Raw genomic sequence first — 72,089 nt, forward strand, 5'->3', positions numbered from 1 at the left:
TAAATCAAAACCACAATGAGATATCACCCCACACATGTTAGAATAACTATTATCAAAAAGACAAGAGATGAGTATTGGTGGGATGTGGAGAACAGGGAACCCTTGTGCATTGTTGGTGGAAATGTAAATTGGTTCAGCCTCTATGGAAAACAGTATGGAGGTTCCTCAAAAAATTAAAAGTAGAACTAACACGTGATCCAGCAATTCCACTTCTGGATAACAAAAATACTAACTCAAAAGGATGCATGCATCCCAATGTTCATTGCAGCATTATTTACAACAGCAAAGATGTGGAAACAACCTAAGTGTTGGTTGATAGATGAATGGATAAAGAAAATGTAATATATATACATATATATACGATGGAGTATTATTCAACCTTAAAAAAAGAATGAAATCTTGCCATTTATGATGACATGGATGGACTTTGAGAGCATTATGCTAAGTGAAATAAGTCAAAGAAAGACAAATACTGTATAATCTCACTTATATATGGAATCTAAAACAAAAAAAAAACAATACAAAACCGAACTCATAGATACAGAGAACAGATTGGTGGTTGCCAGAGGCAGGGGGTAGGGGGTGGGCTAAATGAGTGGAGGGGTTCAAAAAGTACAAACTTCCAATTAAAAAATAAATGTCATGGGGATGTAATGTACAGCATGGTGACTATAGTCAATGGTACTATATTGCATATTTGAAAGTTGCTAGGAGAGTAAATCTTAAAAGTTCTCATCACAAGAAAAATAATTTTTGTAACTATGTATGATGTTAACTAGACTTACTGTGGTGATCATTTTGCAATATATACAAATATTAAATCATTATGTTGTACACCTGAAACTAATATAATGTTATATGTCAATTATACCTCAATAAAAATAAATAAATAAATAAATAAAAGAAGATTCCATAGTCTTCTAGTCAAAGTCCCCATTTAATCCCTTAAAACCCTACCTCCCTTTGCCCATATTAATATATCATGTTATATTATGTTACACTATATTATACTATATATGATCCATCCCATAATAGTGTTTTAAAGGCATTACAGTGCCTGAATACTTCAGATTGTCCCCCATCTCCTGCCAAGACATCCCATAACAATGTAGCTCCATGGTTAGGGTAGCAACTCTGCACCCCTACAGTGCCCAGGAATCAGGTCCACCCAGTCACCACATGCCATAGCCCTCTCTTCTTACAAGTCATTCATCTTAGCAGACAGGGACAGTGCTAGAGGGCAGTGCAGCCTGGGGCACCCATACAGCACTAACGCTCTAATGTGCAGGATGACCTCCATGTTCACTTACTGTGCAGGAGCTAAGCCAGATGATTACCTCCTAGGACCAGTGCTCAACAATGGCTCCCCCAGTACAGAAGATACTAGAAACAAAATAGCCATGCCCTTCTGGGCTGAGAGATAGGAACTGGAAATATCCATCCCACTTGAGCATTTGTGCTAGCGATCAGTTCTCTGCCCTGAAACTGTGAGTGACAGGGATCCTCCAGAACCAGCAGAGAGGAAATGACTTGGAGTGGATGGACTTGGCTCCTGGCAGGCTCACCTTGTATGCTGTCAAATCATTAAACAAATGTTCACCCTCTTCCTCAAGCAAAGCTGAAGAGGACATTGTTGACATATCGGGGCATCCTTAAAGCACTCAGCCTTCCCACCCGGTGTCTGGAGAAACGCACTAGCTCTGGCAGCTGGGAATATGGCATTGCTCATTACTTTATTATGTCCTTAAAAGCATGAATGTTCAGAAAATTTATGAGAATATATATACATAGACGTACATATTATATACATAGACGTCCGTAGAACTATATATACACACAGCCTGTACACTTAACCTAAGGAGATTGGTGATGGTAGATCTCCATTATAATAGCATGGAGTTTTGTTTGAACAATTTCTTTTTTAATATGACAGCTTCATTTCACATTTTTCTCAGTACAGTGATGCTGGTGATATTACCAAAGATGACAAAATTTCTTACAGTACGTGCTGATCACTCAGAGTCACTTTGATGCCAGATATAGAAATGACTTTTTCAAATTCCAACTATAATCCTCCCAAACCTCTACTGAGGAAATGAATCATCATCACCAAATGCAGAACTCGCTGTTACTCTCCATCGATAACAAACAGAATCTTTCTTCTGCTGACCTCCTCCAGGGTGGGCCTCGGGCTGGTCACACTGCTGGCCACTCCCTTCCATCCTAGCTGCCTGGAGTCCTCTGAACCCTCTCTTCACTGACAGAACTGATAAGAGACAAGTTTAGGAAGCTCCCCAAACCTTTTGTAAGGAGAAACTGTTTTTCATTTCCCTGAAAGTTTGAGTGCAAGCTGGCTGCACTTCCTTCCTCCAAAGCAAATCTCAGCACAGCTAGAAGAGTAGGGAGGGCACAGAGGAGATGGGTGGCAGCAAGGGGTTAAGAGAGCCAGCCTACTCTCTTAGCCAGGGTAGGTTTTCAGAACAACCTCATGATTGCTCCACTGGAGAACTCACACTGGGAGAAGTACAGCCCCATTCCCAGGTTCCCATTCTGGCCGTGTCCGCTGAAGGCTCAACCAAGACTTCATCCTCAGAGAAGAAATGATAAAGGAATTCCCCCTAAACACTCCTCTTCCCCGTTCTGGTATAAATGACTAGCGTGACTGACTGATTGAATGAAAGGAGAGAAGGAGAAAGTGAATAAACTCCTGGTTTTGTGGACATCAAATTTCAAAAGGGTAAATTGAACTTACTTCAATAATAATTTCAATCTTCCTTTCTTTAGCAAGGCAAGAGGAAGGAATAAAATAGCCTCTAACTTCAAAAATCTCCGATTCAAAGGGAACAAATCCTATCATGCACTTTTTAACAGTTAATTCAGCTATAGGTGCCATAGTTGCACCCTGCATAGGGTTGAAGCCTCTTGGTGGGTGGGTGCTTAGGGATGTGTATGTGTTTCTCTCCCCTTCTGCCTCCCAAGACAAATACGAAGTTTGTTCCACCTGGTTCAGCATCTCTGCCCTTCTCCCTCCTTGGAGAAGAGGCTATTTTTCCAAGGCTCGTTCTTGGAACTTTGTTATGCAGAATCAGAGAATGGGCAGAGAAATGTGGGACCTGAGGGGCTAGGTGAGGAGGGAAAGACTAAGAAAGAGGCTGAACAAGAGTGGGCATGGGGAGGAGAGAGAAAACAGCCACACTTCGGAGAAAGTATAGGGAGGGGTGGTGGCAGAAGGATGGTTGACCATCAGAGCATGTGGAAAATAGGAAATAAGAATTGAGGAGGAGAGAAAAAGGGCATAGGGTAAGATGGGTTTCCCATGAATTGGTAGATTGGTTCTGCTTCCATGCTTTTCAAGAGATGCAGATTGGCGTTTCTTCTTAAATTCTCATTTGCTGTGGCAACTACCATTCTTTGACTATGAGTCTTGGAGAGAGGGAACCACATGGATCTTGAACTCAGATTTTCTCAGTTCTAGTCCAGTCGTCTTATCTTACAGCCGAGAAAACTGAAGCCCGAAGAAGTAAAATCACTGGCCTCAAAATGCACCACAATCTAGTAACAGAACTTTGACTGATTCCCCTGCCTCTTAGTCCAGTGTAGATTCTACTACCCCATGCTAAAAATATGCTTGTTCCTGAACATACACACAGCCACATCCCTCCTCCCCCACAAGCCTGTCTCACTCTCTAAGTCTTATTAAGGATAAAAACCTCAGACTCTCTCTCCAGCAGAAAGAATTTAAACTTCTGAAGAGAAATGTGTCCTACTACAATACAATTGGTTCCCAAAATAAATTTAGGTTCTGGGGCTGGGAGCCAGCAACCACACCTCACTTCTGTAGATTAAAGGCAGAATCTTCCCTTTAGGAGACAAGCTGTGACGTTAAAAGGAAGAAGGGACAGATATTAGGATGTTTAAAAGGTCCATGTGTCTGAATAGGTCTCACATTCCACCCAACAGATGGCAGTAGCAACATATTTTTTTAAATCACGAAAGTTCAGAAGGAAAAAAAGAAACAGCAGTGAAATGAGATGTCTAATTTTCCTGTCCTCATCAAAAACCGAGTTATCCATCCATTCTTCTTGAAGTAACATGGAATTAAAACAAACACACACCTACCTAAGCACTGCTAGATAAAATCAACTAATAGCCCACTAATGATGTTCCTGATTACAAATTATAACTAACAATTGCTTTTGTGTTTTATTTTTATCAGGATTAGAAAGGATTATTTCTCTTGTCTTTTGAATTTAACTAGACTTAAGTGAGTGGTTGAATATAGTTTCAGTTTTCCACATACTAGCATTCTTGAAGGAAAAAAAATAGGATCCCTTGGTTGCTAACAATTGTTTAAGCACCACTTAATTCTTGGAATTGATTACATTTGTGAGCATTACTACAGTTCTAGTTTTCAAATTGAGAAAGCATTTATATTAGAAAGCAGTGGCTCTCTGTCCATTTGGGATTACATTTAACTTTAAGTTATAGAAAATCAAATAGATCATGCAATTTATCTCAATTGTAATTGTATCCTGATATTGCATACTTAGCTTATTTTTCTGGTACTGCGTAAAAAATACATTCCTGGAGCTCTTTTTTTTTTCATTCTATTTTTATTCCTCCTTTTTTTCCTTTGCTCTATTCCTATCCACGCTTTTCTGCATAGCTAATATCATCGTGCAGAGGAAAAAGAACTACCTACACCTGTTTCCCAGCAAGGAGGTATTGCTTTGTGTAAACAGACTGTGTCCTGGCACAGCCACCTAGGGAGACTCAGAGCCTCTTGGATGTTTTAAATTTTCGAGGGAAACACAGCAAAGTCTGTCGGACACTTCAGGAACTGCTAGCTCCAGGTAAGTCAGCTTTAACATTAGATCACTACATTCCTTCCATGATGTCATATCTTTGCAAAGCTGGCTTTTTGGTAGTTGCTGGGATAGATGTGGAAGGAAAGTGACATGTCTAATCTAATTCCAGCGTTTTAGATGCTGTTAGTACCCAATAGATGCACCCACATACTGTTAGTAAGAAATTGTGGTTAAAAATAAAATTAAGGGGTCAGCCTGGTGGCGCAAGCGGTTAAGTGCGCGCGCTCCGCTGCGGCGGCCCGGGGTTCGCTGGTTCAGATCCCGGGCGCGCACCGACGCACTGCTTGGTAAGCCATGCTGTGGCGGCGTCCCATATAAAGTGGAGGAAGATAGGCACCGATGTTAGCCCAGGGCCGTCTTCCTCAGCAAAAAAAAAGGAGGATTGGCGGATGTTAGCTCAGGGCTGATCTCCTCACAAAAAAAATAAATAAATAAATAAAATAAAATAAATAAAATTAAAATGTTATTTTTTCCTTCAATTTGTACATATTGCTTTTTAATCAGCTACTAAGTTGTTAGGACATAAATACTTATTAAAATGTTTGGACCTGACCACTTTATAAACAGAAATATTAAGCATTTCTTTTGGCCTTAAGAAAAAAGTTACTAAGACAGTAAGGGTGCTGTGAACTGAGAACTGAGAGCATCTCGGGACCTCTGGAGCAAACTATTCACAGACATGTGCTGCTTTATTCCCCTCAAAAATTTTAAAAATTATTTCAAAGGATGAATCATGAGTTTAAAGAATTGATATAAAAACCCAAAAAGTATGAATCAGAAAGAAAAGACATGAGCTTGGGTTTGAATCCTGCCTTTGCCACAAACTAGTTGATTTCAGGTAATGTTTCTGTGCCTTGATTTTTTTCTCCCTCTTATGGGTTAGAGGAGATAACATTTAAGCATCTAGGATCCTTCCTGGCATTCGTAAATGCACAAGTGGTAGCAATTATGATTTCCAAATCAAGCATGACCCATACAAATGTCTCCTCCCAGGAGAAAAGGGGGCCTTAATTGGTGGAGTCCAGAGCAAAATGAAAATGCAGGGATCCTTGTTCAAAATTATTAAGAATTTCAAGATAGAGACAGCAGAGCATTAAGCCAAGTGTGGGGCCCTTGTAAGCATGGGCCCTGCATGAAGCTGCCCCTGCTCTTCCCTACTCTGAACAGAGTCTTCTCAGGGTTTTCCAGCTCATATGAATCTTTTCTCCAACACCAACCTTTTTACACTTACTATCTGTGCTAAATAATTATTAGTTCGTCAACTATCATCCTAATTTCTAGTTGATTTAGCAAAATGTAATATCATCATATTCGCTAGTAGCTTCACAGTGACATTCTATTTCCCAAGTAGAAGATTAGGTCCTTGTGGGCAAGGGCCTGTGAAGAGCTCTTAACTTATTTTCCATCTCGTACTCTCTGGGCACCGCTGGCTCATATTAGATGCTCAACAAATACCTGGGGACTGAGTGTGATACTGTGATTTAAAAGCAATATTATTGGGGCCAGCCCTGTGGCATAGTGGTTAAGTTCGACGTGCCCTGCTTTGGTGGCCTGAGTTCGTAGGTTCAGATCCCAGGCGCAGACCTGCACCACTCATCAGCCATGCTATGGCGGCGACCCACATACAAAACAGAGGAAGATTGGCATGGATGTTAGCTCAGGACTAGTCTTCCTTAAGCAAAAAAAAAAAAGGAAGACTAGCAAGAGATGTTAGCTCAGGGCGAATCTTTCTCAGAGAAAAAAAATACACACACACACACACACACCTATAATTATTTGGTCTTCGTCCAGTTTCTGGCACAGAGCTTCTAAAACCCTTGGAACTGTCTAATTGATGAGAGCGATGAAGGCGTCTTTTGTTATGTTAACAAGGTAACTTTTTGATTCCACCTAAGAATGGGCTGGTTGCCAGGAGAACCAACCATGTGATTAGAAATTTGGAGCTCTCAGTCCCACTCCCACTCTTGACCTCCTGGGAGGGGAGAGGGGCTGGAGATTGAACCAATCACCAATGGCCAATGATTTAATCAGTCGTGCCAATGTAATGAAGCCTTTATAAAACTCCAAAAGGTTGGGCTTCAGAGAGCTTCCAGGTTGGAGAACCAGAAAGCTTCCATGCACCGCCATGCCAGGCCAAAACCCCACAGGGATAAGAGCTCCTTTACTCGGGACCTTGCCATATGTAAATCTTCATCTGGCTATTAACTCGCATCCTTTACAATCCTTTGAAATAAACCTGTAATCTAGTAAGTAAAATGTTTCTGAGTTCTGTGAGCTGCTCTAGCAAATGAATCCAGCCCAAGGAGGAGGTGTTGTTGGAACCTCCAATATATATAAGGTCAGTCAGAAGCACAGGTGACAACCTGGACTTGCAATTGGCATCTGAAGTGGAGCGAGGTGGGGGCAGTCTTGTGGGACTGAGCCTTTAACATGAGGAATCTGATGTTATCTTTGGGTGTATAGTGACAGAATTGAGTTGAGTTGTAGGACACCCAGCTGGTGTTGGAGAATTGCTTTTTGGTGTGGGGAATCCCCACCCCACCATGCACACACACACACACGTTGGAATTGGCATCAGAAACTTTTATTGAGGAATTAACTAATATGAGGATGGTGCGGCTACATAGTCGTTAGTATCTTACTCTCATATTCTCTAGATTGTAAAGGCTGGGAGTGGTAGAGAATGAAAGTTTGTCAACAGTCCTTGCAGGTAATATACTAAAGGAACTAAGAGGACATTGTGTTCTCTCTCTTGCTCTTTTATTTCATTTAGTTTTCCTTTATTATTTATTTTAATTAATAAACTTTATTATTTCGAGAAGTTTTAGGCTCACAGAAAAATTGAGCAGAAAGTACAGAGCTCTCATATACTTCTTGCCCCTACACACACACAACCTCCCCCACTATTGACATCCCATGCCAGAGTGGTACATTTTTTACAATCAATGAATATTCATTGACACATGATTATCACCCAAAGTCCATAGTTTACATATGGGTTCAATTCACTCTTGGTGTTGTATATTTTTTGAGTTTTGACAAATGTACAATGACACATATCCACCATTATAGTATTATATAGAAGAGTTTCACTGCCCTCAAAATCCCCTGTGCTCTGCCTATTCATCCCTCCCTCCCCTTAGCCCCACTTAACCACTGATTTTTTAACTGTCTCCATAGTTTTTTCTTTTCCAGAATATCATATAGTTGGAATCATACGGTATGTAGCTTTTTCAGATTGGCTTTTTTCACATAGTAATATGCATTTAAGATTTCTCTACATCTTTTCAGGGCTCAACAGCTCATTTCTTTTTGGTGCTGAATAATGTTCTGTGTCTGGATGTACCACAGTTTATTTAACCATTCACCTAGTGGAGGACATCTTGGTTGCTTCCAAGTTTTGACAATTATGAATAAAGCTGCTATAAACATCCACGTGCAGCTTCTTGTGTGGACATAAGTTTTCAACTCGCTTGGGTAAATTCCAAGTGGTGCAATTGCTGGATTGTACGGTAAGAGTATGTTTAGTTTTATAAGAAACTGCCAAACTGTCTTCCAAAATGACTATCATTTTGCATTCTCACCAGCAATGAATGAGAGCTCCTATTGCCCCACATCCATGCCAGCGTTTTGTGTTGTTGGTATTCCAGAGTTTAGTCATTCTAATAGGTGTGTGGTGGTATCTCATTGTTGTTTTAACTTGCAATTCCCTTACTTGACTTGGACATTAGGTGCCCAGATGTTTGGTTAAACACTATTCTGGATATGTTTGTGAGGTATTTCTGGTTGAGATTAATATTTGAATCAGTAAACTGAGTAAAGCATATTGCCTTCCCCGATGTGCGTGGGCCACATTCTATTCACTGGAGGCCTGAATAGAACAAAAGGCAGAGTAAGAAAGAATTTCCTCCCTCTGCCTGTTTTCCAGCTAGGACATCAGATTTCTTCTGCACTCAGATTGGAACTTACACCACCAGGTCTCCTGGGTCTCTAGTTTACAGATGGCAGATCATGGGACTTCTCAGCCGCCATAAATCATGTGAGCCAATTCTTAATTATATATATATATCCTATTGGTTCTGTTTTTCTGGAGAACCCTAACTAATACACTTACTGTCTCTATATTTTCTTTGGTGGGGTATCTGTTCAGGTCTTTTGCCCATTTTTTAATTGAGTTGTTCATTTTATTATTGTTGAGTTTTAAATGTTCTTTGTATTTTTGATAACAGTTCTTTATCAGATGCATTTCTTGCAAATATTTTCTCCCAGTTTGTGGCTTGTCTTCTCATTTTCATGACTTTGCCTTTTACAGAGTAGAAGTTTTTAATTTTAATGAAATTCAGCTTATCAATTATTTCTTTCATGAGTCTTGACTCTAGTGTTGCATCTAAAAAGTCATTGCCAAACTCAAAGTCATCTCAGTTTTCTGCTGTACTATCTTATAGGAGTTGTATAGTTTTATGTGTTTTACATTTAGGTCTATGATCCATTTTGAGTTGATTTTTGTGAAGGGTGTAAAGCCTGTGCCTAGGTTCTTTTTTTTTTTTTTTTTTCATGTGGATGTCCAGTTGTTTCAATGCCATTTGTTGAAAAGACTATCTATGCTCAACTATATTGCATTTACTCCTTTGTCATGTATTCCTAGGCTCTCTATTCTAGTCCATTGATCTTTTTGTCTATTCTTTTGCCAATACCACACTGTCTTGAGTACTGTATCTTTATAGTAAGTCTTGAATTGGGTAGTGTCAGTCCTCCAAGTTTGTTCTCTTTCAATATTGTGTTGGCCATTCTGGGTCTTTGCCTCTCCATATAAACTTTAGAATAAGTTTGTTGCTATCCACAAAATAACTTGCTGGGATTTTGATTGGTATAGCATTGAGTCTATAGATGAAGTTGGGAAAAACTGACATCTTGACAATACTGAGTTGTCCTATCCATGAACATGGACTATTTCTCCATTTATTTAGTTCTTCTTTGATATCCTTCATTAGAGTTTTATAGCTTTCCTCACATATATCTTATACATATTTTATTAGATTTATAACTAAGTATTTCATTTTTGGGGATGCTAATGTAAATGGTAATGTGTTTTTAATTTCAAATTCCACTTGTTTATTGCTGGAATATGGGAAAATGTTTGACTTTTGTACAATAACCTTGTATCCTTCCACCTTACTATAATTATTTATTAGTTCCAACAGTGTTCTTGTCAGTTCTTTTGGATTTTCTACATAGATGATAATGTCATCTGTGAACAAAGACAGTTTTATTTCTTCCTGTACAATCTGTATATCTTTTATTTCCTTTTCTTGTCCTATTGCATTAGCTAGGACTTCCAGTATGATATTGAAAAGGAATAGTGAGAGGGAACATCCTTATCTTGTTTCTGGTCTTAGCAGGAAGCTTCACATTTCTGACCATTAAGTATGATGTTAACTGTAGGTTTTTGTGGATATTCTTTATCAAGTTGAGTAAGTTCCCCTCTATTCCAAGTTTACAGAGAGTTTTTATCATGAATAGGTATTGGATTTTGTCAAATGCTTTTTCTGCATCTATTGATATGATCATGTGATTTTTCTTCTTTTGTTTGCTGGTTTAATGGATTACCTTAATTTGAATGTTGAACCAGTCTCTCATACCTATACTAAATCCACTTGGTCATGAAGTATAATTCTTTCTATACATTGTGAGATCAATTTGTTACTATTTGGTTGAGAATTTTTGCATCTTTGTTCAAGAGATATTCATCTGTAGTTTTCCTTTCTTGTAATGTATTTGTCTGGTTTTGGTATTAGGGTAATTCTGGCCTCATAGAATTAATTAGGTGGTATTGCCTTTGCTTCTATCTTCTGGAAGAGATTAGACACATAGTATAATTTCTTCCTTGAATGTTTGGTAAAATTCACCAGTAAACCTATTTGTACCTCACACTTTTTGTTTTGGAAGGTTATTAGTGATTGACTTAATTTCTTTAATAAATAGATGCCTATTCAAATGGTCTATTTCTTCTTTCTTTTATTGCAGTAACATTGGTTTACAACATTATATAAATTTCAAATGTACATCATTATATTTCAATTTCTGTGTAGATTACATCATGTTCACCACCCAAAGACTAGTTACAGTCCATAACCACACACATGTGCTTAAACACCCCTTTCACCCTCCTCCCTCCCCCTTTCCTCTCTGGTAACCACCCATGCAGTCTCTGACTCTATGTGATTGTTTGTTGATGTTTTTATCTTCTACTTATGAGTGAGATCATACGGTATTTGACTTTTTCCTTATGACTTAATTCGCTTAGCATAATACCCTCAAAGTCCATCCATGTTGTCACAAATGGCCCGATTTCATTGTTTTTTATACCTGAGTAGTATTACACTGTGTATATATACCACATCTTCTTTATCCAGTTGTCCCTTGATGGGCCCATAGGTTGCTTCCAACTCTTGGCTATTGTGAATAATGCTGCAATGAACATAGGGGTGCATATATCTTTACCCATTTGAGTTTTCATGTTCTTTGGATAAATACCCAGCAGTGGAATAGCTGGATCATATGATAGTTTTATTCTTAATTTTTTGAGGAATCTCCATACTGTTTTCCATAGTGGCTGCACCAGTTTGCACTCCTACCAGCAGTGTATGAGAGTTCCTTTTCTCCATATCCTCTCCAACACTTGTTACTTCTTGTCTTGTTAATTATAGCTATTCTGACGGGCATGAGGTGATATCTCATTGTAGTTTTCATTTGTCTTTTCCTGATAGTTAATGATGTTGAACATCTTTTCATGTGCCTGTTGGCCATCTGTGTATCTTCTTTGGAGAACTGTTTGTTCAGATCTTTTGCCCATTTTTTAATTGTGTTGTTAGTTTCTTGTTGTTGAGATATATGAGTTCTGTATATATTTTGGATATTAACCCCTTATTAAATATATGGTTTGCAAATATCTTCTGCCAATTGTTAGGTTGTCTTTTCATTTTGTTGATGGTTTCCTTTGCTGTGCAGAAGCTTTTTAGTTTGATGTAGTCCTATTTACTTACTTTTTCTATTGTTTCCATTGCATAGACAGACATGGTACTTGAAAATATGCTGCTAAGACCAATGTTGAAGAGGGTACTGCATATATTTTCTTCTAGAAGTTTCATGGTTTCAGGTCTTACATTCAAGTCTTTCATCCATTTTGAGTTATTTTTCTGTCTGGTGTAAGATAATGGTCTACTTTCATTCTTTTTCATGTGACTGTCCAGTTTTCCCAACACCATTTATTGAAGAGACTTTCCTTTCTCCATTGTATGTTCTTGGCACCCTTGTTGAAAATTTGCTATCCATAGATGTGTGGGTTTATTTCTGGGCTCTCAATTCTGTTCTATTGATCTATGTGTCTGTTTGTGTGCCGGTACCACGCTGTTTTGGTTACTATAGCTTTCTAGTATATTTTGAAATCAAAGAGTTTGATACCTCCAGCTTTGTTCTTTTTTCTCAGGATTCGTTTTGTTATTTGGGGTCTTTTGTTGTTCCATATAAATTTTAGGATTCTTTGTTCTATTTCTGTGAAAATGTTGTTGGAACTTTGATAGGTATTGCATTGAATCTATAGATTGCTTTAGGAAGTATGGACATTTTAACATGCTAATTCTTCCAATCCACGAGCATGGAATATTATTCCATTTCTTTGTGTCTTCTATTTCTTTCAACAATGTTTTATATTTTTCTGTGTACATGTCTTTCACCTCTTTGGTTAAGTTTATTCCTAGGTATTTTATGCATTTTGTTGCAATTGTAAAGAGACTGTATTCTTAATTTCTCTTTCTGCTACTTTGTTGTTAGTGTATAGAAACACAACTGATTTTTGTATGATGATTTTGTATCCTGCAATTTTATCATATTCATTTATTATTTCTAAAAGTTTTTTGGTGCATTCTTTAGGATTTTCTATGTATAAAATCGTGTTATCTGCAAATAGTGACAATTTAACTTCTTCCTTTCCAATTTGGATCCCTTTTATTTCTTTTTCATGTCTGATTGCTCCAGCTAGGACTTCCAATACTATTGTTAAATGAGTGGTCAAAGTGGGCATCCTTGTCTGGTTCCTGTTCATAGAGTGATAGCTTTCAGTTTTTCTCCATTGAGAATGATATTAGCTGTGGGCTCATCATATATGGCCTTTATTAAGTTGAAGTACTTTCCTTTTATACCCATTTTATTCAGAGTTTTTATCATAAATGGATGCTGTATCTTGTCAAATGCTTTCTCTGCATCCATTGAGATGATCATGTGATTTTTATTCTTCATTTTGTTAATGTGGTGTATCACATTGATTGATTTGTGGATGTTAAACCATCCCTGCATCCCTGGAATAAATCACTGTTGATTATGGCGTATGATCCTTTTAATGTATTGTTGTATTTGATTTCCTAGTATTTTGTTCAGGATTTTTGCTTTGATGTTCATCAGTGATATTGGCCTGGAATTCTCTTCTTTTGTGTTGTCCTTTTCTCGTTTTGATATCAGGGTAATGTTGGCTTCATAGAAAGAGTTAGGAAACTTCCCGTCCTCTTCAAGTTTTTGGAAGAGTTTGAGAAGGATAGATATTAAGTCTTCTTTAAATGTTTGGTAGAATTCACCAGGGAATCCATCTGGTCCTGGATTTTTATTTTTGGGGAGGTTTTTGATTACTGCTTTGATCTCCTTACTGGTGATTGGTCTATTCAAATTCTCTATTTCTTCTTGATTCAGTTTTGAAAGGTTGTATGATTCTAAGAATTTGTCCATTTCTTCTAGATTATCCAATTTGTTGGCCTATAGCTTTTTGTAGTAGTCCCTTAAAATCTTTTGTATTTCTGAGGTGTCCGTTGTAATTTCTCATCTTTCATTTCTGACTTTATTTATTTGAGCCTTCTCTCTTTTATTCTTGGTGAGTCTAGCTAAAGGTTTGTCAATTTTGTTTATCTTTTCAAAGACCAGTTCTTAGTTTCGTTGATTTTTTCTATTGTTTTTATAGTCTCTATTTCATTTATTTCTGCTCTGAATTTTATTATTTCTTTCTTTCTACTGATTTCGGGCTTTGTTTGTTCTACTTTTTCCAGTTCCTTTAGGTGCACTGTTAGATTGTTTATTTGAGATTTTTCTTGTTTGTTGAGAGAAGCCAGTATTGCTGTGAACTTCCCTCTTAGAATTGCTTTTGCTGTATCCCACAAATTTTGGCATGTCGTATTTTCATTTGCATTTTATTTCCAAGTATTTTTTTATTTCTCCTTTGATTTCTTCATTGATCCATCATTGTTCAGTAGCATTTTGTTTAATCTCCAAATATTTGTGGCTTTTCTGATTTTCTTCCTGTAGTTGATTTCTAGTTTCATACTGTTATGGTCAGAAATGATGCTTGGTATTATTTCAATCTTCTTAAATTTATTGAGACTTGTTTTGTGGCCTAATATGTGATTTATCCTGGAGGGTCTATTTCTTCTTGTGTGAGTTTAGCAGTTTGTGTCTTTCAAAGAATTGGTCCTTTTCATCCAGGTTATCAAATTTGTGAACAGAAAGTTGTTTATAGTATTCCTTTATTATCCTATTAATGTCCATGGAATCTGTAGTGATGTCGTCTCTTTCATATCTGATATTAGTAATTTGTGTCTTCTCTATTTTTTTTCTTAGTTAGCCTGGCTAGAAGATTATCAATTTTATTGATCTTTTTAAAGAACTACCTTTTGGTTTTGTTGATTTTTCTCTATTGATCTCCTGTTTCCAATTTTATTGATTTCTGCTCTAATTTTTTTTATTTTTTATTTATTAATAATTATTATTTCTTTTCTTCTGTTTACTTGGGATTTAGTTTGCATTTCTTTTTCTAATTTCCAAAGTTGGAAGCTTAGATGTTTGATTTTAGGTCTTTCTTTTTTTCTAATATATGCATTCAATGCTATAAATTTCCCTCTAAGCACTGTTTTCATTGTATTTCACAAATTTTGATAAGTTGTATTTTGAATTTCATTTAGTTCAAAATAATTATTTTAATTTCTCTTGAGATTTCTTCATTGACCCATCTATTATTTAGAAGTGTCTTGTTTAATCTCCATATATTTGGAGATTTTGCAGCTACTTTTTTTATTACTGATTTCTAATTTAATTCCTTTATGGTCTGAGAGCAGACATTGTATGATCTCTGTTCTTTTAAATTTGTTGAGGTGTGTTTTATGGTCCAAAATGTGGGCTATATTGGTGAATGTTCCACCTGAGCTTGAGAAGAATGCCCAATCTGCCATTGTTGGATGAAATAGTCTATAGATGTTAAGTATATCCAGTTTGTTAATGGTGCTGTTGAATACAACCATGTCCTTACTGATTTTCTGCATGTTGGATCTGTCCATTTCTGATAGAATGGTATTAAAGTCTTCAACTATAATAGGATTCATTTACTTGTCTTTGCAGTTTTATCAGTTTTTGCTTTTAGTATTTGGGTATTCTGTTGTCAGGCACATATATATTAAGAATTATTCTGTCTTCTTGGACATAACATGTCATTATATAATGCCCCTCTTCATCCCTAATAACTTTCCTTGCTCTGAAATCTAACATGTTTGAAAGTAACATAGCTACTTCTCCTTTTTTTTTTTTTTTTTGGTGAGGAAGATTAGCCCTGAGCTAACATCTGTTGCCAATCCTCTTTTCATGGAGAAAGATTGGTCCTGGGCTAGCATCCGTGCCCATCTTCCTCTACTTTATATGTGGGATGCCTGCCACGGCATGGCTTGATAAGCAGTGTGTAGGTCTGTGCCTGGGATCTGAACCTGTGAACCCCAGACCGCCAAAGCAGAGCATGAGAACTTAATCACTATGCCACTGGGCCAGCCCTACTCCCGCTTTTTTTGACCAGTGTAAGCGTGCTATATCTTCCTCCATCCCTTTACTTTTAACATATATATGTCTCTATATTTAAAGTATATTTCTTGTAGATAATACATAATTGGTTCTTGGTTTTTGATTCACTGTGACAATTTCTGTCTTTTAGTTCACATGTTTAGACCATTGAAGTTTAAAGTGATTACTGACATAGTTGGATGAATATCTACCATATTTATTTCTGTTTTGTATTTGTTACTCATGTTTTTTGTTTTTATTTTTATCTTCCACACTCTTTCTGTCTTTTGTGGTTTCGATTGAGCATTTTATATGATTCCATTTCTCTCCTTTCTTTGCAAATCAATTATACTTCTTTTCTACTTTTTAAATTTGTTACCCTAGAGTTTGCAAATAATCCAAGTCCACTTTCGAATAACACTATACCACTTCATGGGTAGTGCAAGTACCTTATAATAACAAAATAATCATAATTCCTCCTTCCCATCCCTTGTATCATTGCTGTCATTCATTTCATTTATATGTAAGCATACATAAGCATATATATAAGCATATCCATAAGCATACATTGGTATATGGATGCTTATGTATGCTTACGTATAAGTGAAATGAATGACAGCACTGATACAATGGATGTGTGTGTGTGTATGTATATATACACATACATAAACTAATATATTGTTGCTATTATTATTTTGAACCACTGTTATCTGTTATATCAACTAAGAATAAGAAAAGTAAAGGTTTTTATTTTATCTTGACTTATTCCTTCTCTGATGCTCTTCCTTTCTTTATGTAGATCCATGTTTCTGACATATCATTTTCTAAAGAACTTCTTTCAACATTTCTTTCAAGACATGTCTACTAGCAACAAATTTCTTCAACTTTTGTTTGTCTGAGAAAGTTTTCTTACACTATTGAAGGATTTCTCTTGCACTTTTGAAGGATAACTTTGCAGGGTACAAAATTCTACGATGGTGACTTTGCTTCTCTGATGGATTTGAAGAGCTGTTGATTTTTCAGTTTGTTCAGCTCTTTTCTTGTTATTAGGATCGATTGGTGACTTATAAGCTCCTTATATGGTGGAAGAGAAACTGGAAGTCTAATGTTTTCTAAAAAATTTTGTCTTTTGGGGTCAGCTTGGTGGTGTAGTGGTTAAGTTCGCATACTCCACTTCAGTGGCCCAGGGTTTGCAGGTTCGGATCCCAGGCATGGACCTATGCACCACTCATCAAGCCATGCTGTGGCAGCATCCCATGTACAAAATAGAGGAAGATGGGCACGGATGTTAGCTCAGGGCTACTTTTCCTCAGCAAAAAGAAGAATATTGGCAATGGATGTTAGCTGAGGGCCAATATTCCTCACCAAAAAAATTCTGTCTTTCATAAAAGCAATTTAATTATAGTTGGCCCAGTTTACAAATCTCCCCTACCTCAGATTATCCTCTATGTGCAAAAGTAGTCTTCACGCAGCCCAGCCCACACACAGGGTGGGCACTGACTAAATTCAGTGACTCAGAATCTCCACACTAGAAATTAGGTCAGAGTCAGTCTCCCCCAATAGAATATCTTTCACCTCCTTGTGAAGAGTAAAAACAGAAGTTGATCTCCAGCGATTAAAAAAAAAAGAGTGAATCAGAAAGAAAGAGTTGCAAGACAAAGACTCAGGACGATTTTCATGTTCCTGGGCCAGTGCAAGCCTTGTCTCCAGCTGTGCACCTTTATAATAGATTCCCCTTTTCTACTCAGCTTCCCCAAGAAAATTTATGTTTCTTGCCATCAAGAAGTCAAATTCAGTGAGTCTGAATCTGTCCATAAACTCCGGTGGGTATGAATACCACATTTCCATATCTTCTGAGCTGGTGAGAAAGTCATCAACCACCTGGGTGGCTCTAAGGTCTAGGGTCTTCCCTAGTACCCATTCAATGGGCAGGAGCCAGCATACAAGGTCAGAGAAACCAGGGTAGCCACACGCAAAACTCCAGGGAGCACCGCTGGGAGTGGTGACTACATGTTGTGCCGCCTAGGAATTCACCAATAAATTAACAAGTGTGGGGAACAAGTGGGAAGACTGTTTCCCGGAAAAGAAAACCATATCTGGAAGGAAACCAGAGAGCTCTGCCCAACTGGGTGAAGACATATGATTAAGACAGCCCCAAGAGTAAGGGAGTGTAATTGCCCTTGTTTTTACTGAGTCTACAGAGAAGATGCATATGTCATGGTAGGTTACATGAAGGAAGAAAATTGCAATGAACTACAGGTAATCTAAGGCATCTTGGGGTTTGGGAAAGGTTCAGGAAAATACAAAGAGACCAGAGAGTGAAGTCACTTGGTCCCACAAGAGTCTAGGCTCTGTCTGCACCATTTCTCCTCAGATCAGATACCTTCAGCCAGGAAAGGGAAGGAAGAAGAGGCCAGAACATGGTGATGCCACCATGCAAGTTGTGGGGACTGCTTCCCTCCAACTTCACCCCAAGTGGCAGGACATTTAATTTAAAAATTCATTTGTGTTTGGTCATCCGATAGTATTTCCTTCCTCTGTTTCAGCAGGTAGAGGGACCCTTAGTCATCAAAAGTTTTGCTGAGTAGGAGGCAGAAACTTCTAAGAGGCTCTTCTCATTTTCATAAAAGCTACATACTCATTGAACAGATCATTCTTGGTGTCTGGATGGAGGTGGAAGCAGAGAGGAAAGGGCTTGTATTAGTACTTTATTCCTTTAATGCTGAATAATTTCCATAGTACAAATATACCTCATTTTGTTTATCCATTCATCACTTGATAAACTTTGAGTTGTTTCCAATTTTGTCTATTATGAATAATGCTGCTTTGAACATTCATATAAAGTTTTGTGTGGACATATGTTTTTATTTTTTCATTTTTCATTTTTGTTGTGTATATATCTGAGAGTAGAATTGGTGGATCATGTGGAAACTCTATGATTAACATTTTGAGGAACTATCAAATTGTCTTCTGTACTATTTTAAATCACACCAGCAATGTATGAGGATTCCAATTTTTCCACCTCCTTGCCAATACTTGCTATTGTTTTCTTTTTTTATTTTAGCCAACCCATTGGGCACAAATAGGTATTTAATTGTGGATTTGATTTGCATTTCCCTAATGAAAAATTACTAGTGCTGTTGAGAATCATTTAAAGTTTTTATTGGCAACTTGTATATTTTCTTTGGAGAAATGTCTATTCAAATACTTTCTCCATTTTAAAAAATTTGATTGGCTTTTTGCTGTGGATTATAAGAGTTCTTTACATATTCTGGACACAGGTCCCTTACTGGATATATATGATTTGCAAATATTTTCTCCCATTATGTGGATAGTATTTTCACTTTCTTGATGGGATACTCTGAAGCATAAAAGTTTTTATTTCTATGAAGTCCAATTTAGTTTAGGATTTTTATGTCATCTGTGAATAGAAATAGTTTTACTTCTTCCTGTCTAGTCTGGATACATTTTATTTCTCTTTCAGGACTAACTGCCCAGGCTATAACCTCCAGTACAACGTTGACTTGTCTTGTTCATGATCTTATGTGGAAAGCATTCAGTCTTTCACTATTAAATATGATGTTAGCTGTGGGTTTTTCACAAGGTTCCTTTATTACGTAGAGGAATTTGCATTTTATTCTTTGTTGATTTTTTTTCAAGGAAGGCTGTTGGATTTTATCAAACGCTTTTTCTGTGTCTATTCAAATGGTCATGTGGTTTTTGTCCTTTATTCTGTTAATGTGGTGTATTATATTGATTGATTTTTTAATGTCGAATCAACACTACATCCTAGGGAAAATCCCATTTGGTCATGGTGTATAATCTTTTTTTTGTATTGATATATCCAGATTTTTGGGTCAATATTCTTGTGATGTCTTTGTCTGGTTTTAGTATCAGGGTAATAATTGTCCATGTAGAATGAGTGGGAAAGATCCTTCCTCTTCTATTTTTCTTGACAGAGTATGTGAAGGATAGGTATTATTCTTTGCATGTTTGGTAGAACTCACCAGTGAAGCTATCCAGGCCTGGAATTTTCTTTGTGGGAAGTTTTAAAATTACTAATTCAATATCTTTACTTTTTAATAGGTCTATTCACATCTTCTATTTCTTCCTGAGTTAGTTTTGGTAGTTTGTGTCTTTCTAGGAATTTGTCCATTTCTTCTAGGTTATCCAATTTGTTAGCATAGTTTTCATAACATTCTCTTATATTGCTTTTTGTTTCTGTGAGTTTGGTTCCCTATTTTAAAACTTGAGTATTCTCTCCCTTTTCTCACTCAGTCTAGCTAGTGGTTTGTCAATTAGGTCTATTTGTTCCATCATGTTGTTCAGGTGTTCTATTTTCTTGTTGACCTTCTGCCTAGCTGTTTTACTTATTGAAAGTGGAGACTTCAAGAGAAGTCTCCAAGTATTGTTGAATTGTCTGTTTCTTCATTCTTTTTCCGTTTTGTTTTATTTGTTTGTTTATTTATTTATTTATTTTATTGCTGTAACATTGGTTTATAACATTGTATAAATTTCAGCTGTACATCATTATATTTCTTTTTTTTTTCTTTTTCGTGAGGAAGATCAGCCCTGAGCTAACATTCGATGCCAATCCTCCTCTTTTTGCTGAGGAAGATTGGCCCTGGGCTAACATCTGTGCCCATCTTCCTCTACTTTATATGGGATGCCGCCACAGCATGGCTTGACAAGTAGTACGTCGGTGCGCGCCTGGGATCCGAACCTGTGAACCCCAGGCCCCCGAAGCGGAGCACACGCACTTAACCACTGCACCACTGGGCCAGCCCCCATTATATTTCTATTTCTGCATAGATTACATCATGTTCACCACCCAAATTGTTTCTTCATTCTATTTTGTCAGTTTTGCTTCATATATTTTCAGGTTTTGGTAAGTGGTTTGTTATATATTTGCATATATAGTTATTACTGTTGTGTCTTCTTGAGGGATTGCCACTTTGTGAGTATAAAGTATCCTTTTTTTGTTTTTAGCAACAAGTTTTGTCTCAAAGTTTATTTTGTTTGATGTTGGTATAAGCACTCCAACTCTATTTTGATTACTGCTGGCATTGTATATTTTTTCCACCCTTTTATTTTCAATCTGTTAGGCTTTTTAATCTAAAGTGTGTCTCTTGTAGACAGAATAGAGTTAGATTATGTTTTTTATTTCTCCTGCCAGTCTCTGCCTTTTGCTTGGATTGTTTAATTCATTTACATTTAATGTAATTACTAATAAGGTGAGATTTATGTCTGCCATTTTGCTACTTGTTTTCTGTATGTTTTATGTGGTTTTTGTTCCCCGGGCTCTTTTATTACTGCCTTCTTTTATATTAATATACATTTTCTAGTGTGCCATTTAATGTTGTCGTCGTTCCTTTTACTATGCATTTTTGAGTTATTGTTGAGTGGTTAATAACCTGATAATTTAAAACAATCTCATTCAGATTAATATCAACTTAATTTCAATAGTATGCAAAAGCATTGCTCCATTATAGCTCCATTTTCCCTTCCTTTGTGCATTGTTATCATACAAATAATATATTTATACATTTTAAGCTTATTAACGCAGTTTTAAAATTATTGTTTTATGGAATTATCTTTTAAATCGGATAAGAGGAGCGTTACAAACTCATGTGGATTCAAGTTACTATCAAGTGTCCCTTAATTTTAGCCTGAAGACTTCCTTTATTATTTCTTGTAGGACAGATCTGCTAATGATGAACTCTCTCCATTTTTGTTTATCTATGGCTGCCTTAATTTATCCTTCATTTTTGAAGGATAGATTTGCTGAATATAGAATTTTTGCTTGACATTCTTTTTCTTTCAGCACTTTGAATATGTCATCTCAGTGCCTTCTCATCTCCATTGCTTCTTATGGAGAGTCAGTTATTAATCTTATTGAGGATAATGTGTACATGAAGAGTCATTTTTCTCTGTCTCCAAAATTCCCTCTTTGTCTTTCAATATGTACAGATGTAGGTTTCTTTCTATTTATCTAATTTGATATTTTTGGAAGTGTACATAAACGCTTTCATCAAAATTTGGTTTTGGCCATTATTTCTTCAGATATTCTTTCTACTCCTTTCTCTCTCTCCTTCTGGGACTCTTATTGTGGGCATGTTGGTACACCTGATGGTGTCCCACAAGTCTTTGCAGCTCTGTTCATTTTTCTTCAGTCTTTTGTCTTTCTGTTTCTCAGACTGGATACTTTTAATTGCCCCCTCTTCAAGTTCATTGCTTCTTTCTTCTGCCAGCTTAAATCTGATGTTGAATTCCTCTAATGAATTTTTCATTTCATTTATGGTATTTTTAGCTCTAGAATTTCCATTTGGTCCTTTGTTTTTATAATTTCTATCTCTTTATTAATATTCTCTGTTTGGTGAGACATTGTTCTCATACTTTCCTTTCATTCTTTAAACATGCTTTCCTTTAGTTCTGTGAGCACATTTGTAAAAGTTGATTTAAAGTTCTTGTCTAGTAAGTCCGACATCTGGGCTTCTTCAGAGACAGTTTCTATTGGTTGCTTTATTCACGTGTATAGGTCATACTTTCTTATTTCTTCAAGACTCATGTAATTTTTTGTTTAAAGCTGGTTATTTTAAATAATATATTGTGAAAACTCTATAAGTCATATTCTCCCCCTCCCACCATAAGTTTGTTATTGTTGCTGTTTCTTGTTGCTGTGGCTGTTTGTTAATTTAGTTAATTCCTGGAATAATTCTATAAATTCTGCATTCTCTGTAGTATGCAGACACTAAAGTGTCGTGTGTGTGTGTGTGTATGTTGGAGCATGCCTTCCTTCAATGTTCTGGCAGTTTACAACTTATCCTTAACCTTCACTAAAGGTCTCAAGGTCTTTCTTGAGAATGCACACAGACTTGCACATGTGTGTACCTTTTAGATCCCCCAAAACAGAATTTTTCAAGACTCATATGACATCTTCATCTTCATGACCTTGATCTTCCTTTTAAGTTCTGTCTCAGCTTGAATTGCAGTGTTGGGCAGTTGCAATGTTAGATAATTGCTGCTGTTTGTTTTTGACAAATGCCCTGGGAATAGGATGTTCCCATGGAATAGAGCTCCAAGTCAGGTCAAATAACTATAATATCCTGAAAAATGAAGCTTTTCCAGGGAACTGTGAGACAGATCAAATAGTGAAAGTATTCTGAGGATGGGACTTTTCAAGGAGCTCCAAACTTGATCTCCCTCCTCCAGTGGTTGCAAGGCTGCTGGTTTTGACAGTCACTGTGGTTGTAAGGCTGCTGGTTTTCAAGTTTACTACCCAGTTGCATGGAGAGAGATGAATTTAGATCACATTACAATGCCATAAACCCTGCTGTTCTTACCCATTTTAAGCAGTTTTTCCTGAATAAACTCTCCTCAAATTAATGCAAGACTTTAGTTAACTTTAAGAGTTCTTTTTTAAAAAGTTGATTTGATAGTTTTGGCCAATGTATTCATTGCTTTTATGGAAGATGGATTTATAGAGCTCCTCAATCTGCCATTCCAGTAGTAAATTTTTAATTAGTTAAATTAAAAGAGAATGGACCCACAAAGAGAATGCATTTTACTTAATAAACATTTATTGAGCAGCTAGTGTTTGCTGGGCATTGGGCCACGTCCTGGAGATCTAAATGTGGGAAAGAAATAGCACTTGATCTCAAAAAGCTCACCATTCACAAAGAAAATGGACATATGGATAGGGATAAGTGAGCTGAGGAAGGAATCAAGGCTTCTTCACAACTAAAGGAGGGATAGTCTGGCCAGGCAAAGGAGTGAAGGGGCTGACACATCCACTTCCATTTACATTTTGTCCAAGCCAGAGAATAAGAACTATAGGGACAATATGAGACTATTACATGCTGAACTTTGCCCCAATTTTTGTATTTTTCACTTTATTTCTGCCTAGAGGATAATAACCTTCTTAAAATAAAAACGTTCACAGTATGCTTTGATCAGAACAGCAGAAAAGGACCGAAAGATGCAGAAAAAGGAAATTTTTCCATTGCTAGACTTAGGGGAGACAGAAACCTCAAGAATAAAGAGTAAGTGGTAGCAGCTATAGAATAAAGATGAAAAGAGAGAAAAGGTAATGGGCTGGATGCCCCAGGTGTCTTCAATAGAAAACAGTGCTTAGGGACAGCCAGGGATGGAGGGTTTGCCCCACGGGCTTAACAGGCCAAAGGTCCCTGCGGTAGCCTAATTCAGAAGTGCATGTGTCATTCCAATTTCATTTCAAAGTGATTTCATTTTCACTAACTCAATATTGTAAAAAGGTGCAGATGTCTTCCTCGTAATTTGACAGAAAATATTTCTGCAACCTCATAAAAAGACCAGGATATCCTTTCCTTGGTACAAATTATATTAGGAGCACTGGAGAATGTGTCAAAGCCAGCTTAATCTAATAAACATCATCTAGCAATAACGTAAGTGCCATGGGTTTACGTAAGAGTTCCCAGAGGAAACTTGATTTCTTTCCTCTAGGATGGTACCCAGTTTCCCTCCCTATGGAACCTGGAGGCTATACTTGCGGTCTGGTACAAGCTGAGCTGACCCCATTACTGACCTGTGGAGATCCTAATACAAGGCTATAAGATGAGATAGAAATTTGCGTAAGAATGACAAAGAAATGCAAATGCCATGGACAGCAAAAATTGGGGGATAAGCATAGAGCCACCAACTCAACAATCCTTAATGCTGGAGTCCATCGTGGGGGTGGTATCTTAGTCCATTCCGGCTGCTATAACAAAATACCAGAGACTAGATGGCTTATAAACAACAGAAATTTATTTCTCACAGTTCTGGAGGCTGGTAGTCTAAGATCAGGGTGCCAGCATAGTCAGGTTCTGGTGAGACCCCACTTCTGGGTTGCAGATGCTAACTTCTTGCTGTGTCCTCACATAGTAGAAGGGAAGAGAGCTCTCTCAGGCCTCTTTTATAAGGGTATTAATCTCATAATTAACACAGAGCCCTTGTGACCTAATCACCTCCCAAAGGCCCCACCTCTTAATACTGTCACATTGGGCTTTAGGGTTCAACATATGAATTTGTGGGGGGGACACATTCAGACCACAGCAGGGGGAGAAACAAATAAAGCTTTCTCTGCAAATAGTCCCACCCCTCCACTCCCCTATTAGAAAGCACACTATATTGCAAATGTCTTCATAGACCACTCAGGTACTCTAATACAGACAGATACTGCCAAACCGAACTTACAGATTCTCATTTCCCTAAAGTAAAACCCCATTTGTCATGTTTAACTAAGGAACGCAAGCCGAATTAATAAAATGTTTTATTTATCTAATTTTAAGATATATGGTTTTATGCACTTCTTGTACCCTCCAGGGCTACTAGGATTTGCCTCTTCACTTGATTTTTCCTTTAAGCAAAATTCACTGCAGAATAGGCTAGGTGATGCCATAGTGACGAACAACGCCCCAAATCTCCACAATTCACACACAAAGGTTCCTGCTCATTTACATCACTCACATTATGCACCCTCCCAGATCTGCGGGGGCTCTGCTCTGAGCTGTCATCATCCTCGCTCTGGGACGTGGGCTGATGGAACAGCCGCTGTCTGAAATATCGTCAGTGACCGTGACAGAGGGAAGAGTGCAAAGCAAAGATCCTCCTGACTCTCAAAGCTTCCGCCTGTAAGTGACACTCATCATTCCTGTTTGCATTTCATTAACCAGGCGAGTCACATGGATAAGCTGAATTTCAAAGGAGCCCTGGGCGTTGGAGAACAATAGCACAGCCAGCCCACCACACACACCCTGCTACACAGTCTATCCTGTGCCATGCAGCAGAGCTACAGCTGCACATCTACAGCCAGACTTGGTTTTCCCTCCACAGGTTTACAGTATAGGAAAAATACAAACAAGAGACCCCACTATGCCAAGACTCCCTAATGTACCTGGTGGTAGTCAAATCCAGCAGAGGGATGCTGCCATGACAAGTGGCTCAGCCCAGGAAGCTTCTTCATCTCATGGGCCTGAGACTCCCCTCCTCCTTCAAGGCACTTGGTAGCCCAACCTGAGGAAACCTGTTTTACTCCTTCAGGCAGCACTAAGCGGGAGTCCCAGCACCAGCAGATAAATCAAGAAGACCAAAGGCTCTGAAATATAGTTGATTTGGAACCACAGCCTGGAAAAGTAAGCCAGGACCTGTGTGCTAAACAGGGTGACTGCCTGCTAAAATTAAAGATTCAAATAGGACCCAGAGTCTCCTAACACCATAGACAAAATGTCCAGAATACAATAAAAAAATCACCTACCATGTGAAGAACCAAGAAAATCACAACTTGAATGAGAAAAGACGATCAACTGACATTAACACTGAGATGAACAAGATGTTGTAATTATCTAGTAAGGATTTTAAAATAGTCGTTATAAAAATGCTTCAACAATCAATAACAAATTCTCTTAAAACAAATAAAAGCAATTACAAAATCTCAGCAAAGAAATAGAAATTACAAAAAAGAACCAAATGGAAATCAGAGCACTGAAAAATACAATAGCAGAATTTTTTTTAAAACTCACTGGATGGGCTCAGTATTAGAATGATGATGACAGAGGATAGAATCACTGAACTTGAGGATATAATTTGCCCAATTTGAACAACCAATCTAAACAACAGAGAGAAATAGACTTAAAAAAATAAACAGAGTCTCAGAGACCTAAGGGACCAAAAAAAAAAAAAATCTAATGTTTCTCTCATCCAAATCCCAGCAAAAGAGGAGAAAGAGAGTGGGGCTGAGAGAGTATTTGATGAAGCAATAACTGAAAACCTCCCAAATTTGGTGACACACACACACACACACACACACACACACACACACACACCCCTACAGATTCAAGAAACTGAGCGTACTCCAAACAGGATAAAAGGAAAGAAATCCATGCTTAGGACAAAGAAAAACATCTTGAAAGAAGCTAGAGAGATATGAGACATTACCCATAGGGGAAAAATGACTCAAATGACAACAGATTTCTCATCTGAAAGAACAGAAGCCAGAAGAAAGTGGCACAACATTTTTCAAGTCTTGAAAGGAAAAAATTCAACCACGAATTTTATGTCTGGGAACTCGGTCCTTCAGGAATGAAAGGAAAATAAAGACACTCTCAGATGAAAGAAAACTAAAAGAATTTGTTGCTAGCAGACCTACCTGTAAAGACTGGCTAAAGTAATTTGTCAAACAGAAAAGAATTGATGAAAGAGGGGATCTTGGAGCATCAGAAAAGAAGAAACAACAGAAATGTGGGTATGTACAATGGACTGTCCTCCTCATGGGTTTTATAAACCATGTTTGATGATTGAAACAAAAATGTTAACACTGCTTAAGCCAAAGAAATTGAAGAGATGGAAAAGTAAAGAGATCTAGTTGGACAGGAAACTCCACACTTAATGCAAAGTAGTAAAATGTTGATACTGGTAGACTGAGTGACATATTTATATTGTAATACCCAGAGCAACCACTAAAAAAACTATAGAAAAAAAATACTCAAAACGCTATAAATAAATCAAGATGGAATCCAAAAAAATTGTTCAAGTAACCGAAGTAAGGTAAGAAAAGAAACAAAGCAACAAGAATCAGAGGAAACAAACAGAAAACTAATAATAAAAAGGCAGACTTAAGTGTCAACACATAAATATTTGCCTTCAATATAAACAGTTTAAATACAGCGACAAAAAGACAGAAATTGGCAGAGTAGATAAAAATAACATAACCCCTTTATATGCTGTCTAGAAGAGACTCACTTCAAATATAACCATATGGTAGCTTGAATGGGTGAATGGTTAAACACTGGTTCATCCACACCATGGAAAACTACAGCAATTAAAGGAAACAAATTATAGACAAACGCAATGACTTAAATGGCTCTCAAGAGAATTAGACTGAGTGGAAAAAACCAATCCCACATGTTACATACTGTATGATTCCTTTTACATACAGTTTTGAAATGACAAGGTTTTAGAAAAGGAGAACAGTGGCTGCCAGCGGTTAGGGGCAGAGATGAGGATGGGGAAAGGGTGGATGTGGTTATGAAAGGGCAACACAGCAATTCTAGTGAAGATGAAACTTTCAGTATCTTAACTGTGACGGTGGATACACAGACTTATACATGTGATCAAATTGTATAGAACTAAATATACACATACAAATAAGTACAAGTAAAATTGTGAAATCTGAAATTGATGGTGGCTTGTGTCAATATCAATATCCTGGTTGTGAATAAGTCTGCAAAATATTACCATTGAGGAAAACTGGGAAAGTATATATGAGATCCCTCTGCATTATTTCTCATAATTGCATATGAATCTATAATTATATCAGTAAAAATTTCAATTAAAAATAATTTGCATGTTCAGAGTTGTTTTAAAACACACACACACACAGAGTAAAGCTTGCAATCTTCCCTTCTTACTGAAATAGTATTTTCCTCTAGGGAGGTCCTCGCCTCTCACATTGTCCCTGCCCTCTCCCCTCAGGCATCTGTAGGCCTTTGAACAAAGAGAGGCACTGTAGGAAACAGACCTGGCCCAAGGGTCCCAGCACCTGCTTCTGCCCTCAGTTCTAGGTACCACACTGATCTGGCTCTCTGGTTCTGAGTCAGCATGAGTTGGCTCCTTATGAGCTGCAGTGTTAACGCCACAGCACTGACTAAGCCCAAATTTGGCAAGCCAAGAGAAAAGCAAAGAACAGAAAAGGAAAGCCAAGACGGCAGGGAGGCAGGGTTGAGTAATAGGGATTTAAAGCCAATGCTGCAAAGGGAAATGGAGCTGCTTTTACAGGTCTTTCAGGGGCTGCTGGTTCCTTTCCTGGCAGCAGGAAACAACAGAAGGAACAACACTGTGCGTTCAGCCACATCTTTGTGATTAATTATAACCTTATGTATTAAATGTAGGCAGCAGGGACATATATATGCCTTTCAGGATAAGCAAAAGGCACAGCCTTCCTCTCAGTCCACTTAAATCCTCCAGGAGTCTAACACGGTAGATCAGTGATTTGGTATGTGTAACTGTGGTGCGTGACTGTATTGCTAGCAGGATTGTATTGTTTTCATTAATTACTTTTTGCATTTGATAGCTTATTAACATTGACAGACATTATGGATATGGTTTATTCAATTCCCACCCCTTAATTAGGGCCACATCCTCTCCTTCAGTGTACACACTGACGTAAGGCAAGGGAGACCCCAGTATACCAGGAAACCACCACCAGGAATATGGGCTTTCAGACAGCTCTAGCTACAACCTGCTCACCCACCAGTTCCTGTGAGGAGGAAGTGGCACGCAGCAGATAGGGGGAAGGGGGAGCATCACCGGCCCTTGTAATGGCGTGTCTCCTAAGGCAATAAAGGTATTCACCTCAACGCATAGCCTCTTGTCCTTAAATCCTTTCTGGTTCTCCTGGCTTGTCTTCTCCTTTCTGCCATCACTTTCACGTCTACCCAGGCTGGATCCCATGGTCAGTCATTTTCAATCACTGGACACTCTAAGGCCTTATAATTGCTGCTTTTCCAACCTACCACTCTTTTCCTGTCCAAGAATTTCTGGAGGAAGTCACAAAGCTGTGCTGTTTTGATTCTCAAAAGGTGTGCTAACTATAGTTTGGCCCTCAGAGGGACTGCACAGTACTCAGCTTTGTTAGTCTTTTCTTGGCTTTCTTGTGCATTGTCTAAAGTGACTGCTCCAAGTATGTGTCACCCCCTTCAAGCCCCCACCAATGAAAGCTTTCTCCACTTTCTCTTCTTTCCATCTCATCTTCTTATTTTATCGTCTTGTCTTTCCCCTTCTCTTTTGTTGCTTTCCTTTGCAGTTTAACCTCCATTTGGATAATCATCCATTGTCTCCCAGCATATCAGTCTCTCCCTTTCTCCCACATTCTCCCCTTCCATCAGCCACCTACATCCCCCGGACCAGGCTCCCTTGTAGCTTTCACACCTCACACCCTGACTCCTCAGCCCTTAGCAGACAATTTTCAGCTCCCTCACTCTGATGCACAACTGTCCCCAGCGTCTCTCATCACAACGTCAGAGCTGTTTTATAGCCTCGCTGCCTTACCTGCTACTGTGTATATCACTGTGTCCATCCGCTTCATGGTACTCTCCGTAGCCTTGTTTCCTGGGCACTTTCCTGGCTCTCACACTTTTCTGATGACTTTAGCTCCATCTCCTCTACTAATTTATTTCTCACTGCAGACCCCAAATTCATGAGATCTCTTCAAGCTTCTGTTCTCAGCAGCTTTGCCTTTTCTGTATGAATTTACTTAGCAAATGCATCAACTAGCAGGACTTCAGTGACTGCTTTGGGCCTGGCTCCAGGGTCCATCTCAGACTCTGTTCTCTCTCTCTCTTCCAGTCTCTTGTTCTTGGTAGTTTATTGGACATCTCCAACTGGATAGCTCTTTGGAAATGCAAGTCTTTAGCGCCCAAGTCGGAACTCACTACCTTTCCCCCAAACTCGCTCTTCTCCTTGAATCCTATTTCTGTTCTCATCACCAAATCTGGGAGCTTCAGCACAGTCTTCCTGTGTGTCCTTGAGTTCTTCGTCACACTAGCCCAGGCATCTAGCACAAGGCCTAACACAGAGTAGTAGATGTTCAGTGCATTTATGAAGGAGGTTTCGTCCTCATCTGATCAGCTATTAAGTCCTAGCAATGGGAACAATCCACTCCCAATAATTCAGATAAACTGTAAGAAGGACCTGGATTGAGTTGGCAGTGACACTGAAAATTTCAAGGAGTAGCAAAGAAATACTAAAAATTGACTGTGGAAGCCTGGAGCTCCTCTATCTGTTCAGCATTTTGGGAAGATATGTGTAAAGCACATCAAGTAAGCATGTAGTCAGTAAGCCATTGATTTTTAATATTTATTTCATTTCGTATCCAGCCACTTTCCTAAACTAATCCTAGGCAAGTGATTCTCATGTGTTTTCTAGCCCTGTTATTTAGCAATAGTGGTCATTCACATTCCTATTTTGAATGATTATATTTCTTATTTTTGTTTCATTTGTATTATATATCAAAACATTCTTAAATAATAAAAGAAATAACAAAGTGCCCAGACTCTCACCCAGAGTGTCTCATCTGCTAAGAAAGCATCTTGAAGGGCAGTCTGATGATTTGTTGAAGTTTCCATTGGGGGCAGGGGCGTGGGGGCATGCACTTTAGTTACCTAGGCAGGCACCAGCTTTTTAAAAATGAGTGTTTAAGGGCTCCATTCAAAATAGCAGTTAAGTCCCATCACTATTTAAGAGCAATTAGGAACACTGACAACGTACATTGCATATGCTATTACCCAGCTGGATATTTTTACTGCTAGCAGATTTACAAGCCCAAAGAAGGAAAGTGAAATGCAGCAAAAAATGGGAACCTTATAGGCACTGCACTCAGGAGCCAGGGTGCAGGTACAGGGATGCTGAGAGACAAAGCCCTAGGACCCTCGAAACCTTCATTTCTAAGGGAACCCTGGAAACCACAGCAGTTCACAGGAAGATGGCACCTGGTGGATGCACTAATTCTCCCTTGAGTTCATGTATTCTGCAAAAACGAGCACACCAAAAGTCTCGAAAGATTTATTGAGATTATCCTTAAGAGTTAACATCAGCAGTACCACCTTTCTGTACAGAGGAAGAAACTCGACTTTTGGTTTTCTTTGGAGAGAAATCATTAAAAACAAACCTCCCCAAGACCTTTCCAGCATGGAGATCAACTACAGCAACACAAACTGCCAGGTGTACGGCTTTGTTCCTGAGAGAGCTGAGAACATGGGGGTGGAAGCGGGGAGCCAGTGCTGAGTCACAGATTTTCTGCTAGCTCACTTATGCATCCAGGCACAGAACCTAGAAGTGAGGGGGTCATTGGTGACCTCTGACAAAACAGCTTCATTCATTCACTTTTTCTACAAGTAAGGCAAATACCGTGTTACGGGAACTGGGCTTGGTACAGTGATAACCTACGCTAATGCAGCCTCTGTCCTTTTGAAGTTCATAGTCTAGAGAATGACAATATAGACAAACAAGTAAATATATATATGTATATATATATATAATATGTGTATATATATATAAATTAGGAAATGTACTCTCAAAGAAAAGAACAGGAGCTATAAGAGAGAGAATAATAGGGGGCCTTATCTTAAATCAAGTGAGCAGGCAAGGCATCGCTCTGATATCCAAGTGACAAGCTGTGAGGAGGAAGCAGGGAGAGGGCATCAGGTTCCAGACAGCAGCAGTGCAAAGGCCTGGAGGCAGGAAAGAGCCCTGCATATCAAGAACCTATAAGAAAACCCAGGACTGCAGGGCAGCAAACGATGGGGATGGAACAGAGCTGCCCGAGGAGAGGCGGCAGCTGAGTCATGTCAGGGCTCTGAGAGCTTTGTTAAAGGGTTTGGGTTTGGCGTTGTTGGCTTTAAGGGTAGTAAGAGCATATGTGGAGTGGTAGGGACAGACACTGGATTGCAGAGAACTAATGAGTGAATGAGAGTGAAGAAATAGATAACCAGCATGGGCTTGTTTCTTCAGGACATCTTAGCTATAAAAGAGTACAGAGCAAAGAGGTTGAGCAGGGATTCTCTTTTTAGTAGGAAAAATTTGAACATCTTTACTGACCAGGGGATGAGCCAATAAAAATAAAATGTCATGGAAAGGATGCCCCCTCTCCATGGAGCAGGCAGTGTTTCTCAAGGAAGGTCCACCAAACGCTGTGTGAGGATCACCTAGGGGACAGTTAGAAATAAAAATCCCGGGGCAACACTCAGCGTCTGATGAATTTGATGAGAATGATAAAGAAACAAAGTCGTGAATGAGTCTAAGATCTCCAGTTTGGGAGGCAGGATTGATGGTGGAGTCAATAGTCAACATTGGGAATATGGACGGGAAATAAGTTTGAATGGGAAATGTAGTGAGCTTGGGTTTGGATGGATTGAGTAAGCTTTGAAACACAAAAGCAAGCTGTAAATACATATCAGGAGCTTAAGAGAGAAGTGTGGGCTGGAGCTTCAGATTTAGTGCAGTTGAAGACAGAAGAGAGTGTGTTTTAAAAGCTCTAAAACAATAGGATGAAAATGCCATATGACTGTTCATTTAGCATTAATTTTCACCCTGGCATCTCGTTCACTATCACAATTACATGGTTCTGTTCAGCTCTTTCATGCCACCTGGACTGCACCGAGGTTCTGCAGCCAGCTCAGAGTTTGGAGCTGGACTTCTGCACATTGAGGAGTAGGGAAGGGTGCAGCTGAAGTTGTGGGAAGATGGGTGAGAGCTGGCAAGGACCAGGTGAGTTGCATGGCCCCAGGCCAGCAGCCAAAGCCCAGGAGAACTGGCATGCTAATCAGGACCTATGGCATAAGGCCATTCATGAGACCCCCCTGGAGTCAGAACAAGGTCCATAACCTCAGGCCCATGGATGGCCTTTACAAGTCTTTAAAGGTCCTAGAAAGATAAGCAAAAGTGGGAATATCTGTGTTTTTTTCTGGCGACAGAGCCCATAGTTTTAAATTTTCAAAGGTCCTGTTACTTAAAAAGCTTAAGAAACACTGGAATAGAAGAAAGCTAGACCTTGGCAGGTGCATGGACTCAGGGCTTCTCCCCTGTCTGGGCACTTCTCTCAATGCTTACATCGGACTTTTTTTGGCTGCAGAATGACTTCATATTTAACCATCTAGTGAAGAGCCTGTTTATACAGACTTAGGATGGGTTATGGTTTTCTCAGGAATTGGACAGGCCTGAGTAAAAAATAAAGCTCTCAGATCCTAGAGCTGAAAGCAGCTATGGAAAGCAATAATTCATAATTTTCCATTAAGAATTTTTTCAACATTTTCTGCCAAGATTATATGTACCATTAATGGTTTTCTACTGAGTGACAAAATATGGAAAAATTATATCCAACTCTTATGCTCACAGGATATGCTATTAGTATTTCAGTTTTCAGAAATGTTTTTAGAAAGAAAAGCTAAAACAATAATCTTATTATACCCTTTTTCTTTTTTTGGTAATTTTATTTTATTTTGTTTTTAAACCACTTTACTGAGGTGTGATTGACATGTAAAAAGCTGTACATACTTATTGTGTGCAACTCGATGAATTTGGGGATAAGTATCCCCCATGAAACTACCATCCTCATTGAGGCCATAAACATGTCCATCACCACCCAATGTTTCCTCCCACTCCTTTATTAGTATTATCATTTTTTGTGGTAACAACATTTATCGTATGATCTACTCTCAGCATATTTTAAGTATACAATATAGTATTGTTAGCTATAGGCATATGCTGTAGAGTGCATCACCAGAACTTATTCATCTTGCATAACTGAAACTTTGTAGCCCTTTTTCTTGATGAACTTATGATAGTGCTCCTTCTCTTTCCAGTTTTATTCCATCACTAAAAATTAGCATTTAAAAATTACCAGAGAATGAATAAATGCTTCAAAATAAAGAGTAGGTTGTTTTCCTTTTACCTCATATTTGGCATGTAAAATATCAGCATTTTGGATTTATCATCAAGCAATTTTTCCCTAGCCTAGCTGTGGTAAGTCACTGTCTAAGGTGACTAGTGAAGAATTCCTGGGCTGGCTCACACTGAGAACACATGTCAGTCATACTGCAAACACTGAAAAGCTAATACAAGTGCATTTTATCACAGCACCTTGATTACAGCTTACAGAGTGATTGCAAGCATTTTTTGGGTCCAACACATCCGAATTTGAATGTTTTTACTGTTATAATTGTGCTCCTGGGAACTATGAGGCTTACTAAATGGAGAGATGAACAATGTCCACTGGGCTATTGGTAGTCAGCTTTAAAAGCCACAGATAACACATATGTATTTGAACGAAAATGTAAGTTTATTTTCTGGCACAAGTGTTATTGCATAGCAACATTATTCACAAATATTTTCCATCAGTGCAATTTCATAATCAAAAAGGTGCTTTGAACTGTTTCTTAAGGTCTCACTTCTCCACAAAGAAAAATAATGTAAATTCATGTGTCTGGCTGACAAATGTACTATTTAAAATGAAAAGAACACCTTTTAACTGAGAAGATTTTCACTTAGAATCATTTATCATTGGAAATTTGGAGTGAAAACATATTTCTTTTTTTGGTAAAATAAGACAGAAAAATCACATGAATCTAGAGCTACCTGTCCAATACAGTAGCCACTAGCCACATGTGGACATTTAAATTTAAATTACTTAAAGTAAAAATAAAATTTAAAAATTCAGTTCTTCAGCCTCAGTAGCCACATTTCAAGTGTTCACTAGCCATGTGTGGCTAGTGCTACTGTATTAGACCATGCAGAGACAGACCATATCCACCATCTCCTAGAGATCAACTGGACCGTGCCACTCCAGACACTCGATTTGACCTTAGGGCTCTACCCAGGTGGGTTACCTGGGAGGCTTGAGTTAGGTCACATTGTGGAGTCTCTACCCAGTGGTCTTCAACCCTAGCTGCACAATAGAATCAGCTGGGGAGCTTTTAAAAGGACTGATGCCTCCTAGAGATTCTGATTTAATTGGTCTGGAATGTGGCCGAGGCATCAGCGTATTTTAAAGCTTCCAGATAATTCTAACATGCTGCTGTAGCCCTACACAACATTTGTATATGGTAAAATCAAGTTAAACAAAATATCAAGAGCAATTGTAAAGAGCAAAGATCACCAAAAGGTTATAATGAAATTAAGAATAGAACTACTAGATGGAAAATCATCCAGGACATAGAAGAATGGAACAACACCATCAACCGATGGGACCTAATAGATTTCTATAGAACATAATCAATAACAACACAGCAATCAATAATGGCAGAATACCTTTTTTTTCAAGCACCTGTGGAACATTCACCAACATAGACTATATCCTGGGTCATAAAACATACCTCAAAAAATTTAAAAGAATTAAAATCATGCAGAGTGCATTCTCTGACCATAAAGAAATCAAACTAGAAGTCAATAACAGAAAGAGATGAGGAAAATCTCCCAACACTTGGAAATTAAACAACACACTTCTAAATAATCCATGGATCGAAGAGGAAGACTCCAAGGAAATCAAAAAATACAAAGGACCTAATGAAAATAAAATTAAAACATATCAAAATTTGCGTGATGCAGCTAAGGTATTGCTGAGGGACTTTATAGCACTAAATGCTAACATTTGAAAAAAAGTTTTCAAATCAACAATCTAAGCTTCCACCTCAAGAAATTAGAAAATGAAAAACAAAATAAACGTCAAGCAAACAGGAAAAAGGAAATATTAAAGAGCAGAAATCAATGAAATTGAAAACAGAAAAGCAGTAGAGAAAATCAATAAAACAAAAAGCTAGTTCTTTGAACACATCGATGGAATTGACACACCTCTGGCAAGACTCACAAAGATAAAAAGAGAAGATACGAATCACCAACATCAGGAATGAGGCAGGGAACATCATCATTTTATCCTGATTGTGATAATGTACCATATTCATACAAGATTTTACCATTGGAGGAAACTAGATGAGAAGACCTCTCAGTACTATTTTTTGCAACTTCCTGTGATTCCATAATTATTTCAAAATAAAAAGAAATTAAGAAAATTAAATTTAAAAAATAAAAATTATGCGCTGGCCACATAGTGTAGCAGTTAAGTGCGCATGCCCTGCTGCTGGCGGCCCAGGTTCTGATCCCGGGCACGCACCAACGCACCGCTTGTCAGGCCATGCTGTGGCGGTGTCCCACATAAAGTGGAGGAAGACCGGCACGGATGTTAGCTCAAGGTCAGTCTTCCTCAGCAAAAAAAGAGGAGGATTGGCATAGATGTTGGCTCAGGGCTGATTTTCCTCAAACAAAAAATAAATAATAAAAATAAAAATTATTTGAAATTCCAAAAATTTAAAAATAAAATTAAGGGTAATTGAAGATAAGTAGACCTTAGAAAAAAGGTGAGTTTTCTCCTTTTTTTCCAATTTTTTTTCAATTTGTCTAGCTGATTAAGGAGAAGTGATATGTAGGCTGCCTCCTTTTCCAGTGGCTGCCTTCCAGCTATATTCCTGTCCACCAACAACAGGAGACTGAACGCTGAAACACAGGGCCAGAGGACACCTCAATTCTCCATGCTGGATGCATAACTCCGTCCCAGTGGAAGGGGGTTCCCAGGGCAGAGGTGTCCCATCCCCCTACATGAACCCTTCAACTAGCATATCTACCAAGAAATCGTGTAGTAGCTATTGTTTGCCATAGACCTAAGAGTTTAGCAGATGGAAAAAGAAATCCTCAGAAAGTGGAAGGCCGAGCCCCATCTCCCCTGGCCAGTGGTCTTGTAGGCATGCACTGGACCTTGCAGAGGCGTCTTCTCTCTGTGGCCGTTGTTGGCCGAGCCCTGGCCAAGGTGCTTTGATAACATGATGATCAGTTAGCTCTGGCCTGCGTCCTGGAAGACAGACAATCACATTGCACAAAGACAAAAAGAAAAATAATTACATTCTGTTAAATTCCAGAAGGAAATGACAGGCTGAGTCCCAAGAAACGATAGGAAAGAGCTACTCAGAATCCCCACCAGAAAGCAGAGTGTTCTGTGCTATGAGGTGTTACCAGGGGAAAAAAACACAAAAAAAAGATAACTCTGATCAAATAATTTTGAGCATTTCTGGGTAAACAGTATTAAAGACACTCCTTAACCCAAGGACTTCCCAGGGCCCATGATGAATGTCCAAGGGGGCATCAGATGCTGCCAGTCACAGTTAATCTGACAGCATCAATCCCTGGGGTGATCCAGAGGCTAGTGGTGTTGAGAATACACTTAGGGGAACACTGGAGACCACTCCAGGGTCTCTACATTGGGTGCACCACCAAGGACACGCAAGGCCATCCTCACACTTCGGCTGGGGGTCACCACCTCCATGGGAAGGGACTGAGTGGCGTCAGGCCAATTCTAAGTCTACCTGCATTGATGGAATGGTAAATCTATGTTTTACCAGCAGCTATATTTCATCTACATATCACATCAATAAACCCTGAAATGGGACACAGATTTTTTTAAATGTAGTCCTATTCCCCTCCTGAGCCCAGAAATAGCATAATGGCTACTGGATCCATTTATTTGTTAAGACATTAGTTGAATCACATTCTTTCTGAAATTTTATTAAATCTGTCCTAAGGGGGAAAAAAAATCTGAAAATAGTGCTCTCTCAGTAAACCCACTCTTTCTCAGCAGGGGAGGGTCTCTATGTTGATTTTATCATTGACTTTAGCATGTCCTGAAGGAAGCCTCCTATGGCCACATCAGGGTGACACAAGACCCCCAGAGCCCTCGTCAAACCTGTGGCATCACGTTGATCACGTTGACTTCTGGCCAGGTCTGCGTTCAAGCACAATTGGGCTTTCTCAGTCATGTCAGGAAGGTCTTATTAACACAACCAAATGTTTAAGTCAATCAATTTTCGTTTCACTTTAATGCTTTTGCACTTGGTTTGCATGAGCTGCAGCAGATGGTTGTGGCTTTGTCTTTAACAGGAAGTTGTGAGGCCCTAACGCTGAAGTCCTGCCTCTCCTTAAGTCCCCTGGGGGCCTGGCTGGAAGGAGCAGTTGGCACATCTGCCACTTCCCCTTATAAGGACCACAGCAGCTACCAGCTGCTTTGCCTACTGTGGTGTTTATCAGGACCATGAAGCCAACCAAAACTGTGCCAAGCTTTGGATGAATTCCAATGGTTGTAGAAGTCCTTACTTGCTCATAAATGCATCTTCGTTCAGTTCCTAGTAATATAACCTCATCAGCTTGTGATCACAAAATAAGACCATCCTTGATGACTCAAAATCAGTTGGCCTCAAGCTTTTCCCCGTTATTCCAAGTCCTGAAAGGGGCCTCGTGCTCCCCTCCACACGAGCTGCACCTGCCCTGGTCTTCAGCTTAAGCTCCCACCAATCCAGACACCTGCCTGAAGGGGCCTCATCCCAGCCCTCTCACTTGGTCCCTCCCCATCATGCAACAATACCTACACCCAGCCTGTGGTCTTAGGATGCTCCTGGTGCCAGACAATCGCTTGGCTCTGAGCAGAGGCGAGGAGAATGGGTTCTTCCCCATTGGGCCACTTTCAGTTTCTTGGGCCCCTAACAGTTCTGCTATGCCTAGCCATCCAAAGTTTTTCTTCAATAGTTCTGTCAACTTCTGACCTCTCATCTCTACCAAGTCTTCCATGAATAGCAGCTCTGTCCACTTCCTGCCTCCCTCCTCTAGCTATAGAAACTCAAATCCTGCCTCTGCCCACTGACTTAACCAGAACTCCCCCATCGTGATAGAATAAAAACTCTCATGCATAACAATGGATACAAACAAATACTTAGGGTTCAAGGGTTTAAGGGGCAGTTAGAGGAACATGGAGGTTATTTTCATTTATAGCTTCTGGGCTTCAAGTCAGCCAGATAAAATTGCCCTTTTATAAAAGTAACAATATATTATTACAAAAATAGTTCGTGTTCATCCTAGAAGAAGGGTCTAAAGAAGGAATAAACATTACTTGACTCCCACATCCCAGAAATAAACAAATTTGTGCTTTAATGTGCCTTTCAAACATAGACAAAATTAGACTCACACTGTGTCCTGCAGGTATCATTTCACCTGGAGCATTTTCATGCCCCCGTCTGCCTTGACTTTCCTAAACCTCCTCACATTAATAGAGTAAATGTGCTTACTCTCACACTGAGCAGCTTTTACCATCTTGACTGTAGAGTTACCATTGGGAAAGCAGTTGCTCAGGTGTTATAAGTATCTCACGAAAACTCAGCAAGCACCTGGCACAAAGAAAACGTTCAGTAAACATTAGCTATTATTATTTAGCCACAAAATTGACCTGTGATCCCTGAGATAGTTTAGGGAGTGGTTAAACCTTAAGATTTGGAGAGTATCCAGCAATGTCTGTCCCAGTACTAGTTAGTAATCATCTCATTTTTTAGCCCTCTGAATAGCCCCCATCCTATAAATGACACTTCTCCCATCATCCTCTTCTCTCCAGATGGGACAGTTAGGGGTTTCTTGGATGTTCAACCTGAGACAGGACATTGTGACACTGCGCTTGTCTGGCTTGTTTTTTGTGCTAAAGTTTCTTTTGGTGGAAGGATGGTAACTGGGGGGACAATGATACTACCTTGAATGAGAATGGACATAGTTTGTACAGCAAAGGCTACCACAGCTCACATCAAGGTTGGTCGATGGGATTAGGAGCAAAGCTTAGAGCAAACCTATGTCCTCTGCCTTGGAGGATGGCTATGTTGTCTAAGTCATACATCTGAAAGTCCTCTTCACATTTGGAATCAGGTTCACACTCTTGAGCACATAAGGCCTTCACAAGGTGGCTCTCCTGATTCCCTTTTCCAGTCTAATCAAATGTTAGTGTTCCACGTCTGCCCAGAGAAAATGACTTCTTGGACTTGCTGTACTCTCTCACACCACCACACCTTTTCACGTGCTGTTCCCTCTGCCTGGAATCTCCTCCTCTTCTACTCCTCTCCATTGTAACTTGTCTCTCTGTACCCCACAAAGCCTCCCCGACCCTCTTGCTCTTCTGACTCTTATCTGTCTCTCTGCTCTCCCTCTGCACACACTGCTATCATAGCGTGCCAAGTTCCATCCTGTGTTCCTTTGTAGACTGCATGCTCCTAAAAGATGAGAATGGTATCTTTTAAATATCGTATCCTCAGTATCTAAAAGTGTGTCGAGCATATAGTAGAGGATCAATAAATACTTGTCAAATGTGTGAATGCTCAAATAAATTGTTTTCTCTGTATTGGGGGAGTAGATCTCTTTGAAGAATGGTGGGTGATCTTTTCTTTCTTCTTTGGAATGAATTACTGTATTACTTTTATAATCAGAAAAGCATAATAATATAAGCATGTATTACTTTTATAATCATAAAAATTATTTTTAAAATAAAAAATTTAAAAATTAACAAATCACTATAATCACTTGTAACATTTGCAAATTTATTCTAAAGTTGGACAGTTGTTTCAAGGTTTGTGGTGTTTTTAACACTTATGCTTCAAAATTTGTTTTTCTAAAAACAGGAGTATAAAAAATGGTATGATAACTAAACATTACCACATGGCATAGTCCAAGTGTGTACCCATATAAATCTACCCTTTCTAACCTAAAATGTTCCTCATAGTCCTCATTGAGGTTAAAGAACTTAGTTCCAAAGTCTTTTTTATTTTCTTTGAGCACATCTTTTCTATTTACCAATCCATTTATTATTATATGTTAAAGTCATGTCCTGGACAGTTTTTTTCAATAAGAGCTATGAGAAGGTACGTGTTGGTGTGTTTTTTTGTGTACTCAGGTAGATATTAAACTTAGCTAACTGCTCTCTCAGAGTTTCTCAAATAAGTTTCTTTAATTACATCGTCTTCTAACGTGTTCTAACAGACTCCTCTGCTGACTCCAGAATAGACACCAGGGAGACTTTAAAGTGAATTCTGATGAAAAAGAACTCCAATTGCTCTGTTCTACAGAAGCTGCCGCTGGTGGGCATGGCCATTAACAGTGAGGTCCTCAGACAAGGGTGACCCTGCCAAGCCCGTCAATACAATGTCCTTTTTGGGGCAGTGATGCATTTGAGGGCAGCCTATTGCCTCGGTTCAGTTCCTTTCCCTGAGATCTATTGATTCCAAGTATTGTTTGACACTGTCACTGATTTAGACAAACTGTATGTTCTGTGCTGACCCAACCTTCACAAGTCACCAGCCATGTATCATTCAGGAGACAGGGCACTGAAGAATCGTTTCTGTTTCTGGCAGTTTCACTACAGATTTACCGTGGAGTTGTAATACATCACTAACCTCTTGACTTCTATTTTAAAATCCTCCAGCGGCCAGGCCACTGTCACTTCTTCCTCATCTAGGAAAAAGTATAATCCATCATTAATTGCCATCACAGCCAGGACAGAAGTAATAACTCAGAGAAAGTGCAAGCAGACATACCCTTCTTGCAGGCTGGTCTGGTCAGCTCTGTGAGCTGCTCCATGCTGGGTCCAGTGGAATTATTTTGGGATTATTTCTGAGAGTGAAGAGAACATTAGATATCTAGCATTCTCCCCTGGTTTCTGTGTCAGAGGTTGGCTATGTGCCCTGGCAGAGGATCAAGGAAGTGTGGTGCATTCTTAGTAAGCTAAGATAGCTGGTTGATGTCAGAGTTTATTCTCTGGGCACTGCTTTCAGCAACACGCCAAACTCAATGGCTTCACCTGCTACTTCCTAAAATATATGCCAGGGGCTGATTCTACACTGTGGTCAAATCCAGTTAAAGTGACAGTCCACATAATACAAAACATCCCCAAGACTTAGCTGACAATCTAAAGTAATATAAAGTAATATTTGATACAACAGGATTTTGGCACCAAAAACTAATCTAGACAATACTTTGAGCTTCACTGACTTCCTCAAGGTCTTTTCCACTGACACTACCCTCACATTTTACATTATATAAACTTTATGCTTACTTTTCTTTTTTTCCCCTATTGGAATATTCAGGATTGGAGAAAACATTTAGGCCTTATTAAACCAGTCTCCTGGCACCCATGCCCCAATCATTTCTTCCTCCCAATCATCCACCAGTACATGCAAAGCAACTGTCCTGTCCGCTGCTGACAGCAGGTGCCAGGGGCCTTGGCATTGTACTCTTCTCCTGGGCCAGTCATGACCTTATCCTAGACGCTGGCTCCTGCCCCACCATGCGTTGTGCCCTGCAGAGATGCTCCCACCTCCCTCCCTCCCTCCCTCCAGCAGTGTGAGGAATAATAATTCATAGTTCTTAATCAACACAAGCTCCCTGGGTACCAACGGCATGAGGCTGCACGAAGACAGAATTGTACCACATGATCTTTGTGCTTGCCAGTCAGGGCATCTCATGATAGTGGCCTCTGCAGATGGCGCTCTCATGCTGTTTGTCAGTCAAGCTCAAAACTTTGATGTGGTCCCTGACTTCCTCCCTCCTCTTTGTCCAAATATCCCATCAGCCACCCATGTTGGCAGTTCTTCCATCAAAATGCTCATTGTATCTCTTTTCTCCAGCCTCAGGCTTCCTCCCTAATTTGGAACCACATCAGTTTGCTCCAGTGACATTCCCTGGGTAGTCATGACTCCAGGTACTCCTTTTAACCTGTAATGATTATTGCTGCTTTCCTCATACCCCTTCTCCACTAAAAAATCTGGGCTTCTTCATTTCCACTGCTTAAATTTACGTTTGTCTGCTTGTATTAAGCCCACTCCAATCTGATTCAACTACTACTCATTTCTTTTCTACTCCCCAAACATGCACCCTCTGTTCTAATCAGCCCAGCCTCTTTGCTGCCAATCAACGGTCATTTCACTTCCTCCTCAGTACCTGATGTGGTTTGCATTGCCCTTGCCCTCCCTTTAACCATGACTTGTGTGTAACTCTCCATTTAGCCCCAAGGCAACTGTGTCTCAGCAGCTTGCCCTCAAGTCAGCCTTGCTGCTCATCCAAATCTCATCTTTCGTTCCTGCCCTGTCCTATTTTTGAGCTCTTCCTCTGCGTTCAACGCCAAGTCCCTGCTTTGTGCTTCAATTCTAATAACGATATCCTTCTCCAACCCTTGCCCAGTAATTCAGTTTCATCTTCTTCCCACCCTACTCCCACTTCTAGCCCTTCAAGGGCTTGGAGAGCTGCCATTTGAGGTAGCTGCAGAGGCAGGTCCCATTCCTGCTCCTGGGGCTCCCAGAGCCATGAGTCTCTGTCCTCCTCATGCTAACTGCACCCTATTGATCACATGCCCGGCTTCTTAGGCTTATACATCTTCTAAATCCTTGCCAAGCCCTTTTCTGGTACTTCTTGGGGCTGCACACTTTACCTAGAATGAGTGCCCCCTCTTCATCCATATCCCAATAAAGTAGAGAGGGCACCAAACCTTTCTACTCTAGCCCCCAGTGAGATCCTTGTCCTCAAAACCATGGTACCTGTAGGCTGTACAGAATTATTTAACACTTTCTTTATTCTAAAAGCCAATATTCATTATGCATGTACTTGAGATGAGCCACTGTGTAAGGTACCTAGAGAAAAAGGTCAATACCATCCTCTACGTAGAAAAAGCATCATCCTATAAGACAGAATGGGGTCCAGAAGGATGGTATGAATGACAAGCTAGGGGAAGTTTGCATCATGCAACCCTCATGAGCTGAGACTTTATCTGAACCGAGATCAGAACCTGGACCTGCTCCACACGCCACATCACCACTTCACTTACAACTTTCTTAAAACTTTTTCTGGCCACCTCAAAGTCTAACTTCTTTATTTTTAAGGCCTTTTCTTATTGGCTCCAGCCTACACTCATCTCTTGTACCTGGCCTTCACACCCTGCATCCCTGACCCACTGAACCACACTATTGCCCGGGTACATCCAGCACTGCATGACTCTGGATCTTTGCTCATGCCTAAACACAATTTCTACTCATTCTTCAAAACCCAAGTTAAATATCCCTTTCTTGTAAAACTTCTCCAAATACTCCAGGCAGAATTATTTATTCCTTCCTGTCCTCAACATGATCCTTACCCATTGTACTTCCACTTACCTGTGGAAATATTTCTCTACCACTGGACAGTGAGCTTTCTGGGTAATAAGGATATTTGCTTACCTGTGGTGATTATCATAGTTCCTGGAATGCAGATGGTGCTTAATGGGCTAGGCCATGTGAGAGAGGAATAGGACCTGGAAATTGTAGATGTCTGCTCTAGTTGTCGGCAATGTTTCTCAAGTGTCCCTAGAACTATGCAGTGAAAAGCATGGTCCCATTTTCAAATAAGTATGGGAACGCCACTTAACCATATTCCTGCACTTGGAGAGTTGCAATGCACAGGAATATGTTAAAAGATCTAGAAAGTCTCATCTAAAGAAGACAGCTTAAATGTGACTAAATATATGGCTTTATTTTTTCATCTATTAGTGTGGTTCACTATACTTATTGATCTGATATTAAACCATCCTTACACATCTGGAATAAACCCAAATTGGTCATAGTGTATTACCTTTTTTATACCTTGTTAGATTTGGTTTGCTCATATTTTGTTTAGGATTATTGTATCTATATTAATTAATAAGTTAAATGAGCCTGTAACTTTTCTTTATTATAATGTCTTTGTCACCTACAAATCTCATTTGTTAAACCACTTGATTCTGGTGTTTTCTTTGTGGGAATATTGTTAACCATTGCTTCAATTTATTTAATAATTATAGTATTCTATTTTTTAATCAGTTCTGTTATTATAATTTTTAGAAATTTTCAAAAGTTATAAAGTTCTGTATTACTTTATTATTTTTTCTATAATTTAGTCAATATATTTCCAGTATTTAGAAGGACCTGACCACCACTTCTGAAAAATTGGCCATGAAAACTCAATGAATTGCAGTAGAGCATTGCCTGATAGAGTGCCTAATGATGAGAGGATGGCACAAAAAGACTGGGCAGGGCTCCACCCTGCTGTACACAAGGTTGCGCTAGGAGTTGAAATCAACTCGACAGCATTAACAACAACAAATTTCCAGTTTTATTAATTTATATACATATACCAGATATGCTTACAAAAATGAGATTTTATAGTTTTGTTTTTTTTTATAGTTTTATAGAAAATGAGTTGTGAAATTTTATCATCTGTTTTTAAAGCATTCAATATTTTGTAAACAGTTTCCCTGGTCTTCTTCAACACTGGAAATAATTTCATATCGTGAAGGAAAAAATTTAATATCCAATCATTTTGGAGCTATAACTTTTACCAGGGGCATTCCATCCTCTTTACAATAGCTTTACTGATTTAAATACCTTGAGTAACAGGAGAAGTTCTGCTATAAACATACCATATCTGTCTCTCCGTAATTGTACGCATACTATTGAAACTTGCCTTTCAACTTCACTGTTTAACTTGTTATTCTACCTTATGAATCATCAGCTTAAAATATTTTTGAAGCTGTTTTATCAAGTACACATATGTTTAAAACTGAGATATCAACTGGGTATGTTGAAATTTTTATCATTATGTAGTGACCTTTCCTACCTAATAATATAAGAAAGAATAGGATTTAAGACCATAAGTATTAGCAGGGCTGGAGAGGGTCACTACGCAATGATAAAAGATTACTATTTGAGATATCTTTTTCCATCCTTATATTTTCAACTTTTGCCTGTCCATTTTTTTTTCACTGTAGGTTTATTTCATTTACATTTATTGACATTATTAATATATTTGGACCTGCGTAGTGGACAATGTTGTGTTCTGCCCATATCCACGTGGATCCTATTAAATTCATTTTGTTCATCCCCCATCATCACTGTGATTTTGCTTCCAACAGCAAGCACTTACCACTGTTTAAATAACTGCCTCAGTCTCCTAGAGCTCACTTTTTTTCTTTTTTTTTGGTGAGGAAGATCAGCCCTCAGCTAACATCCACGCCAATCCTCCTCTTTTTGCTGAGGAAGACTGGCCCTGAGCTAATATCCTTTCCCATCTTCCTCCACTTTATGTGGGACGCTGCCACAGCGTGGCCTGACAAGCAGTGCATCCGTGCGCGCCCGGGATCCGAACCTGGGCGGCCAGGAGCAGAGCACATGCACTTAACCGCTATGCCTCCGGGCCGGCCCCACCTAGAGCTCACTTTGTCGCCATGCCCTCTGGAAGTGCTTGGGAAATGCCTTCAATAATGACTGATGGGTGTAGGGGTATGAAAGGCATAACCCACCCTCCAGAGTTGGTCTGCAGGGTTACACTGAAACCACTGCTGCTGTGTGTTCATGCAGCTGTACCTTGCTCAGCTTTCTTCTCTTCCATGTTCTGTTTTGCCCACTCCATTACCAGTCGACTCTGGGAAATTTCCTTAATAAAACACTCCCATAAGAATTCTCATCTCTGAGTGTGCTTTGGAGGAATCTAATTTAAAAAAAAAAAATTTTTACAATCTTAGTTTATTATTTTAGTTCTTTCTCACTTTTTTCATCATTTTAATTTATGTCTTTTTGTGTGTGTGTGTGAGGAAGATTAGCCCTGAGCTAACATCTAATGCCAATCCTTCTTTTTTTTTTTTGCTGAGGAAGACTGGCCCTGGGCTAACATCCATGCCCATCTTCCTCTACTTTATATGGGACACCACCACAGCATGGCTTGACAAGCGGTTCGTCAGTGTGCGCCCAGGATCCGAAACTGCGAACCCCGGGCCACCAAAGCAGAGCGGGTGCACTTAACTGCTACACCACCAGGCCAGCCCCTGTGTCTTAATTTTTAATTTATGTCTTTTTTTTTTTTCTGGTATTGATGTCTACATCTCCTCCAACCCCCAAAAGAAAGAATTTTAGCACACACTTTTAAATATTTCAGACTCCTCACTCCTTATGATGGTAATACCTATACTTAAAATTCATAGTTACTATGGATATATTTTTTCTTTTTCTTGGATCTTATTTTTTAAAGACAACAATAAATTTTACCAAGGGATGAAATCTCTTGTTCCCTCATATATCTTCTGCATATATCTTCCTAGATTTTTTCTCTCCACTTATATAAACAGTTCACCCCTATTTCTCATGCAGATCTTTGGCAAACCTGCTGAGGTCTTCTATGCCAGAGAATATCTTATCATGTCTCCAAATTTGAACGACAGTTTGGATATAAAATTCTAGATTCTAAGTGGTTTCCCTTCAACATGTTGCAAATCCTATTTCTTTTTTTTTTTATAATTTTATTTATTTATTTTTCCCCCAAAGCCCCAGTAGATAGTTGTATGTCATAGCTGCACATCCTTCTAGTTGCTGTATGTGGGATGCGGCCTCAGCATGGCCAGACAAGCGGTGCATCGGTGCACTCCCGGGATCTGAACCCGGGCTGCCAGCAGCAGAGCACGTGCACTTAACCACTAAGCCACAGGGCCAGCCCTGCAAATCCTATTTCATTGTTTTCTTACATCTAGAGTTGATAGTGAAAAAAAAAAATCTAATGTCAATCTGATTTTGGGACTCATTTGTGATTTGTCTTGCCTCTGAAGCCTTATAATTTCTCTTTGCCTTTGATATCTTAAGTTTTACCAAAATGTATCTGGGTGTGAGCTTTTCTTTATCTCTCCTCAAGCACTCTCTGTGAGGCCTTTGAAACAGAGATTTTTCATCTTTATTTGAGAAAATTTATCTCCATTATTTCTTCCAATATTTCCTTATTTCTGTTTATATTTTCTCTTTCTGAGACTCCTATTATCTGGATATTGGTACCTCTACTTCTCTCCTCCATATTTTTAAAAATTTTTTTGGTTTTTCTTTTAAGAGATTTCCTCAATCGTCTTCTAATCTATTAATTCATTCTTCAGACACATCTGTTCTGCTACTCATCCCAATGAATGTATTCTTTATTTTAAGTATTATTTTTGATATCTAATATTTCTATTTAGTTCTTTTCACCCTTTTATTATTATTGTTTCACATTGCCAATTTTGTCTTTTGTCTGATTTGTTATGTTTGAGATAATTTAATTCATCTGTCCTCTTTTAATATTTCTCCTTCTGACACAGTCTATAACAGAGTATGTTACTTTTAGTTTTGAAATTATTGTGCTCCTCAAATGATTTCTTCTTTTGATGTAAGTGCATGTACCTATGAAGTTTTACCTAATCTGCTAGGCAATGTGGAAGATAAGACCCCCAACTTGCCTCAGCCCTAGTATAGGAGGTAGACATGCCCAGAGCGTAGGACCCTGGGTGCTAATCACTTCCCACAGTCAGATCTTTACCATTGGCCCTAGCAAGAAGTACAATTGGTTTTCTTGTTGTCTTTCTCCTTTTTTTTTTTTTTTTTTGTCTTTCTCTTCGTTTCTGTAGTCATATCCCTGTTTCTCTTTCCTGCCATTGCTTGTTGACAGCTCTGCCACAGTGTGGTCCAAAGAACACCTGTATTGACATCTCCTTTGGTTGCTTGTTAAAAATGCAGTTTCTTGGGCTCTACCTCAGACCTATTGATCCAGACTCTCTGAGTGGAGCCTGGGAAGCTGAATGTCAATAAACTATGTGGGTGAATCTTATAGATATTAAGAATTCAAATTCATTGCTAGTTCTTACTGTTAATTTTTCTCTCAGAAGCTTTACTGAGGAAGTTGGAGGAGATTTTATAATGTATGACTAAACTGTATGACCAAAATGAGGTTTTAATGTGTTGTTGATATCATTTATCTGTGCTATGCCTGGGTCCCATTAGTATAAATAAGCAGGGAGTGAGTCTAGTGTACTTCTCCCGAGGGCCTCAAAGGTCTTCAAGAATCTTAAATCTCATTAATTCTCAGAATATTCTCTAGTGGCAAACATGTATTAATAGAACAATAAGGAAAATGAAGCTTATTTCATGTTGATGAATCACACTGTCTAGTGGAAGAATATCGTCAATCAAACAGCTATTGAAGATCATAAAACTGAACAGTAATAAGGAAGCCTGGAGAACCTTGGAAGCTTTTTCTGTGGCAGAAGAGTACTTTGTTCGTGATTCAGGCAGAAAAAGCTTACAGTCATTTCAAGAATTTTCCTAGCAGCATTATTTATTATATCCAAAACTAAGAAAGAACCCAAATGCCCATCAGCAGAATGGATTAATAAGATGTAGTATATTAGCATTACGCAACAATGAAAATGAAGTAACTACAGATACATGCCACAACATGGATAAATCTCACAAACATAATTTTGAGTGAAAGAAGGTGGACAGAAAAGAATACATGCTATAGGATTCCATTTATATGAAGTTCAAAAAACAAAGAAAACTAAACTATAGTGTTTAGGAATGTAAACTTGGGTGGCAAAAGTATAAAGAAATGCAAGGAAATTATCTCCATAAATATCTCCTTTAGGGAAGAGAGAGAGGGTTATGTCAAGTTCATCTATCACTCCATACTGGCCCTTCTGGCCAGTGATCTTGCCTGCTTATGCCAACAGGGGAGCTGAGGAAACTGTTTTTGGGCTGTACCAACAGTTCTCAGTGAATGTCCTGGAAATTGACTGGAAAGGCAATTGAGTCCTCCTTTTCTTGTATAAAGGACAGCACATGTTTGAAGCAAAAAATCAAAAATCTGACAGGGCTTACTCATCATCCTCACTTCTGAGGCCACATGTTTATGAGGGATTGATTAGGAATAGCTCTTCACTCATGCATATAACTTAACATCACTGCTGGAACTTAGGCCTTTCTAACTTAGAGTCCTCTTCCCCATTATTCATTTACAGATTCAATAAATAATTATCAGCACCTTCTGTATCCTAGGCAGTGTTCTGGGTCCTAAAGGTACAGCAAGTGGACAAGACAGAGAGTTTCTGCCTTCATAGAACTTGAAATTTAGTAGCTGCAATGGAAAAATAAGAGGCAAATAATAAAAATTATTTATATAATTTAAAGTAGTGGTTAGTACTAGGAAAAATGTATGGGGGAAAAGAGATAGAAGTAAAAGTGTGTGTGGGAAATATTATTTTAATATTTACAAGCCAGGAAAGGCCTCTCTGAGGAGGCAGTGTTGAAAGACTTGAAGATGTTACAGCACAGAGAAATGTAAGTTTTCCATGATTTCCTTGCATATGCTATGATGTGATTTTGTTCTTTTTTTTTTTTTTACCCTAGTTCCTTGGGTTGGTCAGATAAATAGCTTATGTTCACCAGATCTAAAGAGCACGTATTATTCATAGTCACTGAATTAAGTACAACTCCTTTTTATATTTGCCTGCAAACTATGGCCCATGGGCTAACCACCTATTTACTTAACGTTTATGAATGCTTCCACTCTACATGGCAGAGAAGAATAGTTCGGACAGAGACATGTGGTCCAAAAAGCCTAAAACATTTACTATCTGGGCCTTTACAGAAAAATTTTGTTGGCCCCTTGCTTAGATTATTGATTTTCAAATTTTATTCTATTTAAAGTAATTAATTTCTCTCTAAGCATTGCTTTAGCAGCATTTAACTGGTTTTGATATGACATACTGCATTACCATTCAGTTCAAACTATGTTTTAACATTCACTATAATTTATCCTTTTACTCTTTATTAGAAGTGAGTTATTTAGAATTGAGTTGCTTAACTGCTAAACTATTAAGGATTTGTCTATTTATCTTTCTGTTCTTGATTTCCAGTTTAAATTCAAAGTGGTCAGAGAGCACACCCTAAATTTTTTCAATTATTTGATTTTGTCTTGAGACTTGATTTAGGGACCAGTGGGTATACTTTGGTAACTGTTCCATGTGTACATAGAAAGGAAGTCTGATCTGCAGCTAAGTGCAGTATTTTAGATAGGTCAATTAGATTAATTTTCTTAATCATGTTGCTCAAATATTTTATATCCTTGTTGATTTTTTGACTGCTGCTATAACACTTACTGAGAGATATGTGTTAAAATCTTCAATTATTATTATATGGTTTTAGATCAGTTTCTTCTTCTACTTCTGCTAAATTTTGCATTATATATTTTGAAGCTACTAGGTACACATAGGTGAAATATTAGGTGCAGAAAATTTTAGGATTGTTTTCTGTTTAATTGATGCTTTTAGTGTTATCAAATGTTTCTCTTTGTTTCTAGTGATTTTTCTTGCCTTAAAGGCTATTAATCTGATATTATACATTAATAACCAGCTTGCTTTTGGCTACTGTTTGAATGGTATAATTTTTTCTATCCTTTTACTTTCCATTTAACTATGTCCTTATATTTAAACTGCTTTTCTTATAAATAGCACACACTCAAGTCTTGTTTCTGTATACAGTATAACAATCTGTCTTTAATTGGAACGTTTAGTTATTCATATAAAGTGTAACTAATTAAATCGATGGATTTAGGTCTCCAATATTGCTATTTATTTTCTATTCATTCTATCTATTCTGTGTCTCATATTTTTTCTCAGAAGACTTTTAGATAGATCAAGTATTTTTTTGTCATTCTATTTTTCACCTCTATTAGCTATTCTTTAATATTTTAATAGTTACCTACAGATTCAATATGAATCCCTCACTACAGTCTTCCTTAATTAGTTATTTTTACCACCTCCTAAGCAATGCAAGAACTTCACAACATTTTTAATCCATTTAGTGTCTTCATTCTTTGTGCTATTGCTGTCATATATTTTTACTTCTACGTGTTATAAATCTCACAACACATTATTATTACTTCTAACCGTTATTATCTGTTTATATTTTCCACAAATATTTACCCATTCCAGTGTACTTTATTCCTTCTTGCAGTTCTATGTTTCCATTTGGGATAATTTTCTTTCAGTTTAAAGAATTTATTTTAGAATTTCTTCTAGAAAAGACCTGCTGGTCATGAATATTTTCAACTTTTTTGTCTAAAACATTTTTGTTTTACATTTATTTATACAGGATATTTTCTCTGAGTGTAGAATTCTAAACTGGCTGGGTTTATTTTTTTCTTTCAGCCCTTCGAAGATATCATTCCATCGTCTTCTGGCATCCATAATTTCTGATAAAAAGTTAGCTGTAAGCCTTATTGTTGGTCCTTTAAAGGCTATGTGTTTCATTTCTCTGGCTACTTAGGGTCATCTTATTCTTTGCTTTTTAGCAGTTTGACTGTGATGTGCTTCAGTGATATTTTCTTTATATTTATTCTGTCTGAGGCTCACCATTCTTCTTCAATCTGTGGATTGATGGTTTCCAACAGTTCGAGGAAATTCTTGCTATTCTATTTTCAAATAATCCTTCTGCCTCATTTTTTCTCTTTTCTTCTACTGGAATTACCATTAAACATAGAGTAGATTATCTGACTGTTTATATTGTTTGATTATTTGTTTCATATATCTTTTATGCTCTCATCTTGATTTCCATTCTCCTTTTCTCTGTGTGCTTTAGTTTGGATAATTTTTATTGACCTATTTTCAACCGCATTTTTCCTATCTTCTGCTATGTCTGGTCTGCTGTTAAATCCATCCAATGAGTTCCTAATTTTAGACATGGTATTTTCCATTTCTAGAATATCCATTTAATTATATTTTAGAGTTCCAGGTCTCTGTTGAAATGATTCTTTTTTATAGTTTAAATTCTCTGTTGAAAACCTTCAACTTTTCATGAATTAGGTTTTTCTTTTCATCTCTCTCTTTAAAAAAAAAAAAAAATATTAATCATAGATGGTACTGCCAGGCTTTTGATTAAGAGACTGTGTCTATCTTCTCAAACCTGGAAGTTTTGCCCTTTGCAGATTTTGCATTCAGCTATTATTTTAACTCATGCAGGTTCAAAATCTGGCAAATGTCTTGAGAGGAGACCAATCATCTATTTATTGCAGGCCCCTCTCTCTAACTGGAATTTAGCAACATGAGACCATGGGAGATTTCACTCTGTCTTTCAGGCTCAAGTTTCGAGCCTCAGAAACCAGCAACCGTCCTGTGAAGAAAACTGACATATATGTCAATTAGGTCAAATTTGTTAATTGTGTTATTCAAATCTTCCATATCTTACCAAGTTTTGGTCTATTTGTTTTACAATTACTGAGAGAAGTATATTAACATTTTCTACTCTAATTGTGGATTTTTCCATTTATTTTTTAGTTGTATTAGTTTTTGCTTTATATATTTTGAAGTGACATCATTAGATACATATATATTTAGAGCAATTCTATCTTTGGGGTGACTTGAAACTTTTATTGTGGTGATATATCCCTGTTTATCCTTTGTTAGGCTTTTCCCTTAATTTTATCTGGTATTAATATGGTGATATTAGCTTTCTTTTTATTAGTGTATGTAATTTTCTGTCCTTTAACTTTCCCCTTCTACTTTTTATTTCTCTGTATCCTTATATTTAAGATAACAGCATATAGTTGGGTTTTATTTTATTCAGTCTGACCATTTTTTCCTTATCTGAAACATTTAGTCAATTTTCATTTAATGTATTTACCACAAAATTATTTTTGTTCTCCCATCTTTTATTTTTCCATCTTTTCTGTTTCTGTTTTCTCTTTTTTCTTGTATTGTATTGAATTGACTGGTGTTATTATTGCATTTTTCACTCTACAATTTTGAAATTTTTTTTTTTGCTATTCTATAAGTAGTCATGCTGGAAATTATCCTGCATCCTTGCCTTGTAACCTATTTTTTATTTTTTTCAACTTTCTGGACTATACAGGGATTGTGGAACACTTTAACTCCATTAACCCTTTCCAAACCTATAGGTATTATTTTCATGTATTTGAATTCTATATACATTTTTAAACCCCACTAGATATTATTTCTTTATTCATTCCTCATCCATTTAGATTTGCCATTTGCATTGCATTTAATTCCTCCCTGAGGATATCATAAAACCTTGGCCACCTTAGTTAAATTTCAAGCTTGCAATTTTATGAAATATCTTGGTCTACTTATATTTGCCCTTATTTGTAAGGTTCCACCCTTCAGAATCTCTTCTCAAAACATGGAGTTTTGCCAGTGACTCCATCTATGATAGGCCCTGGATGCTAACTTTTGTCTTCCAGGCTTACAAGTTTGCCAAAAATAATGCTTATTTTCAGCCACTTTTTCTGGTATTAACAAAAGGCTCCCTGGTAAGGAGAAGTTCCATATGCCAATTTCACCTCTCTAGATTTCTGTCTATTTCAAGATACTTTTCAGCCCTCTGATGCCTTCAAGAATACACTCTTCCACTATGAAAGCATTTGGAGAGGCTGTGAAAAAGAGTTGGAGATTATTAGAGGAATTTTGCGAGACAGCTTCTGCTGGGCTGAGGGGAGTGTTGTTTCCCACTTCACCTCAAGGCAAGAGATGAAACTTGGGGCAATCATTTGGGGAGCTTAAAACGTGTCCTTGCAGTCTCACAGAGTAAACTGGTAGCTGATTGTTATGGGTTGAATTGTGTCCCCACAAAAAAGATATGTTGAAGTCCTAAGCCCAGTACCTCACTATGTGACCCTATTTGAAAATAGGGTCATTTTAGGTGTAATTTGTTAAGATGAGGTCATACTGGAGCAGAGTAGTCCCCTAAACCAATATGATTGCTGTCCTTACAAGAAGATGACCATCTGAAGACAGAGACACTTCGAGGGAGGCCATGTGAAGACAGACACAAGGACTGAATTACGCTGCCATAAACCAAAGAACACCTGGGGCTACCAGAAGCCCAAAGAGGCAAGGAAGATCCTTCCCTGGAGGCTTCAGAGAGCGCACAGCCCAGCCAACACCTTGATTTCAGACTTCTAGCCTCCAGAACCATGAGAGAGTAAATTTCTGTTGTTTTAAGCCATCCAGCTTGTGGTACTTTGTTATGATAGCCCTGAGAAACTAATACACTGATTCATACCTAACAATATTAAAAGAGAAACTAATTGGCTATCCACTCTGTGAGTGAAGCAAGGAAGTGTGACTGGCTTGGATGACCTTTAGGCCCACATTTGTCAGGGAAAATAATGGATGAACATTTCTCAAGGATTAGAGATGGGTCACACCTGAGAAAGAGCTGGTGTAGAGTTATCTTAGATCCTATCCATGAGAGCCACCAATATGTGAGAGGAACTCAACAGCAGGATAAAATTCCAAAATCTCAGAAGCAAAAGAAGTAGCTAAAAAACAAACAGCCAGAGAAGGTACATTTGCCTATATCAAGGAAACTACAGAGGAGGGATCCTAAACGATGTGGATAAGGGGGTCTCAAGGCATCCACTAAAATGCACCCAAGATAGTCACTTTTAAACATCCACATATGGCAAGAAGCACTCATGCTATCTCACAACAGTATTAGGTAAAAGTTCCCTCCCCCTTTTCTTCAGAGAAGCAAAAACTGGTATTTGAGAGCTGGAAGGAGGAGCAGTAGAAGGAGGATCAGTAGAAGATCAAGGTGATGAAGACAGAAGATGGACACCATGTCCCTTTTCCCATTGCAATCTGCCATTCAACAATAGACCCAACCGGAGGAATAGAAGAATATGCCTCAATATTAAAGTTTGACCTCTCTGAGTATTATCTTGGATCAGAAATTTTAATTATTGAACTGAGACTTATTGGGGACTACAGTGATCAAGGAATATTTTTTTACCCAAGAAGGACCAAAAAAGTCATTGATTCTTCCATAAATTTCATCCAGGTACAGGGGAAGAACCAAACCTACACTTAAAAATGTAAAGAGAAAGAGAGATAAAAATGAAAATAAAGTTGCCTGCTTCTTGAATGTAACAGCTACATGAAACAAACAATCTTCAGTAGAAAATTTTGAAGTCATCCTGCAGAGACAAGCAGGTAAGAGACAGAGTCCAGTGACATTTGACTTGCAGCTTCTGATCGTCCCTGCTTCCAAGTTGTGACCCACTAAATTGCATTTAAGAAAACTCAAACTGACTTGTGATAATTGTTCAAGTGGTCACAAATCATCTATACCCCTCCTTCTTGGGAAATCACTCCTCTTCTCTTATGGGATAAATTGTATCCCCTCCCCCTAAATTCATACATTGAAGCCCTAACACCCAGTACCTCAGAATGTGACTTTATTTGGAGATAGAGCCTTTAAAGTGATGATTAAGCTAAAATGAGGTAGTAATCCAACATGACTTGTGTCCTCATAAAAAGAGGAAATTTGGACACACAGAGAAACACCAGGGATGCATGTGAATAGAAGAAAGACCTTGTGAGGACACAGCAAGAAGATAGCCAACTGCAAACCAAGGAGAGAGACCTCAGGAGAAACCAAACCTGTTGACACCTTGATCTTGGACTTTTAGCCTCCAGAACTATAAGACAATAAATTTCTGTTGTTTAAGCCACCTGGTCTGTAATACTTTTTGTTATGGCAGCCCTAGCAAACTAATATGTCTTCCTGTTATTCTATCCACATGGTCTGAATGGCAGCTTCCATTTTCATAGAGATCCTATCCTTTTAGTCACAGACATAAGACATAATGTAGGCCAATCGTGATATCTCATAGGCCCCAGAGATTAAGCCAGGATATGAGTGTGTGACAAACAAGGACAATAAGAGACATTTTCTGTGATGTTTCAGACTAGAGCTGGGAAAAAGGATCTCCAATTTCCTTTCAAAAATGGGTGTCTAGATCCAGCCCAGTGGCGTAAGCAGTCAAGTGCACGCACTCCACTGCGGTGGCCCAGGGTTCGCCAGTTCGGATCCCGGGCGCGCACTGACACACTGCTTGTTAAGCCATGTTGTGGCAGCGTCCCATATAAAGTAGAGGAAGATGGGCATGGATGTTAGCCCAGGGCCAGTTTTCCTCAGCAAAAAAGAGGGGGATTGGCATCGGATGTTAGCTTAGGGCTGGTATTCCTCAAAAAAAAAAATAGTTGTCTAATCCAGTATTCATTTTCCTTTCCATGATGGAATGGGACAGATATATTTTGTGACCATCAGGTGGCTTTTGCTTTTTTTGCAGGGCTCAAAGTTGTTCTTTGCTGTTGATGGAATAGGCATTCATTACTAATTATAGACAGATCAGCCCCAGAAAGGATAATTTTATGTTGTTGTGTCCATGCATAAACCCCATCCTTGCCACATTGGTTCATCGTTCACAAAGCCATTGAGCAAACACTGAGGTGACTGAGGCAAGAGGATAACTGACATCTACAGAACAGGTCATTGTGTTCACCAAATTGTTGAGAGCCTTTCCTACTGTGCTATTTATCGATTTCAGGTCCAAATTTACTTTCTGTCTACTCTGTGAAAATGGATCAGGGCCCTTTAAATTTTTTTTTTTTTTGGCTAGCTGGCACAATGTTAAGCTTTTGTCAGTAGAAGGCGCTGTAGAGATGTTACAGGAGGAAAAGTGGTAGCCTTTTGGTTCTAGCATGCTGACTCAGCGGCTCCTGCAGTGTGGGCAACTTCTCCATTGCTCAGTTCCTGCAGAGCATTGTGATCAGCAGCACAGCAGCTTCTACCAGCATCATTCTTCACTGGATGCTGCCTCTGGTGAGATACTTTCCCTGAAAAGCATAAAGTTCCATCAGCACAGCACCACAGCAGTTTCTCTGCCATCTGGTGAGCCACGGCCATACCCTTTCCAACCAGGTCTGCATCTTAGCCCTGGGGGACTCTTTCTCAGCCCAGGGACAGCAGATCCTCCTTTAATCTGCTATCCCTGTATTCTTTAATTTTCTCTTTATTTATAATTAGACAATCCCTCATTACTCCAGTCCCCTATATAGTTAATTATTCTTTACAGTAAACTTTCCCTGTTCAGATTATTGGGTGGATTCTGTCCTGATTGGACCCTGACTGATACACTGCATAAGGAGGTCTCTTTGGTGGCATTCACATGGGACACTGATATGCTCACAATGTAGGCACATTCTGAGAGTTCCACCCTCATACCAAACCATCTTGCCACCAATGTATCCATGTTGTTCTTTACAAGTCCCTGACCACCCAGCTAACCCTTAACCACTGCCAATTGGCTCTGTGAACTCAGTGCACTACGCAAATTTCTTCCCACCTGAAGGATTTATTTCTCACACCAATCTTCAGGGTTTCTTTAAGTAGAGATAAAACACTGCAGCAATCATTTTTGGCTGCTAAGAGTATCTCATGCAGACCAACTGGGTACTAGGCTCAAACCAACTGGTAATGGTAAAATCTCCATAAGTTCATAGATGAGGGTTGAATGAGAGGTGGCAGTGCATCAGAAATGGGCCTACTAGGAATGTGAACCAGCTGCTCAAGTAACTTACCTAACCCTCAGCGCCTGCTTGAACTCGGTGTTCTATAGACCACCCACTTGGTGGAAGTTTGTTGCTCTGTGGGCCAGATAACATCCAGTACATGAAGGCAACTCAGGATGCATTGACATTTGATGTCCTGTATACCTAAGCTCAATTGCAAGAGAAGAACTATTTCTCAAAGGGAGAATATTTGCCAAAGAGGACCTAGCTTTGCTCCAAAACTCTGAGGTCTTTGCCATGATTCTCCTATTGTGACTTGCCACAGACTCAATGCAGTATTTAGTCAATCACAGGCACTTCAAGTTTGAATGAATCCATTTGCTCCTAGGGGCCTGGTGGCTGAGATGCTTTCCTGAAGCCTGTTCCAGTTGGAAAGCCTTCTCTTGCTCAAGATCCACTCAGAGCTGGCAGCCTAATGGGTTCCTCAGTAAACAGTTTGGAGCCACATGCCCAAATGTGGCATATGTTGCTTCCAAAACCCAAAGAAGCCCCACAACCACTTTTTCATCTCAGCCCTTCCAGTTAGGAGACTATTTGCAGAAAAAGCAGATAGTTAATAAACGTATGAAAAGATGCTCAGTCCCATTAGAAATCATAGGAATGCAAAGTCAAGTCATAACGATATACAATTATTATACTGACAACTTGGCAAAAAATTTAAAAAGTCTGAAAAGAACAAGAATTGCTAATCCTATAGACCAATGAGTACTTTCATACTATGCTGTGGCGAATGTAAATTGGTAAATGACTTTGGAAATAGTATGTCATCACCTAGTGATGTTGGCAACATATATAACCTATGAACAAGCAATTCTACTCCTAGTTACACACCATAGAGAAATTCTTGCATATGTGCAAAAGACACATGTATAAGAATATTCATGGTAGCTTGTTTGTTATAATAAAAATCTAGACAATAACACAAATGTAAATCAATAGTAGCATGGTAAATGAATGATATAGATAACAATGGAATAACACATAGCAATTAAAATAAATGAAGTATAAATATCATATTCAATGTGGTACACAGAATTCTAAGATGGCCCTTAAGATTCCAACCCTCTGGTACATACAACAATTTTCTTCACTTGAGTGTGGGTGAGAACTGTGAGTATGATGGGATAGTCACTTCCTTGATTGTGTTATATGATATAAGACTCCATTGTAGCATACTGGTGAGAGATTCTCCTGCTGGCCTTGAAAAAAAGAGCTGCCAAGTTATGAGAGGAGGGACCCACATGGTAGAGATTCAGATGAGACTGCAGGCCCGGTCAACACCTACATTTCAGCCAAGTGAAACCCTGAGCAGATGACTCAGCTAACTCTGATGATCTGACCCATGGAAACTATGAGATAATAAATTTGTGTTTTTAAGTCACTAAGTTTGTGGTAATTAGTTACGATTCAATAGAAAATGAATACATTTAGATAAAGAAAGAAATCACAAAGGAAAAAATATAGTAAAATTTGATTTATATAAAATTTAAAGTACTAAGTTACCTGGAGGCACACATATGTATAATAAACTTATAAAGAAAAGCAAGGGCATAATTGTCACTAAAGTCAGCATAATGATTCTGTCGAGGGAGGAAGGAAGGTGTATGTTTAGAGAAGGGCATGCAGGGAATTTCTAAGTTTCTAACATTAGTTTATATATTACCTTGGGTAGTGTTTACATGGGGATACACTTTACTATTGATGAAACAGTACATGTAAATTTTATACAATCCTCTGTAGGTATTATATATTTAACAATTTAAAATTTAAAAAAAAAGAAAGAAGGAATGGAGGAGAAAAATGAAGTGGGAGAGAGAGAGCTAGAGCTAGAGATACAGATAGAGATACAGATAGAGATAGAGATGAGAGAGAGGGAATGAATAACCACCTTAGGAACGGCAGCTGCAATTGAAATCACCATTTGATTAGACCTATGTCAAATCACATTGTCATTCTTCAATATCCATCTGATTGCACAGGCCAAACAGGCAAGTTAAATGGGAGAGATGGTAGAAATCAACACCCCTGTATCCACCAAGTTTTTGGTGGTGGCACTAATCACCAATATTCCCCTTGTGGAATGGTATTACTTTTGGTTTATTTTTTTTTTTAATACAAGGTAAGTTTATAGGTTTATACCATGATAGCCCTTCACTCTATGGGTCAGGGAACTTATGTGAGGACCCTACCAGATGACAAGCATGCCTATTACCACTTACATTCAGGATCTGGAGAATTAACCACAGGATGGCTTGTGGACCTTCTGGAACCACTGAGAAATGATGCAGCTGATGCTCACAAGCCCACACTCTGACTGAAGTACCAGGGTGTCTTTCTGGTCTCTGGGAAGTATGTTATCTCAGAACTAGTTCCCAACAATCCCTAAAAGGTCTGGATATTTCCTTTCCTTCAGTGAACAGTGATACTACTAAATAGTCACAGGATCCTTTCGGAAAGGCTGGAAGGAAAATATACAGTATGAATTTGTGGAGTTATCCTCAAGTGCACCCAGACTTTCCCTCATTCGTATGATTCTATGTCCTCTGAGTCACCAAGTGACTCAGGCTTGGGACTTGGTGATGAACTGTGAGTCTCCATTGAGATGGCATGAGTCAAGCTTTGGTTAACCAGACCTAGAGTTGTACTGATCAAAAGGGACATAGTGGATTGCACACCTACTTCAGTCCTTGGTAATTCTGACCAATTAGCTCTGTTAAAGATCCATGTAGGCCAAGTCATTCAGGTTGCTACTCTAGCTCTTTTATGTAAGACTTCCCCTCCTAAGTCAGACTTTATAAATGGCCTCCAGGAGCCTTGTAATGATTTTTACCAACAATCTCTTGGCTCACCAAAGCCTTTCTTTCAACATCCACTTTAGTCTAGTTGACTAGAAGAAATCATTTAAGTAACTATTTGGTCACTATTTGCCATGGACTACTGTCCCATTCTCTCATACTATTTAGATTCTCACTGCCTTCAAACCCAAACATTTCAGATGCTAGTCCTGGGTTTCTATTTATTTGAGGATCTTTTACTATCAATTCTGTGTCAGAAATAATTGCTGGTTGAAGATAAAAAAAATCCACTGTAACTAGTTTAAGCAAGTGTGTCATGGGTTCTCTAGACTACCCTCAGGCACAATGATTTGCCAGAAGGACTCACAAAAGCTTTTATACTCATGGTTACAATTTATTACAGCAAAAGAATACAGATTAAAATCAGCAAAGAAAAAAAGTGCTTGGGACAAAGTCAAGGAGAAACCAGGCACAAACTTCCAGGTGTCCTCTCCAGGGCAGTCATATGAGGGTGCATGTAATTCTCCCCGCAATGATGTGTGACAGCACATAGGAAATACTGCTAACCAGAGAAGTTCACCCAAGTCTGGGCATGCAGGGTCTTTACTGGGAGTCACTCATTTAGGCATGTAGTGCCTGCATGACTCATACTCCAGGCACCCCCTCTCCCAATATCAGCAAAAACAGGCATTCACCATAAATCACATTGTTAGGATGAATTTACCTGGTACAACATGGTCCAAGACCTCAGGCATACAAAACACTCTCATCAGGCAGAGTTTAAGAGGGCTCAGAGAGTATCTCCTAAGGGTCAGTCAAAGTTTAGTCTTGAAGACAGGTCTTTCTTTAGAATTTGCAGGGTTGACCTACCTGATTGAACAACCTAGCCCTACTGAGTCAACCCTTTCCTGCTCAATGGGAAAAGATTTATAAAGAAATATTGGAAAGATCACAGTATAATCAGACATAATCAGAAGGGATGAAGGGACAGCCTCTAGGTTATGTTTCTGAGAGCATTTCCCAGAACTATATCATAGAACTGGCCTGCTAATGGAGATGCTGTCCCTGCTAACTCAGACAAGACTATTTTTGCTACAAATAGAAGGCTACCACTGTCTAACAGATGGATCTCAAGTCAGGCTTCACAGACAGACAGAAGACTGAGGAATGTAACATTGTTTCAATTCCACCTTGGGGAGGTAGGATACAAAATGTGGGAATGTATCAAAGTGAAGGCAGGGTGTTCAAAGGAATTTGGGGCAGCCATTAATGATTAATGATAGATGTTCTCTACAGTGGATTATGGGCATACACGTGTGTGTAGGGGGTGTCTGGATAATTACCACTGAAGTCACCTAAAGCGTTTGGTAAAAATTCAGGTTCCTGAGGTTTATCTAAGATCTATTGAATCCCAATCTATAAAGTCCCCCTAAAAATATTTTGTAAGTTCCCTGGGTTAGTCCAGTACTACAATGCTTGAATTTATGATTTCATAAATTCTCTGCCTTTACTCAGATACTTATTATAGCAAAATGATAAAGCAGAGGCAGAGTAGCAGCAATTCACTGCCAGAAACAAGGTGGGTGTGGAGCTATAATATGCAGCAGGGCCAGAATGATAACTAGGAAGGCTTGCCCTGCAGGGGCTCTTTTGTGTTGGCCAGTTGATCACAGGGTACATAAAAGAAAAATATAGGAGCAATCCATGAAGCAATTTAACTTAATCTGTATGGCAAAAGGAACTCTGGGGCTGGTGAACAAATACCTGATTTGAGTTATCACCATGAAGATTCAAAATCTTTCCCAAGTCTCAAGCTATTGTTAGTTCACAGATCCAGAGGTCCTTGAATGAAACAGAGACCCTTGAGGAAGCAATTTCTCATAATATCACAAGCACAAATGGTAAATCTTCTTCCTAACATTTCCCAGTCTGAGTAGCAGCCAGTTACAAGGGCAATTGTGTGCTGGAGAAAGAAGAAAACCCAGGTTTTCTTGGGTCTTTTGTGGACACTGACTTGGAACTAATCCTATGGTCCACTAAACAGATAGGGACCTATGAAGGTCAAAAAAATAATGTATTTGAACCTGTGTCTAACTCTCAGTGGTTCATGAACACAAGCTAAAGTTACTCTCCTAGATCTTAAGAGCATGGTTGGACTAACCAACCTTAGCAATTGGCAGAATCCTCAATTGGCTCCCTAATCAGTGGAGCAAAGAACATTATTGGATGAAGGACCAAGAGGAAGCCATGGAGCTGCCTCTCTCTAACAAAACAAAAACCACATCCCTGCAAAAATTTCCAAGATTATACCAAATCCAAAGGCTTGGGATACACAGGAGTTGGTGGTTCCTATCACATCCCCATCTAACTGCCCTGTTTGTTTGTACAGAAATCAGACAGGTCTTGAAGAATGAAAGTGGATTACTATAAGCTCAGTCAAATAGTGATTATAATTATAGTTGCTGATCCAGGTGTAGTTTCCTTACCAGAGCAAATAAACACAGTTCTTGGTTACTAGTACATAGTGACTGATCTGGAATATGGTATTTTCTCTGTCCAAATGACCAGAAAACATCTGAATGAATTTACTGTGTCTGGCAGGAATAGTGAGACATCTTACTTCTCTTACCTCAGGGCTATATAACCTCCACAACTCTGTGTCGTAACAACCTTCAAAGGATCCGATTATCTTATTATCCTACAGGAAATCACTTTTGTCTACTACGTTAATCACTTTTGTCTACTACGTTAACGACATTTTACTGATAGAGACTGGAAACCTGAGAATGACACTGATAGAGACTGGAAACCCGAGAATGACAGATACTCAAGATGCCCAGGTAAGGCACAGAGATAATAGAGATAAGAGAAAAATAATCCATCAAAATTTATGGGCCTGGCACCTCAGTGTTTTCTAGGAGTCAGTGTCTGGGGCATGTCTGAATATTCCTTCGAAAATGAAAGAAGGATTTTTGTGCCTTGTACCTCCTACCACACTAAGAAAGAGACACAATGCTTGGCATGTCTCTGACTGGGGACCAAAATGAGAGAAGGCTCTCTAGCTGATCCACAGCAGAAGTCATATTCCTTAACTTACCGTAAGTAAAGAATAATACATCGAGTGTGACTTCTCATGGTTTAGATTTCTTTTAAGCATGATTTGAGCAGAAATGCCTCCTTTTCCCCTCCACCCTATCATCCTCTCAGTTCCTAGTTGAAATTCTTGCATGTAAATTAGAGTAGATATAGAAGATCCCATTTAAAAAGAAAGGCCTTTCCCAATGTGTATCACCTAGGGAAGACACATGTTTTCAGTCAGAAACTGTAAGCCATGGCGAATCTTGAGTAGGCAGCAAATAATTTTTATCCTATTCTGAAATCGTCCGTAGCTTGCTATTTGCCCTGAAAGAGACTAAGTGATTGATAAGTGGACATTAATTGACTTCACTAATTTCCATGGTGAACTATTATTTGATCTACCAAGCCATAAATCTGTTCATGCCCAGCAGCACTCCATTGTAAATTGAAAGCCGTTTATATAAGATCAGAAGTCCGACAAATTGATTTTCCTGCAAACAATAGCTATGAACTCTGAACAACAACAACAAAATGCCTGAGGGCTCTGGAGACTGAACAAAGATATGTAGATTTTGGGAAAGAACTGAAATTGGGAACAAGTGACTTTAAGGGAGAGAGTTCCCATTTTTTGCAGCTTTGCCTTGAGGGCAGCCACAGTCAGGGTGACGGCAATGTGGGGTAGGTAAAATCCAATAGAAAGCCTGCCACCTTTTGGCCAGAGGAACCAACAGAAGGAGACCAAAGCAGACAATGAGGGGGAACCCCATAAATAAGAGAGACAGAGAAGATGAAACCCAAATTCCATGTTTAAATTCTGTCAACCGTTCTTGATAATCCTTGAAATATAGAAGGATGAAGCAAACTGAAAAGAGTGTGCACATGCTGCCCACATCAGGTATGACAGCTTTGAGTCTGAGTCTAACCAAGTTAATTGCCTGCTAAAACAAAAATATCAGCACTATTCAGAATAATATAACATAAGCTAGAGTGCCCAGAACATAAGTCATCCTGATGTCCAGGATACAATACAAAATATTTGATATATAAAGCACCAGGAAAATAAGACTTAGTCTCAAGGGAGAAGACAGTTGATAGATGCCAACTGGAGACGACTCAGATATTATCAGACAAGGATTTAAAAACAGCTATTGTACTTATGCTCAGTGAGGTAAAGAAAAACATACTTGCAATGAATGAAAAATAATTAAATATTAAAAAAAAAAGAAAATTTTAGACCTGAGAAGTATACTATCTGAAATAAATTCACTGTATGGGTTTAAAAGCAGAGTGGAGATGACAGAGTAAAGAGTCTGTGAACCTAAAGATAAGACAATAAAAATCATCTCATATAAAGAAGAGAGATAAGATTGAAAAACAAATGGATAGAGCTTCAAAGACCTGAAAGACGAGTTCAAAAGGTCTAACATATGAGTAATTGGAGACCCAGAAGGTGAGGAGACAGAGAGGGGACAGAAAAGTATTCAAAGAAATAATGGCAGAAAACTTCTCAAATTTGGTGAAAGAAATAAACATTCATAAAGTTCTATGAATTCCAAAAAGATAAGTTTAAAGAAATATGTACCTAGGCACAATGATTCATATGACTGCCAATTCTTCATCAAAACCATGAAGGCCAGAAAACAGTGAAACATCTTTAAGGTACTAAAAGAAAAAAGTAACTTTCAATCTATAATTCTATATCTAGCAAAAATATTCTTCAAGAATAAAGGTAAAATAAAGCTCCTTTCAGAAAAAGGAAAATTAGGGGAATTTATTACTACAACATTGCACTGCTAAAGAACACTCAGTTCTTCAAGCTAAAGGGAAATGATGCCAGAGGAAAATTTGGATCATCAGTAATAAAAAAAAAAATCAGAAATTTTAAATATAAGGATAAGTGTAATAGATTGTTTTCTCAATTTCTTTAAAAAGCACATTTTTTTTTGAGGAAGATTGGCCCAGCACTAACATCTATTGCCAATCTTCCTCTTTTTTCTTTTTTTTCCTCTCCAAAGCCCCCAGTACAATCACAGTTATAGAGTTGTAGCTCTTCTATGTGGGACACCACCTCAGCATGGCTTGATGAGTGGTGAGTAGGTCCGCGCTGAGGATCTGAACCAGCAAACCCTGGGCCGCTGAAGTGGAACATGTGAAATTAACCACTATGCCACCAGGCCGGCCCCTGATATTTTTTAAAGCAAAAAATTACAACATTTTCTTGTGGATTTTATCATGCATGCATATGTAACACATAAGACAACTATAATCTCAAGAAGTAAATGAACCTATATAATGGCAAAGTTTTACATTTCATGTGAAGTTGTTCAATATTAACTATAAATTAATATTGTGAAAAGTTAAAGGTATATACTGTAATTTCTAGAGTAACTATGAGAAAAATGAAAAGAGATGGCTAAAGATAGATAAAATATATAGATAGATAAAATAGAACCAAAAAAATTTCAAACAAAACCAAAAGAATGCAAAAAGGAAGAAACAGAGAAACAAAGTACAGAAAGGATAAACAGAAAACAAATAATAAAATGGTAGACCTAAATCCAACTTTATCAATAACAATATTAAAATTAAATTAAAGGCAGAAATTATCAGAATAGAAGTTTTTTAAATAAATAAGACCCAACATATAAGACAGTATACCCTGAAGGTGGAGTTAATTTTTATGATAAAGTGGCTTGCATTCTTCATCATGTACCATCATCTCCTCAACACACACATGGGACATGTCCTATGACCAGTTGGCTGGAAGAGAAAATATATGAGCCTGGATTACAGATGGTTCTGACATTAGCCAGAAGAGGATCAATACAACTTTATAGTCCTACTTAAATGTAGCCCTGAAAGACAGGGAGGAAGGGATAATCCTATCAAGTGAGTAGAACTTTGGGTGCTACAAATTAGTTGTTCCCTTTTCTTGGAAGGAGAGTTCATAAGGAGTATGGATCTATGATTGATTCATGGGCAATGGCTAATGGTTTGACTGGATGATCATAAACTTGTAAGAATAAAAACGGGACTGGTGTTATGGAGACCTGTGGGGAACCAAGTGGTTAGACTTTCAGAATGGGCCAAAAGTGTAAGAATATTTATGCCCCATGTGAATGCTTACCAAAAGGGCACTCACTACAGAGAAGGTGCTCATTAATCAGGTAGACAAGATGAAGATTTTGTTAATGTCAGTTTCTTGTACCATCACCCCCATGGTCTCATGAACAAAGTGACCAAGGTGACAGATAATGAGAAAATGCATGGGTTCAACAATATTGACTTCTCTTCACCACTATTGGTCTGGCTATTACCTTTGCTGAGTGACAAATCTGCTAGTAAATGTAACACAACAAGAAACATTTTGTTGTAGATTATAGGTTGATTATACTGGGCCTCTGCTGTCATGGATGGGATAGCAATTTGTCCTCATTGAAATTGATACTTAGTTTTAAAGTTTGCCTTCTCCTCATACCATGTTTCTACAAGTACCACCATCCATTGACTACATGTCATATTTGCTAACAATGTCTCCCACTCAATATTGCTTCTGACCAAGTAACACAGATTACAGCAAAAGAGACAATGGATTGATACCCAAGGGATTCATTGATCTTAACATCACCAGAAGCAGCTGACCTCATACAACAGTGAAAAGGCCTATTGAAGACTCAGTTAATGCAACCGGAATCAACTTTGTGAGGTAGGGGTGCAATTCCACAAAATACAGCAACAAATGTATGATGTTCTTTCTCCCTTAGAATACATGAGTCCAGAACCTAAGGGGTATAAATGGGGTTCTTCTCTGCCTAATAACCCAGTTGCAACATTTTGCTTTCTGTCTCTGCTACTTTGAGTTCTGCTGATTCAGAAGTCTTGGTACTCAAAGAATGTTTATGCCAGAGGATTACACCAGTGGTTCCTTTTAACTGAAGTTGAGATAGACACCTATTTATTTGGGGTTCATCAAGCCAGTGAGCTAACTGGCAAAAGAGATTTGCTGTGTTAGGGTAACTGAGCCTTATTACTAAGGATATGTAGTTTTATTGCTATACAATGAGAGTACAAAAGAGTATATCCAGAAGCCACAGGATGCTCTTGGTGCCTCCTAGCACTTCCATGTCCAGTGATCAGAGTTAATGGAAAACTATAACAACTACACTCAAGAATAACTGCCAAGGGCTTAGACTCTTTATCTTTCCAATATTTTCTCCTTTGTTCTGTTAAAAATATTTACATTTTAATCAGTTTCCTCTATTCTTCCTTTTCCCTAGTGTTTTAACTAGAGCATATTAAGAGATGATTGATTTTGTATTGTAGTACATAAATTCAGAATATCAGGATAGGTTTCTAACTTGATCTAGAGGATGTACTAACATCACCCAGAGATGGATGCAATGACTATGTCTCCACTTTTGAGGAGATGGTGAACGTGTTTTATTCACTTAAGGGAGAGGAAAGGTTATTTAATGTTAAGCAGGAAAATGTTGGTGTTGTATGTAAGTTTAAAAATGCGAGACATGTATGAAGAGTTAACTGAGGAGATATAGTAGACTGGCCCTCAAATCCATTCCCACCCTACTTCTATGCCTATCTGTGGGGCAGAGGTCAGAAATGGAAAATTGCATTTTTAGGACTCTTATGTAGCTAAATTTCCAGAAGTGATTTGGACTTGGCTAATGAAATGTTTTTAGATGGTGGCAGTGTGACAGAGGCCACACCACTGCTGGCAGCTATAATTTTGGAGGTGTGTGGATTTTCTGTGGCTGCATTAGCAGAGGTCCCAGCATTCGGACGTTAGCTTTAGGAGACATTGAGAGGCAAGCTATGGTGTGTGCATTTTGTGAGTGTAAATCACAACAAGCGCAGCATTGTTCTAGATCCCAGCTGTAGTAGAATATCTTCTTTATTAGGAAAGTTTCTTCAAGCAGTGGATGTCTAATTTTACAGAAGGAAGACTTGGTGTCCTGCATATGCAGTGTGGCTTTGGAAGTCTTTCTAGAAAGCCCAATCTATAGTCTGTAGCTTCAGCCCTCCTAATGATTCTGTAAACTATTCAGTTTCATGTATTAAATCCCTTTTGCTTAAACTACCTAGAGTAACATAGTAGGCAGAATGATAGTCCCCCAAAAGATGTCCACATCCTAATTCCTGGAACCTGTGGGTATGCTACCTTACACGGAAAAATGGGCTTTGCAGATGTGATTAAGGTTAAGGACCTTGAGATGGGGAGATTTTCCTGGATTATCCAGATTATACAGCCCAATCTAAGGACATCAGTCCTTAAAAGCAGAAAACCTTTCCCATCTGCAGAGAACCAGAGAGATGGCAGCATGAGAAGGACTTGGCCCACTGTTGCTGACATTGAAAATGGAGCTAAGAGGCTATGAGCCAAGGAATGCAGGTGGCTTTTAGAGACTGAAAAGGGTAAGGAAACAGATTATCTCTTAAAGAGTCTCCAGAAAGGTACACAAGCTCTGGCTATGTTTTGATTTTAGCACAGTGAGGCCCATTTCAGACTACTAACCTACAGAAGTGTAAGATAATAAATTTGCGTTATTTTAAGCCACTAAATTAGTGGCAATTTGCTACAGATGCAATAGAAAACTAATACAAATAGATTCTGTTATCTACCATTGAAAAATAAAAAATAAATTTCAAATTTCTCTCCACTTCAATTTCTGATTCAGTTTGATCTCATGCAGAGGGTTGAGTACCTTTTGGGGTCCATGCTTCACCATTTGCAAACTGTACCAACTTCCCTTGGAATAGATTCAGCTCCTTCAGTATCTACAGAATTGGTTTAATCAATTGTTCTAACTGTAAGCCTACTTTTCAACATTTCAAGGAGTTCATACAACACAGAAGAATATCACAGCAGTTACTCCATAGCCACAAATTATGGGAAATATTGTTAAAATTACCCAGGTACTTCAACAGTTTATCCCAAGCAATATGTGATTCTTAGAACACAATTAAACCCAGAGGACAGTTGACAAGAGAAGACCTCAGCAAATACTTTAAGCTATTTGGGTAAATAAGGAAGAGAAAGAACACAGTAGAAGACAATTTGCCTTCAGTTTCTTTAGATATCTCAGTCAGGTTGTTATTGGCCAGTGTCCATAACCTCTGTAATTTTATTGGGAATTAATATCCTGTGAAAAGGGAAATTGTGTTGCTGTGTGGCTTTCCCCAAACCCTGCAGAAGCCAAAATTTTCAATTCTGTAATTCTGCTGCTGGCGTTCACCAAGCCTGTATCCTCAAATACTAAATGAGAATCAAAGATCTCTGCTTACATAATTCCCCCAACACCTATCTTTCCTCAGTTTTTAATTTCCCAAGTCTTGGTAAGCCTTCACTACTACCATAACAATAACAAAATCTCTTTCCACAGCTTATCTTTCTACTGTAGCAGAAACTGCCCTCTCCAGCACAGCTTAAATGGAAGAATCAAAATACCTATCAAACCTTTGCTTGTTTTTAAGGGGGTCATCTTTGGCCCTACCAAAAACTAATCACTGCACAGATTGCAGAGGTAGGATCACATATCTTGGGTAGAGATGACCCTCTTAAAAACAGACAAAGGTTTGATAGACATTTTGCCTACAAGCCTGCTTAAAGATCTCTACTCGAGAGATGTGATGCTACCTCTGCAACTGGAGGTCTTCAGGCAGGCTTCTTAGGAAGCATGAGACAAAATATCTATACCCAGACAAGGACAGACCTAGGCTGAGGGCCTGAATAGTTGAGGTACAATTTCACTCTACTCTCAAAAAGAAGATTCTTTCTTATTAACCCAATCCTATTTGTGTACCTGCTGATGCCAGTTGCAGCCTCAACTTCTCCTCATGGTACTTGTTTCTGAATGCCAGTCCCTAGGCATGTATCTTTTCAACCCAAAGTTGAGGTTAAGAAGGATATTTTGGTGCTTTTACCTGGTATTTCTCATGGGAACCCAGGCATGCCCAAATCCTGCCCTACCAGTCTCCCCTACCTGCATACTACCCACTTACTGTGGTAACGAACCATGGAATCATAGCCAAAATAGAATCATAGTGTCTCTTTATTAACACATCTACATATTCCTAATAACTATCAGTGTAGATTCCAACAAATGCTATGTTAAAGCATGAGGCTTAGACTATCTGTTGTCCTTTATATTTAAACTCCTGTGACCAGTTTGGTCAAGCTATAAGCAAGCATACACAGAGTAAGATGGCTGGGGTTCAAGAGGATCCCCAAATGAACTTATACACCCTGGCACATGGAATGAGAGAAAGAAACAGAGAGAGAGAACCAACTTTTAACATACAGTGACCCTGCCTACTAGTAAAAAAATATATAATCTAATGATTGGCATAAATATTTTTTGTTGCCATGTCTCTTTATTGAAGTATAATTTACATACTATGAAATTCATCCATTGTAAGTGCACAGTTAAATGATTTTTAGTAAATGTATACAGTTATGCAAATTTCATTGCAATATAATTTTAAAACAATTCCATCACTCCACAAAGTTCTCTCATGCCCGTCTGCAACCAATCCCTGCTCCCACTCGCAGCCATAGGCAATCTCTGATCATCTTTCTGTCTCTACATTTTTACCTTTTTTCAGAAATGTCATATAGTAAATGGAATCCTACAATAGACGTTTTTTTCTGTCTGGTGTCTTCCACTTTAGCATGATGTTTTTGACATTCATCCATGTGGTATGTATCAGTAGTTTGGTCCTTTTTATTGTTGATTAGCATTCTGTTGTATAGATATACCAGTTGGTGGAGATTTGGATTGTTTCCAGTTTTTGTTATTATGAACAGTGCTATATAAACATTCACATACAACTCTT

The sequence above is a fragment of the Diceros bicornis genome, chromosome 5 (genome assembly GCF_020826845.1).
Source record: "Diceros bicornis minor isolate mBicDic1 chromosome 5, mDicBic1.mat.cur, whole genome shotgun sequence".
Classification (NCBI taxonomy): Eukaryota; Metazoa; Chordata; class Mammalia; order Perissodactyla; family Rhinocerotidae; genus Diceros; species Diceros bicornis.